Here is a 72089-nt window from a genome sequence, read left to right on the forward strand (position 1 = left end):
TTTTCGTTTGTTTTGCGCATCAGTTTTCAAATGTCAATAACTTTTGAACCGTAACTCCGTTTTAGACGTATGACCTATCGTTGGAATCGTGAGAGAGTCTACTTTCTCATAGTATAACTTTTGTAACTTGAATCCCCACTGTTTCCAGAAATGTCGTGTTAAAGTGTCCTTGTTTATATTCGGTTGAACCAATAAGACACTTTAGGATTGTAACGTAACCGAGTTGAGTCCCAATTGTCCTCTAAGGTTGATTTACTCTTCTAGAACCTGGATAGGATTTGACACGTGATTTGTAATGTATATGTTAATAGGTGGTGAACGCTAAGCGATTGTTGGACGTTTATAACTCGACTATAACTTGTACTTAGCTTGCATATCCAATCAAGGTGAGTTTCATAAACCCTCCCTACTCAATTAAGATTCGGGCTGAAAAGTGTACGTGCTTGTTTGTTTGTTGCTTAATCGATTGATTGATTGTTCAGTTGACACATTGACTTGTTGCTCATTTAATTACGCTTTCACTTATGAATACACGTTGTGATTTGGTTAGTTGTACATACATATAAGACGATCTTACTTTCAATGAGTTGGATATGTGGTGGGAAGGCTGCGGGTGACCCTATATATAAGCATCAAAGGTTCCTTGAAAGTAAAATCGTATGAAGTGTATGTGCATTGTGTTGTTGCATGATGGAAAACGTTTTGATATGGAACGGGACATAGGACATTGCATGATAATATTTCCCCCTATAACGTATTATAGATTTGTGATTTGTTATAACGATTAAGTCCATCTTGATGGCATCAAGATAAGCCCACGATTTGTGGTATAACGTTGTTGATAACGATATTGTTTAACGTGTATATTGTATATGAATGTTTAGTTGAAACGTAACGTGATATGACGCATTTGAAATATATGTAAGTCGTAACGTGATATGGCGCATTATTCATTATATAAGTCGCAACGTTATGGGTATTTTTATACTCACGTTATGGATTGTTGAATCCACGTTATGGGTATCTTTATATCCACGTTAAGGATTGTTGAATCCACGTTATGGGTTTCTTTATATCCACGTTATGGATTGTTGAATCCACGTTATGGGTATCTTTATATCCACGTTATGGGTATCTCTATATCCACGTTATGGGTATTTTTATATCCACGTTATGGGTATCTTTATATCCACGTTATGGGTTGTTGAGCCCACATTATTGAACGTTGCTAATCATTATATGAATCGTTGTTGTTAAACGTTGATTGTATTGATATTGTGCTAACGTGAAACCTTTTAGGGTTTCCTTGGAACGTGATTAGGTATTCTAATCCTCGTATATCATTAACGGTTGTTATCCCGACACACTTGTTTCCTTTTACTTGTCCCTACGAACTCACCAACTTTATGTTGACCCGTTTTAGTACACTTTTCAGGTGACAGCTTAGCTCCAAGACGTATTGGATGATTGTTTTCTTATTTATGCTAGAATTGGACTTGGACTCCTTGGATCCGTGATTCATTATTCCCGACTAGGGGATTATGCTTATGTATGATCCGGTTACTTGCTCTATTGAATGGTTCGTATGGATTACTTGATCCTTTACATGCATTTAGATTTACTCTACATAATTTCCATCTCGTGCTGTGTTTTTCTAAGTGATACCCCATGATTCTGCCTTGTTGGGGTGTTACAGGGGTACACCCCTAATTCCTCTCCTTTAGCCTAATTCTCCATCAATTTTAATCATCTAATTTTTTAAATATTAATCTTAATTAATTTACATTTTTGGTTTCCATCACCAATTTACACTTAACCCCAATCTAAAACAATTAATTTACACCATTTGGTTTCACATCACCAATTTAAACTTTAACCCAATTTAAAAGTAATTAACTTACACTATTGGTTTCCATCACCAATTTACACTTTAACCCAATTTAAAAATAATTAATTATACTTTTTGGTTTTTCATCAACAATTTACACTTAAAAATAATTAATTTACACTTTTTGGTTTTCCATCACCAATTTACAATTTTACTCAATTTTAAAATAATTAATTTACATTTTTTGGTTTTATTGGTAATCTATAATATAACTCGCGTACGACAACAAAAAAGAAGCTACGATTAACTACAAAAGGGTTTTTCTCTTTATATACTTTGCACATAATTAATTCTTATGTTATTGTTATTATTATTTCTTTTAATTTAGTTTGAGGTCCTTAATGACTTTTTCTTCAACAACAAAAAATATGACCACATTAGTTCATCTTGAAGATCTTAAGCCAACACATGTTTACCATCATTTACGACTCCATGTTGTGCATATATGGACTGTTTTGAAGTGGAACAACGCGAAAAAAAATCAAAATGTTCCAGATGGTCTTTGTTGGTGAATTGGTATGTATTTTTCAAATTATATAGTTTACACTTTTAGAATATAAGAAACTGTAAATTTTTTATTTAACTAAAGTTATAAAAAAAAAAAGGTAAACTGTAATCAATATTTATATAGAGTTAATTTTCGTATGCTTCTTCTTTAGCTTTCGTATTGATTAAACAACTTGTTTCCCTATCTTTTTTGCATTAGTCGATAAAATCATTTGATCGACGTTTGGAATGTCCTTGGTTGGGTCCTTTTTTTATCTTGAATAATTTCCTGGATCTGTATGCAAAGATGTTTATTGAATTCTTATGGTTAATTTGTTTGGGGTTTATTTTTTAAAATTGGATTAAATACATAGAAACACACTAACAGAACATACTAGTTTTTTCTATGTTTTTTTTGCTATTTACATGGCACTATCATACATGGCTCAGTCAATGATGAATGGACGGAAATTTTAGGAGTATTTTGACCGAGGGAGTGGCTATTCCGCTAACAAATTTTCAAGTTGATTTCGGTATATCTATTTAATATATTTGAATTTCAATTTTTTAGCTCTGATTAATGTATTTTGAGATTACCCATCCATTGGACGGGCCTGAACACTAGTATTTTATATAGTAAACCAATGATGTTGCAAACAGATATTCAAGTACCTTTCAACAATTTCAGTCAATATCGATTCAAAACATACAATATTTTAATAGAAAACCTTCTTCACCTAACATCATTGGCAGATGGAGAGAACTAAGACCGTTCGCATTAATACCAAGTTACCCTTCCCACAAATAACCTAATCACCATGCCATATTAATTTTTCACTCATCCTTCTCATAAATACTTTTTACCCACAACAATTAAAAATTCATTATTCATACAAACAATTACATAGTTTTTACATCATAACTTACTTTATATTTTTAATTTATAAGAATCATAGGTATTCAAAGAGAAAAAACATGGAATAAACAATCCTAAGAATTTAATACTTTTAAATTTTAATTAAAACAATCTACTTCAAAATGGAGAGCTAGTTAGCTTTAATTTTGTTTAATATTAAATTGTTTAATTTTTCTTTTATTGGCCATTATAGATAGAGCTTCAATGAACATATAAACATTCTTCCAACCTCTAGCTAAATGTTCCTTTAGTAGATGTACTTCAGATTGTTGACATGAAAGTATGAAACACAATATCAGTTGTTAACGCTAAACAAGTAGCAAAGAAACATTCTCGGAAGTCGGAACCATCATCTTTGGCCTTTTTCCTAGCCATTTATCTACAATTTTCAACATTTATCAAACTAAAATTTCTTCTATCTCATTTTTCCCATCTTTTTCCACAAACATCTAAAGATGGATAACCCTTCACCTCATCACTAACAATATTACTTATCCACAAACACCCTCCATGTTATTATCTCGTTTTTTTTTCTGTAACTTTTTATGTTTTCAATACCATGACTCAACCTATAAGATAAAAAATAAAATAAAATTCAAGCCCCAAACGTTTAAAAATTCTAGACCCGTTACTACGTAACATATTAAGTTAAATTAATTTAATTGTGATAAAAGATAAAGTTATCTAGAAGGACATTTTAAAGACAATACGTTTTACTTTTATTTCTTTTTCTTTGCAATAGTTAAGATTGTGATTGTGTACATGTCATCTTCAAAAATCTCTTTTCTAGATTAATTACCATAAAATATATTGTATTTATTAGAACTTTTCGAAGTAGTCTTATTTTATAAATTTAAATATCTATTTCAAATCTGATAGTTTTTTTTATTTATTTAATACGAGAGATAGTGCCTATACGTTGCAGCGGTGAAATGGTGGGGGTACAGAGGACCCGATCAGAAATAGTACACTTAAGTGATAAGTATAGGATCGTTCGCAGGGACGCGTTGCTTTTACCTAGTCTAGTAATACGTGTAATTCTAACAGTTGTGGGGTTATCACGATTTCCTATTAAACTAATTAAAAATACTGAAAAGTAAATAGAAGCCGCAACTGCTTATTCAACGAGAGACTTCAACTGAAAATAGTTTGAAAAAACAAATAACAGTAATTAAATTAAATTACTTGTTTGACATCTCAGAACTCATGACACAACCATATACTCCCTCCGTCCCATTAGAAGTGTCCTAGTTTGAATATTTAAAGTCTTTATGTTTAAACTTTGACCTTAAATATATTTTTTTTGTGCTATATAAAACTTGATAAAAGTTGTACCATTAAAAAACTCGTCTAAAACACAAATAAATCATATAACTTTTATTAAGTATTATATAACACAAATAAAATTATTTAAGGTCAAAGTTATAAATGTTAGACTTTGAAAATTAAAAACATGACACTTCTAGCGGGACGGAGGGAGTATCATTCTACTTACTTGTTAGACCGTTGAAAACTTCATCACGACTCGGATTCTTATTAGATTCACTTTGCCTAAATAACTAGTGTTGTCCCTAGACTCACACTACTCGATAAACAAATTCTTGATAGATTCATTGTATAAGCACTAATGAACTAAAGTTTGTGTTACTAATTCATCTTTAAGTTACCCGGCTCTTAAGCCATGGCCAGATAATAATTCTCTCCGGTGACCACAGTGCACATTTCCATATCACTGGATTGCGTCTAACATTGTTAAGCATCATGTTCTATTCATCCTAGTTACTATGGTTCTAGATCCCTCAGTTATTAATCCTAGTGTATGATTATAGACCGATCATCAAAATTAAATTGTAACACCCGTCATTTAAAAACCAGGATTTTAAAAAACTTTGCCAAATGGCGTTTAAAATGTAGCGGAAAAGATCACTTTAAAAACTGCCCCATCCGTAATGGATGGTACCTTTCATAAATGGTGTTACTAATGTGCATCATCAAAACAATAAAAGTAAAATCCAAGTCATGACACCAACATAAATGCCATCATTATTACATGCATCATAAATCATAAATAAAGTAGCCAAACAATGGCTAAAAGGTGAAGTCTAAGCATTCAATGTCTAATGCTAATCTTCTTTATTACTTCTACCCATCTCACCGAGCTAATCTTTTCCTAGATCAAGCTTGCTTATCCTGAAGGCACAACATTTTCAAAAGAACAAGTGTTAGCTAATAAATTAGCTAAGTAAGATAACATGATTTGAAAACATTTGCCGTTTCATAATATATTAACAAAAACGTGACATAAGAGTTAATATCACATACATAGCATTGCAAACATTAAACATAACACAATAGGATCATCATATACCTAATGTGCCTAACTTTTGTTTCATGTCTTTATTTCTTTACTTTATTTCCTTGCCTAAACATAGGCTAAGTGACTTATGCCACTTACATAGGGATGTGGGGTTGTGTGTAGGCGGTCATAGACCATACATGGAGTCCTCACACCCGACATGATGGGTAAACCATAAGGTGGTCCATCGGCGTCGTTAAGGAAAGACAATGTCTATCCAACTGAATAAACCATTTATGCCTTTACGCATTGGTGGTTAGTTACTCCACCCGAAATATTCAAACATAACTATGCCACGGGAGGTATCATGATTCCCAAACCACGTGACCACGTATGCACTAGCTCCTTGGAACTAGCACGGGTTAAGCTTAACACAAGACTGTACATATGCTCGAGACTTATTAATTATATTAGCTTAGGCTAACTTTCACCTAAACTAATCACATAAATCATCTTTACTTTAGGGCCCTTAAACGTGCACATGACATGGCAATCCTATTCATATGTCTAGTGACTAGGTGTTCAAGCCATGCAAACATTCATATAATCATAACATTAAATCATTTCATATCACATGCATATCATCATACCATTGAAACATACATAACTTACCATTAATCATCAATGGTAATTATACATATCACATGAGAACCTCCCATATAATCCCATAATCATAAAAACATGCAATTATATTTATTTGGGGGGTTTAACTTATAAAAACTATGTTTTGTTGTACCATCAGGTGACGAAAGATGTTATCTTACCTCAATCGAGTCCACAACAACTTACAAATATTTTACCGTGCTTGATACATACTCCCATCAACCTATAATGATTATAGAATTAATAAATGAGGCTTAATTGACTTATAGTATCTATACGTGTCGCATGAACATTTACGCAACATTTCTAATATATCTCGAAAATATACTAAGTGATTGGCCGAATTCTTATCCTCCAAAGCAGTAGTTTATTTATTAGACTTTTGCACTACAATATGTTATTTGCCTAAATAATTTGAACAACACAGTAACCACAAGTACATCTAATTAACTTTTAGTAAAATTAATTAATGATTCATGAGACTAGAAAAATAAAAACTCTTGGCCACGTGATGCTGATGTACAGATGTTCATGCCAAATTCTTATCAAAGTGATTTTGCAATTAAATAATTAAACATGTCATACCATGTGCCATACTTATACATATATCCTTATTAAATCTTGAACAGAATATTAACATATTCACTACATGCATGAACTCCATATTAGACTACACTTACAAAACATTCTCTGTCTTCCTCACATATAAGCAAGACGCCATGACCATATTTTTTTAAACTTCTATTTTATTTTTATTTTGATATTTAACCACAATACGTAATATTCAACATCTTTTTTTTATGTATATATACCAGTTTTTTTATCAACACCTTTTGAAGGATTAAATGGTAAACTTCATCACATGAAAGTCTCATCTAATTTAGTATATGTGCATATGATATAGGCTATATCACATTTAGACCCTATACCTCTATCGGGAATACATATCGACATAACAAGCACATGTTAACATATAACGTCACGTTAATACTTTCCTTTCATCTTTCGTAAATATATATTTATCATGGTCATATTAATCATATAATTAATCCACATAATTTATCCAAGACACATAAACTTAACGTACCTAATGTTAACTAACGGACTAGTCAAATAGTCAAACTTAAAAAGTTTGGGATGTTACATAAATCAATACATGCATATATAGAATCGATAATAATATGAAGAACTAATAAAACATGTATATACGATAAACAGTAAAACACACTACAACATATCTAACTAATAAAGTAAAATAGATAAACGTCTACATAATCACATCGATCAAAACAAGTATTCAGCCTACTAGCCTACAATTATTAAAGGAATAACAAAGTCTGAAAAGATGAAAGACATTGTTTACCAACTGAAAGTAAAACAAAAATATAGATCTAGGTTGAGGATGAAGATCGGAAGGTGTTAGAAGCTCCAAAACCTCCTTGGAATCTGTAAAGTCGACCTAGGGTTTGATGTGGGCGGCTAGGGCTACTAAATCCGCTCTCTCTTAGGGTTTTGAGGGCTGCTTCAGCTTAAATAGGGTGTTAAGTCAGTTTGCTGAACTAGGCCGCCTAACGGCGCTAGTTGGGCTCCAACTGTGTCACCTCATTGTGTCTTGTAACTTCATAGGCTTCCATCTTAAGTCACTTGATGCCATTTACCCTCACTCGCATCTTTCGTGAACTTGCATAAACATAGAATCCATTAATTATCGGTAGTTCCAGAATATTAACTCAATTACATATTGAAATGAAGCCTTTCAATAAGGGTTTTTATCACAAAATGAACGCTCGCCACATATATAGTTAATAGTTAATATATTTTACAGATATTAAGATTGATACATATATAGCTTTCATGTAAGGGGGAGGAAGTGGAACACGAGGAAGAGATTTCACCGCTTGGGTTTGCACGGTAACATCACCATCGGCGGTTTACTGATGGAGAGAGTGTCAAAGTCGGGGAGTTTCACCGTGTGAGGGAAAGGAAGAGGGAGGAGAGATAGAAGGTGATTGGTGTAGGGGTGTTCAAAATTGGATATCCGATACTTCGGATCCGAAGTTTATCCGAAATTTCGGATAGTGGATTTAATATCCGGACATATATATCCGAAATTTCGGATATCATAACTATCTGAAATATCCGAGTTTTAGAAATATATATATTTTTTTGGATATTGATTATAAATTTCTCAGATAGTTTTGGATATTTTAGAATAGTATCGGATAATTTCAGATATTTTGGATACTAAATATTAAAATATTAATTTTTTTAAAAAGTAAGGTTTTCAGATATTTCGGATATCCGAAATTTTCAAAAATACTATCCGAATCCGAAATTTCGGATATCCGAACTTCGGATATATCCGAATTTTCGGATAAAATCGTATCGGACTTTTGGATAATAGATTTGGATACGGATAATTTTGAACACCCCTAGATTGGTGGATGGAGATAGTGGGCGCCCCACTATTATTAAAAAAACACATGCTTTTTGACCTTTTACCATTTATTAAAGAAAAAAAAATTGGGGAATGATGATGTGGAGATTGGGAGAAATTGGTGAAAGTGCACTAGGGATTTGAGGAAGATTGAAAAAGTGTGAGAAAAATTGAAATGGAAATTTTGTATTGGTTAGTAATAATCCTGTATATGAAAAGAAAAATGATATTAGTACTATGGTTTTTATTATATTCTATCATACTGTACTAATATTACAGTATACTGTACAAGTTAATGACACACTGTACAAGTCGATGATACATGAATATGGTATATTAATAAAAACATATGATACTAATATCATTGCCTATATGAAAAGTACGGATCTTTCATGACTGTTTGTTAACCTTTCGATCCCAGTAACCACCAAAATTGTACAAAATCGTATTTAGCAAGATTCTTTTTTTGAAAAGTGTATTTAGCAAGATTCTAGTATCAAATATTTGTAAAGAAGTTTAAGATGTTAACTAATATGTCCTCTTAAAGAAAAGAAATAATTAGAGGATATACTGGTATATAATCTAAATACAAAGACAATGTTTTTGCAAATACTTTTCCAAGATACAGGGTCCGATCATAAAACTTGTGCAACTTGTTTGCTCCAAGCTTAATTATAAATAACACTTCAAGACTAATGTTCCATTAATACTCTTTGCACCAATATTCAAGCTCCCCTTGAAGAAATGGCCTATGCTCAAGTTAATACTACCATTCGAGTTAACACCAAACACAACTCGGACCTGGTCCGTCCTCAAGCCAACTTCCCGACTTCTATATGGGGCAATCGTTTCCTATCTTTCTCTCTTGATAACCTGGTATGATATAAACTAGTAATTACCAACTTATATCAGCCGAACGACTCAGATCACATGCCCAAGAATGAATACTATTTGTGTATATGTACGTTTCGTTTAATACTTTGTTTACTTTTGTAGAAATTGGAAAAGTATTCAAAAGCCACCAAAGAACTACAAGAAGAGGTACGAATGTTAATAGTTGACCCAACCAAGGAACCAGATGCAAAATTAATTTTGATCAATTGTGTGTACCGGCTCGGTATGAAATATCTTTTTATAGAAGAGATTTCTTGCGAGCTTGATCAACTTTTCGAAAAGCTTAACTTGGAAAGTTATGACGAAGCTGACCTTTATACAATTTCAGTCCATTTCCAAGTTTTTAGACAACACGGTTACAAAGTGTCTAGCGGTAAGTAAGCCAAATGCTGATCGTATTCAAAAACATAAGTTTAAGCCAATTTTTAAAGCTATTTATATCTTACAAAAATATGCAGATGTGTTTAACAAGTTTAAGGACTCTAGTTCGGGCCAATTCATGAATTACATCACAAATGATGTGAAGGGGATGTTAAGCTTGTTTGAAGCTACTCAGTTGAGAATAAGAGGAGAATCGATATTAGATGAAGCTTTGGCATTCACTGAAGCTCAATTGAAGAGTAGAGTGGACACTCTAGATGGTAACCTAGGACGGCAAGTAAGATATGCGTTAAGGAGCCCTTTTCATCGAGGGTTGCAAATGGTAGAGGCGAGGTTATATTTTTCTAACTATCAAGAAGAATGTTCCATGTATGACCCATTACTAGAACTTGCAAATGCACATTTCAACTACTTGCAACTACTACATAAGGAAGACCTTCGCAAGATCACCCAGTAAGTTGTATTTTTATTCTATTAAAAAATGTTGTAGAGGTACATATATATAGTCAAGTTGGAAGGATCTTGACCCTTGGTTGAAAATCAAGGGCCAAGAATCAATCATACTTATTTAATCTTAGCCCTTGATTTGCAACAAGGGTCAAGATCCTCCCAACTTGATAGTCAAGTTGGGGAAACTTGAGGGAATCTCATTCCTATATATATACTAATCTACTATTAAGAAACTTTCGTCAACAAGCTGAATATGGAATTGATAACATAAATTTTTTTTTCCCTTTTTGCTTTTTAGCCACATCTCTTTTCTCTAACAATAAACCACTATCAAGATGGCCAAATGGTTAGGAATCCTGTTTCTATATTAGGGGTGGCCTAAGAATGGTCAGAGATCGGACACAGGATACTCCAGTTAGCTAGACCACCACGGACATCTGAGTCAAAAAGACTCGCCATCTCTACATAACCTGAACAGAGAAAAAGCAAGCTCATCCATTTACCTTTCATCCTTATTCTAATAAGTGAACTATAAACATATATCGACACAGATGTTAATAAGTAACCAATGATGGCCAGAGCTTCGATAATATGTGAGATACAGATACTTAAGTGTTTAAATTGTCAAATGCACTATATATCCTCAGCAGCTTAATTAAATAGTTACAATCCATCAATAAATACAAGAAATAGATCGAAAGCTATAAATCTATAATTTCCTTGTGTACAAAATTAAACAAGCACAACTTTTCAGAAAGGTACGAGTTTCCGGGAGCAGCTTAAATCACCAATCTTTCAAGATGAACTGATTAAAGCATAAAAAAGTGTAAGCCTAAACAAAGGTATTCTTCTTGTTCAGGTGGAGTAAGGACATGAAGTTTCAAATTATAACTCCTTATGCAAGGGATTATACTTATGGGGTTTGGGGTTATTTTATGAGCCTCATTACTCTCAGGCTAGACTCATAACCACAAAAATGGCACAACTAGTGTGTGTGTTAGATGACACGTATGATGCTTATGCCACATTCGAGGAGCTTCAACTCCTAACAGATGCCATAAACAGGTATTGCTTACTAATTACTAGCATCAACATCATGCGCGCCCAAGCCCAACTGTATTATATTTAGCGCCGATGTTGGTTTATATCGAAATGTAAAATAAAATCTAATATTGGCTAGTCATATCTCTAGCAAGTTAGATTAGTCCTAATTACACGATTCCTTGTAGTTGGGAAATTAGTGCTATGGAGAAACTGCCAGACTATATGAAACCACTTTATAAGATTCTCTTGGATGAGCATATTGAACTTGAAAACCAACTATCAATAGAAGGAGGAGCGCATAGCGTTCATGCTTCGAAGGAAGCGGTATGATCGATGATGCCAATTAATCTATAGTTACTAGTTAGTTAATTTATATTTGTGTCAATCCAATACTTATTTTATCTTTCAATAAAAACCCGGCCAGTTTCAAGAACTAGCGAAAGGGTATCTTAAGGAGGCTGAGTGGAGACATAGTGGAAAAGTACCATCATTCCAGGAGTATTTGAAGAATGGATTAGTTACTTCTACCTACAATGTTTTTGCAAAATCTCCTTTAATGGGTTTGGGCGAGACTGTCGCTAAAGAGGCTTTGGCTTGGTATGAAAGTTGTCCTAAAATCCTGGAAGCTATAGGGTTATCGGGAAGACTTTATAACGATGTCACCACTTTCCAGGTATTAATTCACATTTCTATCAGTTAATTATTATATGTGTCTAGGACTTAGTACACTAGCCACATACAATTAATAATGGGTCAGAGTGTCACAAAAATATATGATTATACTTATTGATTAATTAGTATTTGCTGGCGGCGGAAAGATAATTTGAGACCAACTAAAAAAGTCCAAAAAAAGACCATTGATTTTCGTAACTTACACACCACCATCATCATCATCTATTACGATATACAAGACTTTTTTGTAAAAACACTAAGATATTCCAGCGACGGACCTACAGAAAAATCATGTGTAAGTTAAACTTACACATGTGTAAGTTAACTTACAGATGATTTTCTGGTGGGCCTGTCGCCAGAAAGTCTTAGTGTTTTTACAAAAAAGTCTTGTATATCGTAGTAGATGATGATGGTGTACAAAAATCAATGGTCCTAGTTGGTCCTAAAATAAGAGGTGGTCTCAAAATAACTCACCCTTTGCTGGCGTATTTCTGAATTCCGATGTTTGGTTATCAAGCAACTAAAAAAGTAACACAATGAAATGTGTATGTGTAGTTTGAGAGACAGTGAGGACAGCAGCAGGTCACATCCATAGATGCATATGTGAAGACTTTTGGGGTGCCTGAAAATGTGGCAGTTGATGAACTACACATATGCATCTATGAAGGAGGTCTTAAACCAACTGCAGTTTCGTTGGAAACGTTGGCTCCAATTGCCAATCTTGCACGAATGACAGATGTGATCTATAGGTACAATGACAGGTTCACTTTTCCTGAAAAGACGATTGAAGATTATATTACTCTCTTGTTCATTGATCTTATATAAAAATTGTTATTGTAATTCTTTTTATATATCTTCAGCAATACCTTTCGTATCTGCTATATATATGGGCATATGTGTTTCCTCTTTGTGACTTTAACCTTGTTATGAATTAGAACTGCTATTGAATATATATGTTCTGATCGAATTATCTATTAAGATATCTAAGGTGCATTAAACTTCATAAATTTGTTGTTAAAGCTTAGAAAAAGCTAGTGGATTTCATCAATCACAACTTACCTCAAAAATTTACACCTATTGAAAAGAGGCCAACCACATGTACTTAAAAGGATTGCACAAGGAACTAATTTATGCATTTGTTTATCCCATACAGGGGCATAATACATTACTAATATGTCTTAATGCCTTGTAACATAGCTACGAAGGTATCGTATGTTACGTGTATGAAATAAAAGAATTCAACGTGGAAATATTAAATAGATGTTGCCAAATTGAGCTAGTGTATGCCTGGTTTGCCTAGTATCAATTTCCTTCCATGCTTATTTCTTGCAGAACGCCTTTTGACATGGCACCAATTAATATACTTGCGCCGACAGGATGTCTTCGTATCTTCTATCTTTTGGTCAACCGGAGATCAAAAACAAAGAAATCACTTGAAGATCATAACACAGTTCCGGCATTGAAATTTTCACAATGCATGTCAAAAAATGTTTTGTTGCAAGTACTCATATCACAATAACCAATAGGAAACTCTATAGGATATAGACTCCCAATTAATAAAACTATAAACATTTCAAACACAAATAACATGTTTAATAAATGGATCTCCGTTTTAATAAGTTTTTTATGGGTTGGTAAGATATGAATATGAATTGGTAAAGACATGATCTTTCAAGGTGAAAGTAAGGTTCCAAGTTGAGATCATAGAAAAACATAGGGATTAGTACTTCAAAATGCAAACAACTTTACATGAATTGTCATATATAATATATATCGAATTTCAATCATGTGCATTGTATGTATCAAACTTTCGAATCCCGTACATTGTATGTATCCGAGTTTATGTGGCAATCACGTACATATGTTGTCACTTGTAAGGTTTTGATTGGTCGAATACATACAATGCACATGATTTGAAAGTTCATTACATACAATACATATAATTAAAGTTTGATACACACTATGACAATTAGTGTAAAGTTGTTTACATTTTGAAGTACTAATAAGTTAGAAGTTTTAATATTTAGAAAGTGACTAGAGATTATATTTTTAACTTAGATATACAATCCGTTTTATAAGTTGACCAATTTAAAAAGGACCATTTTTTTATACCAATTTATATTTATATCTTACACATAATTCAGTATCATGTCATACACATGTAATTTAATATTCATACGAACAAACAAATAATCGTGATATAAACATAAACATCTAATATAAACAGGGATACCTATATAATATGGTGATGTATAATATGGTGATGTGGTTGTGACAACAACTATTGTTGGTGATGACGATGTCAAGTAGTAGTTAATTGATGTAAAAGAAATAGCGTGTATAATTTATTAATTTAAGGGTTTAGAGATAAATATAATATATAAATAAAGTAAAAAAAGAGACACAACACTACAAATAATATTGCATTTGTCCATACTTTTAGTTAGCGTGAACAAATTATAAAATTTGTCATACTTTTATGTGTGTAAAAATATAAAGAACTAAAAGCAGTGACGAAACTTGAATGAAATCTTTGGAGGGGCCTATTTGATTCGTAGACTAATCACAATGTATTAAAATTTTGGACAAGCCTCAAAAGTATGGGTGTTCATTATTTGGTTTCATCCAGAAACCCGCCCAATCCATATGTATTTGGGTTAATTGGTTTTAGGTTATTCGGACTTGGATCGGTTATTGAGTCAAACCAAAATATTTAAATGGTTTTTGGTTTGGATGTGGTTATTAATATGTAACTTTGGGTCACGACCAAAACCCAATATGGCATATCTTTATAATTGAGGCAATGAAAATATGTTAGTGTCAAAACTGATTTTAAGATTGAAAATATCTTTTAGCTCTCAAAGCTCATAATACATTTTATGAAGTGATCTGAAACCATGTGAAAATTACCAAAGAAATATGTCTACTGACCAACCAAGATAATATATATGAATTCAAAATAGAGACGGTATCATGGTAATGATCAAATGACTTTTGCTTATTTATATATCTAAGATTTCCGTTTTTCTAGTATTTTCGTGATGGAAACTCTAATGTTTATTATTCTTTCATATTTTCTGTTACAAGTTCAAACTATCTTTTAATTTGGAATACAACAATTTGCCTCTTTGTTTTGTTTTAAAAATCAGAGTGATATATTGAGAAGTAGATTTTCTGCATATTATTTTAGAGTAAATTACACTTTTCGTCCCTAAAGTTGGCACATTTTGCACTTTTCATTCCTTAAGTGAAAAAATTATAATTTTGACCTTAAACTTAACAGAATTTGGCAATCGACGTCCCTTGGCCATACAACGTTAAGTTTTAGCCGTTAAGTCTCACACATGCAAAACACGTGAGGGACTAAAAGTGCAAAAGGTGACTAGTTCAGGGATGAAAACTGAATTTTACATTATATATTGTCATCATCTTCATCTTCTACGGCTGAGTGGCCGGAAAATTCGCCGAAAAACTTAAAATGCCGATATCTCACTCGTTTTTTCGAATTAGACCACGAAACCACCACCAAACTTCTCAAAATTAATTTCTACACGAATCCTAACCAAATGATTTCAGATTCAACACTTGCCGGAAAACTCAAAATACCGTAGTCACAAAAACCGAGCATAATAGAGTAATTCGCCCTCCAATTAGATAAAACCGAGGCCTTCCATAACGAGAGTCGTGCCTCCACTAAATCAAATACTGGTTTCTAACTCTTGAATAAATACATTTAAGACCCAAATACATGAAATGAAAAGTATGACTTACACTGTAGTTTATCCGCTAGCTCAGAAATTTCGGGTCATCAACACTGCTTTCATAAAGATTAGACTTGTAGAAATTGATTTTTAACCCCAAAACAAGAAAAAAGAATCTCATAAGTCTAGTGATACACTTCACATTGGATTTAGATTAAACAACAAAACGTCATGGTTTCATGTTACTGATCTTCTGTCTCAAATCGTCTGGAAATCACAAGGTTTTATTCGCGATAGAATTTTGAGCATGTTGATGTAATGATTTCTTCATTTCGTTGAGTTTGGTCGGCAGTTTGTTTTCCGACGAGATTTTGAGTTTTCCGGCAAGTGTTGAATCTGAAATCTTTTGGTTAGGATTCGTGTGGGGAAGTTTGGTGGTGGTTTCGTGGTCTAATTCGAAGAAACGAGTGAAATATCGACATTTTAAATTTCCCGGCAAATTTTCCGGCCACTCAGCTGGAGAAGCTGAAGATGATGACAATATATAATGTAAATTTCAGTTTTCGTCCCTGAACTAGTCACCTTTTTCACTTTTAGTCCCCTCACGTGTTTTGCACGTGTGGGACTTAACGGCTGAAACTTAACGCTGTATGGCCAAGGGACGTTGATTGCAAAATTCTGCAAAGTTTAAAGTCAAAATTGTTATTTTTTTACATAAGGGATGAAAAGTGCAAAATGTGCCAACTCTAGGGACGAAAAGTGTAATTTACTCATTATTTTAAGCATGGATTTACATTGGGCAAAGTTTACCTTAATTAATTGTTGTGCCTTCTGTAGTGGTTTAATGAAGGGTTTTCCTCTTCAGTGGTTCCCTGACTTCGTGGATCGGTCGCTAGTGGCTATCTGCCCGTATGGATGTAACGGTTAGCCGTCCCGTGACACGAACATTCAGGAAAAAAAAAAACCATTTGATTATTTGGTTGGTTTGGATTGGTCATAAATAGAATTGGTTTAGTCATTGGGAGGTTATAAAATTTTCAAGTAACCGATTAAACCGAACCAAATAACCCTTTTGAACCGATACACGACCGTTTGAACACCCCTACTCAAAAGATTTTTGATTCAATACTTGTAAAAGGATAAACATTTAATCGTCTTCATTAATAAAATGATTTTGAGGTTGCCTTAAATAACAAAATATGTCAACAACTTTGATTAATGGTATATAAAGGTAAATACAAATTAACAAACTTTTGTATAAAATAATTATTAAATATATATTTATTTCACAGTTTATATAAAATAGTCCAACTATAATATAATAATATAATATATATATATACTCCCTCCGACTCATTATATGTGTCCAGTTTTGAATTTTTTAAAGTTTTTAAAATGTAACTTTGACCTTAAATAATTTTTTTGTGTTATATAGTATTTAATAAAAATTATATGAATGAAAACACGTTTAAAACTCAATCCACTATATAACTTTTATTAAGTATTATATAATATACACTAAGTTATTTAAAGTCAAAGTTAAAAGTTTAAGACTTTGAAAAGTTAAAAGTGGACACATATAATGGGACGGAGGGAGTATATATATATATGTAATTATTAAAACAATAGTTAATCAGACGATTTTAGAACATCTTCAACTTAAAACTATCTTATAACATTGTTACATAAGATTTATCTTACGTGTCATCTCCATAATTTTTTGACAATATTTATAAATCTTACCCCAATATTTATAGCATTTGTATACATTAAATTAATTAAAATAACATTACGGACGTGATTCAAATAATTTTGGCAACAAAATCTTAAGCCCAAATAATTTTTAGAAAAGATCCAAATATATGATTTAAATTGTAAATAATTAATAACTTGGGAAATGTTAAATACAGTCCTAAGGGTTGTATTTAACGTGTAAAAAACGGCTTTATTAAAAGTTCGCCCCCTGATATTAATGGTAAATGTATAAACAATTTATGCACCTTAAACACAGCCCTAAGGGCTGTATTTAGCAAGCCCCTAAGAACTTAAATATCAAATGTGATCGAACCGTAATGTTATAACTTTTGAATGAAATTAACATATAAAATCTCATAATTATAGGATTTCAAATTTTTTGGTTCTTTATTAAGAAAATTTTTGATACAAGTTACTGTCAAAGTTATTAGCTTTATGTTTGTAAACTAGTGGACGGGTAGTCTCAAAACATAATAATCCAAGCTAAAAAGTTAGAATTCAAGTATATTAAATAGATACTGAATGAAATTAAAATATCTAAAATTAAAACATAAAACGATCCCAGTTTATCCATTTTTTTTTCAACTTTAGTTAAATAAAAAAATTGCAGTTTGTAATATCTAAATGTACTACAAACATAAACAACAATTTTATATTAAACGATAAAAAGAGAAACAAAAAATGTACAATATATAATTTGAAAAATACATATCAATTTATCAACAAAGACCATCACGTACGTTTTGATTTTCTTACCGTGGACAATAAGATCATTGGGGTACTTTTTAAAAGATAATAGAATGATTAATAAAATTTAGGTTGTATTTATAATAAATTATTGGAAGAGTTTTAAGAGGAAAAAAAATAAAAAAAATAATTAACAAAATAGAAAAGGACGTCCCATAAAAATAGTAAAAAAAATATGAGGATTAATGAGGAGGGGGGATTAGGCTCAAGGAAGGGATTAGAGGTGCCAAGTGTACCCCAACCCTCTCTTTTAGTTATATTATAGATATGTAAAAATGACTTAATTATTAGATTAAAATTGCATACTATTTCAGTATTTTGGTATTTAAATGTAGCTCATTGTAAATTTATTAATGACAACATTAAAAGTTTTAAAAAGTCAATATAACTACCGCACATAGTGCGGGTAAAATACCTAGTATATGTATATATATCTACCAATAAACTAAAACATGATGTAGCCTCATTTAATCGACACATGACGTTACACTAAAACGACAAATGTACTTTTAATTATAATTATTAAAAAAAAAAAGTTATCTTTAATCTCATTTATATCCTTATTCAACTAGGATATCTCTAACTTATGATATAAAATTTAGCTATCAAAGTTGTAATATAATATGCCGATCATACTATTTTTTTCCCAGATATATTATGATCCCTATCATTAATTTTATATTTATTATATATATATATATATCTCTTCAATTTCCGCTAACTAATTTTCATAACTTGTTTATTTTGCAAAGTATAGTTTTTATTATTGTTGTTTTAGCTAGGATATGTTCAATGGAAGTTTAGTATCACGATCATGATAGTAATAAATAGTTTTTACCAAGGTATTATTTTTAAAAGGTTTCATTGTTTTATTATATTCAGGTTAATTTTTATATAACCCAAGAAGTAATCACACCAAATATATAATCAATCCGTACATCGTACGGGTATTAGTACTAGTGTGTATATATATATATATAAACTTGTCGATAGTGATTAAATAAATTGATAAATCCTAAACAAGGATTAAGGTGTGTATAGCATAAATAGTGAAAAGCTTAGATGATAAATAGTTAAATCCATAAGTAAGAGAGAGTGGACCCCTTGCTTTTCAATAAGCACAAGTCTTAAGGAAAAAGATGTTAACCAACTAAGCTACCAATCCTTTTAAGAATTTTTTGCGAAAAAATATATATAACCCGAACCTTTGGAAGGGCCAAGACCCTCCCTGCCCCTCCATAGGTCCGCCTATGACTAAAAGTGTATTCACACCAGAATAAATAAAGTTTTCCAAAAAAAACTGCTAGTGGAGGAAGAGGGAGCCAAAAAAGGATCTTTCGTGTATAATCTGCATAATCTCGAATGTTCTCAGTTCCGGTACGTAGACCAAATAAGACAGTGTGTAGAAATTAGTATTCTAAAAGTTTACACTTTTTAGTGTGAACTTTTATATTTGATTTGTCATACCACATAATTAGTTATTGTGGACAAATATGGTGTGAAAAATCAAATATGAAAGTTCACACTAAAAAAATATGAAATTTCATACACTTTTAATTCTCTATATTAGTTACTGTGTGCACACTAAAAAGTATGACTTTTAGAATACCATATTTTTAGGTGTGGATTAATTTCTATACATTTTTAGTTCTCTATATTTTTACACATATAAAAGTGTGACAAATTTTTTAATTTGTTTAAATTAGTTAAAAAATGTGAACAAATGCAACATTATTTATAGTGCATCAAAATATAATATCATATAGATTTACAGGAAATATCCTCCAACAATCTCCCTCTACCGAATGCCTCTTCCTTCATTTCTCCCCAATTTCTCCAACTCTCCAAGCATTCTCACTCTGGGTAAATCCTTAACCCAAAATTCTCTCACAAAATCCCCCAAAACAAAAATATAAAAAAAATGAGCAGCAGTCACACACATTCACTCGCATTCCGTGTAATGCGACTATGCCGTCCAACATTCCACGTTGAAACCCCTCTCCGTTTCCATCTTTCCGATCTCATCGCCGGCGAAGATCTTTTCAGCGATCCATCCGCCGCACCTCATCTCCAAAAACTCATCAATTCTCAATCCACAATAACAACAATTAATAGTAGTGATTCAGCATCATCAGCTGATCTCACTTTTAGTAATCGGTTTCTTTTACGCGAAAATGATCCCTCTGATCCCATGGGACTTCCTGGTATGCTTGTTCTCCCTCAAGCTTTTGGGTAAGTCAATTATTATTAATTTTTTTTTTTTTTTGATTTTTAATGCGCAGTAAAAAATGTTGTATATATCGGTTAGCAAAATCCTATTGTTATTTTTGTATGCATCAAAACATAGTTGACTAATTAGTGATACTTAGGTTAACCAAAAAAAGGAGATTGCTCTTTTTATTTTTCCTGAAATAAATGTTAAATCTGGCCTTTAAACGAGAAAAGTGTAGTTACTCGGTATCTCTATCAATTTACCAAATGAGAATCTACCCGTAAAAGTATTTGAATGAAATTTCTATTAACATGACAATCCGTGCTTGTATATATACAATATGCTAGCCACATGCCCGTGCGATGCGGTGGTGTGATGGCGGTGGCTTGGTGGCAAATAAAAATAAAAAGGGATAATGGCACCAGAATGTAACCAACTATGACCAAAAGGTTATGTAATGTAACCAACTACTAGACTAGCTATGTAGTGTAACCACTTTTGCTTTTTGGGTTATGTAATGTAAGCAACCGGATAGAAAACAAGTTGCCGGTTACCACTTTCATTTTTATTCTTTTTTTATTGGGATAATGGCAACGGAATGTAACCAACTATGACCAAAAGGTTACGTAATGTAACTAACTACTCGTCTAGCTATGTAGTGTAACCACCTTTGCTTTTTGGATTATGTAATGGAAGCAACCGGATGGGAAACAAGTTGCCAATTACCACTTTCATTATATACAACAATTATAGAATATACGCCTCTTCTCTCTATCTCTTTCTTTTTTCACTTTCACTTCCGGTCACAACCATCACCCTTCAGCCACCATTACCACCGGTTTTGATTTTGAAGATTTTCGATACGGCGGTTTTGATTTTGAAGAGTCCGACAACAAGCGACCTCTCTTTTCTATCAATTTGAGTTTGAAGATTTGTGGGTTTTATTGAGAAATCAAATTTGTGTGTAAATGGCTAGATTAATTAATGGATATTTATCGAGTAGATGGTGAATGACAACAGCGAAGAACAACAATAAATTCTGTCGATAGTGAAGAACAACATCAGATTCCGACGACAAATTTCGGCAATAGTGAATAATAGCAATAGATTTTGGCAACAGCAGCAGTATCAGATCCCACCAACCAGCAACAGATTCCGGCAACAATGAACAACATCAGCGGATTCCGTGGACATGATCAGACTTTTTTGAGCTTTTGCATCATTCGTTGAGCCATTTCCATTCAGATCTTTGATAATAGTTGTGAAATCCAATAAAGCAAAACCCATTGACATATCTGATGATGGTATAGTGTGGTGATTAATATTATAGAATGAATCGGCATGGTGAAACCATTTGTCTACGACGGCGAAGGAGAAATTTATATAGATATAGATATATAGTGATAGATAGAAGATGATATATTGATTGATGATATGATGAATCAAGTAGGTTAATATATTTGGGTTTAGATTCTCATTTTGGGTTGTGTTGCATAGTCCATGTGATGAAATGAAAAAGATAAAAGAAGCAAAAGAAATGAATAATTTTATAATTATATTTTTGTTAGTGGAATTACAAAGGTGGTTACACTACATATCTAGTTGAGTAGTTGGTTACATTGCATAACCCTTTGGTTATAGTTGGTTACATTCCGGTGCCATTTTTTCTAACTTTATTTTTGGCTTAACCGGATGGAAACTTGCAATAGCAGGTAACTTACATGACATAACCCAAAAAATAAAGGTGGTTACACTATATAGCTAGTCAAGTAGTTGGTTACATTACATAACCTTTTGGTCATAATTGGTTACACTTCGGTGCCATAATCCCAAATAAAAATTCTAAGAGGGGTAAATTTAGAAGGAAGTAGTGTGGTTATTTTGTAAATAATTTTATTAAGGGTATTATAGGTATCTTAGGTGGAAAAAGATATATATATATATATATATATATATAATCTTTTTATTTTTCCAATTGTTCACCTAAAAAAGGGTATTCCTACCCTTTCCCCTTTCTGTCAATGTTGCCAATAAATTAATGAAAGGAGGAGATGGGTAGTTTAGGTAGATCAAGTTCTTTTTTGAGTAAATGAGAAGGAGTTAAATGCTTTATAATTAAGGGTATTTTTGGTATCTTAGGTGGAGATATTCAAATTAGTGAAAGAAGGGGATGGGTAGTTTAGTTAGATCAAGTTCTTTTTTGAGAAAATGAGGAGTCAAATACTTTATAAGGTAGTATATAGAAGTATAGATATAGATAGATATAGAATATATAGATATGTCTCTAATGATTATCTACTTTATTTTTTAAAACTGGACTCATGTTGTATGTAATGAGAACTTATGGAGTTATAGGGGAGCTTCAGCTTATGGTTTTTATATGCTCAAGCTCATAAACATTGTTAAGATTTCTAAATTTGTGGAAAAAATGAGTTACTTAAAGCAACTTTTGGAGAGTAGCTAAAGCTTACAGAGAAGTAATTTACCTAAGTACCCCTTCGTTAATTATATTTAACATTCAGAAATAAATATATATGTTCTTTTATGTCATTATACATTCATATAAGCTCCATCTGCTTTGTAATACATATTTATACATATAAAAGCTTTAGCTGCAAGCTACCAACTCCCAATTACATTTCGCCTATCATATTTTAATCCAGCACAACTGAAAATAGGATTGGATACATATAAGTTGGGGTGGAGGGATAATTAGATATTGACTAGTTTTAATACAGATAATAAGTGTAATGGACTAATGGCGCAAGGAATGTGTTCGATATTTGGATAGATTTTGGAGGCTTGAAGTTGCAATAATCACTTATAACCATGTCAGTGTATAGTCTAATTCTATTTTATTATTTTTCACAGACTAATGGCCTAAATAAGCCTAAGCAAAGAGTATGTATGTAATATTAGTCTACCATTTGACCATCAGTTTTGTTGAATTCACATTTATAGGTTACTTGAACACTCAATACATTGTGACTTGAAGTGGCAAACTTGCAATAATAAATATAGCACTACTTCTTTAAAAATGCATGACCAGACTCACCTTAAGGGCTTAATATACTGTCAGCATTATGTTGTTTTGAAAAGTTAATGTATGAAGATGTAAGATCTAGTTTGCTGTTTGTGTGGTTTTCTGTAGGGCCATATATCTTGGAGAAACATTTTGCAGTTACATAAGCATCAACAACAGCTCCAGTTTTGAAGTCAGGGACATTGTAATCAAGGTGATATATCTGTATTGACGTTTTTTTTTTCTTAAAATCTTAATTTGGGTTTCATATAATCTAGTGTTTAGGTGCTTGCAACTTTTGAGTTTTTTTTGGGGGGAGCTAATAAATTAGGAGTAGGAGGATATATCATTTTCCTTCTTGAAAAGCTAAGTATACCACTAACGTGTTTTCCATAAGTGAAAATTTAATCTCAAGAAAGAATGGTGCTGGCAATGGAAGAGACTTGGTGCTACCAATATTATGTATACACATGCTATAAAAGTTTTGATTTGATGCTAATATTTCAATGTAGGTCTAGCTAGTTCAGCTTAAGAAAATGTAAGTTTTAACAAGTATGATATTAAGTAATTACTCGAGGACAGAAACAAAGATCTGGTATTAATCCGAGTTACCAAAATCTTATGGATGAACAGAAACCTCAACAAGTGAACAGATTGGAAGCTTGACTTACAATTTCTGAAAAGTTTCTAATAGCACATATGGCTTCTTTGTATACTAATGCTAAAAGGGATCTAACTACTAACTAATACAAAACAATGCTACTTATGAAAGTGAAAAGGCAAATTATTTATTATTCTTCTAACTGATTGATTTGACTACAGGCAGAAATACAAACAGAAAGGCAGAGGATACTGCTATTAGATACAACGAAAACACCAGTAGAAACTATAAGAGCAGGAGGACGCTACGATTTCATTGTTGAACATGATGTTAAAGAGCTTGGTGCACACACGTAATTTATATATATTTATCTAATCTAACTATCACACACACACACATATATATATACACACTTCATTATATAGTTCTGCTCTAATCCCAATATCTATCTTTGTTTCTCTTTAGGCTTGTCTGTACTGCCCAGTATAGTGATGGTGATACTGATCGCAAATATCTTCCTCAATATTTCAAGTTTATAGTGTCAAATCCCCTTTCTGTTAGGACAAAGGTAACACTTTATCTTAAAATATGCCAAGCCTTTTCTAACATCTGTCTACTTTTTCAGACATATTGATAAGGTACTTGCTTTCTTGTGCAGGTCCGTGTAGTGAAGGTAGGTTAACATTGATTAATTACATGGGTGTAAGTCATTCATCTGCCTATGTAAATGTATAAACTTTTCATAATTTGGTGCAAATAGAAATGGCCCAATGAGCAGGTTGAGTAATGGGTCAAAATGAGTAAATTGCCGGCTGAAGTTTGATAGGCCCGGTTGACCCAAAACATTTTTGATCAACTCCTTTTAATTTTTGTAAATAATTTTTGTGGTCAGTTTATCTGCTAAAAATTGTATTGTAACAATAATACACTTTTTTTTGTGAATTATGCAATTTATTAGGTTGTAAGCAATAAAAGTATACTTTGGGGAACTCTGACTTGTTCTTCTTTTGGTTATACACTTATACTGTATTTCTCTTTTACCTGATGGAAACAAAGCATAATCCAAATAGACCCATTATAAGCAAATGCGTCAAAATTACCACCTCTAGTTATAAATAAATTGTTTTTCTTTTATGTGACATGTGATGTAATGTAGATAGTTATTCAGTCCAAAAGCTTTACAAGATGTCAATTCAATAAGGAGAATAGGAGATACATTAATGCTGAGGAACAGCTAAATTTCATCTCTTAATGGATATGTTATGCACGGGATATCATATTTGTCATTTTGACAAATAGAATATATTGACAACTGGCCTACATTTACCTATGATGATTATTATTGCTACTGTTGTTGCAATAAGAAGTTATCACTACTATATCCGTACTTGTATAAATAATCATGTATGTCTGTATGTGTATGACTTATTCTTGTCATTGATTATTGTCCACCTCTCAGGATACGACATATCTTGAGGCTTGTCTAGAAAATAATACAAAATCAAACCTGTACATGGACCAAGTAGATTTCGAACCAGCTACAAATTGGAGTGCAGTGTTACTAAAAGCTGATGACCACCATTCCATAAAGGATGTCTTGACAAGGTTGGATGACTTCTCTGTATTCTCAAGGGTACTAATTGAAAGACAGGGATAGATTCAGAAATAACTGGAAGAGAACTGGTTAGGAGCTGGAGGGGAAGTTTTGGTTATTTTTTTCTCCAAAATTTTTCCTGCCAAATGGAATATATAAGAGCTGTTATATACCAAAAAGATGCTTTACATCAAATTAAGTTATAATTTACATAGGAAGGGTATACTAAAAAAACTTATAAGCTTTCTTTGTCTTTCTCTTCATTTCAAGAACGTTAAAAAAAGGGTTAAATCTTTAAGTAATTTTCTCTTCTTTTTAGCTGGAGAACAGATAATAAAATGTTATGACAGGTTTTTTTTTTTTTTTTGTTACTATCTCTTCTCTTCTAACTGAAACGTTCTTTTTGCCAAAGTTGAAAACGAAGTCTGATTTAGAATGTAGTTAGTACGTGGAGACTTATTTTAAGTACAATCAACTTTTTAGTTGCCTCTAGCTTCCTCTTACATGTTGATATCCACTCTTGTGGTTAACAGTGGGATATACAAACCCCCCATTCTCATTAAATCTGGTGGAGGAATTCACAACTATCTGTACCGCTTAAAATCATCATTGGATGGATCTGCCCCAACGAAATTTGAGGGAAGTAATGTTCTTGGTAAACTTCAGATAACATGGCGTACAAATTTGGGTGAACCAGGGCGCTTGCAAACACAACAAATAATTGGTAATGTAAGTGACATTCTTGAATACAACCTAAATGATGTTGCTTTTTTAGTGAACTTTTTATATCTTCAACATACTATATCGTTTCGTTTGACACCAGAGTCAAGTAGAAATTTTTATATAAATGTACTTTTATATTTTGTATAGTTCTTCCATCAATGTAGGGGTTTTCTTCAGGTATTAACTTCCATCAATGTGGTGTAATTGAAAATTGAACAAATTTAAATCATTTTGGTACGGTTTTCATTCAAATCTTATACTTGTTCGGTCCTAAACTGGAACCTGATAAAGATTTGGGCTATTCTCGATAATTTATAAGTCTAGACTGAGGTCGTTTTAAGCTTGAAATGTTGAATACTGGCTCAGTTCTGATTTTGAACTGGATCAGAGTAAATAGAGAATTGGTTTGAGATTCTACACATGTGAATTAAACCCAACATAGCTGTGGGCCCAGTCACAGTTTTGTTCATGGTTTTATTGACCTAGACCAAGTTTTGCACTCCCGTAATCACGAGTTCTGGACCAACTTTTTACTTGAAGCATATTGAAACACTTGCAATCTCCTAAATTGTTTTATCAAAATATTGGATTCTTGGTTAATATAGTTTTTAATAATACTATTTTCACATCAGATATTTTTTAAACTTTACTAAGAAGACTAAAAGTGTTATTGAGGGAATTGCCACTTTTCGACATATAAATTAAGTGACATGTTTATTGTTTACCCAGCCTATCCGGCCAGCCTATCTTGCAACTCTATATACATTGGTGATTGGTCTCATTTTGAATAGAGTTTGTCAAAAACTTGGTAAAGTAATATACCTTAGTTGTTTCTCGAATACTTCGCGAGGTCTCTTCATAATCTAGTTGTGTTTTTGGATCATTTTGTAGCCCATCACACACAAGGAGATTGAACTTAAAGCAACGAAGGTGCCATCTGTCATATTCTTGGAAAAACCCTTCACAGTAAGTACTGTTTATCGATGTTAGTAGATTGCTGTTTTTTCTCATGACTTTATGGATTGTACTCCATTCCATTCAAAAGACTTGGGACACGGCCTTCTTGGTACTAATGGTATTCATAAACTAGATAATGAAGATGAACCATTTAAATTAAACTGGATCCCTTTTAAAGGAAACTATGTATTCACTCTTCTCTGGTTAACCAAATTTTTTTAAAAGAGACCACACTAGTAAAGTTGGGCATTTACACCCTGTTTGAGAATTGATATTCTTATGATGTGAACTTAACACCCCGTTTTGAGTTTTTTGTAGGTAAACTTGAGTCTCACAAACATGAGTGACATCAACATTGGCCCATTCGAAGCTTTCTTATCTCTGAGTGATAACCAAGAGGAAAAAGCTGTTATGGTTAACGGACTTCGAAGGATGGTAACTTTTTATTATCTTTTCATGATATATATACTTTTTATTGATCCTTGTATGGTGACTTTTGCTGGAAAGATTTATTACGGTACTAATTGCAATCTGCCAGTATGTCTGGTTTGGTTCCAAGGACAGTATTTCATCTGCATCATTATAGGTGGAAAAGAGGTTGGGTGGGTGGATTGGGTAAAGGATGAAAATGGGATCAGGTCAAAATCGGTAAGTTTGTATACAAACTGTGCTTTTTTTCCACTAATATTTAATACAACATATTGTGCAGACTTTACCTCAGGTGGAAGCATTCAAATCTTTGGATTTTCAAATGGTATAATCTGTTCTTAACATCCCTTGTATTATTTAATGAAGTTCATTAATAACATATTGTGCAGACTTATTTATGTTTGTATTCGACAGCAATATTTGTTAATTTTGGTTCAGGTGAATTCTTATTCTTGCTTTTACTTTGCAGAACCTAATTGCTATGGAAGTTGGAATGCAGAAAGTTAGGGGCATTACAGTGGTTAATACGATAGAGAAGAAAACTTATGAGCTTATACCAGATATCGAGGTGAGCTTACATATCTTACTTGCCTGTTACTGGTTATTAACCTTTTTTATCTTCATCAAGCCCCCTTCACCCGTATTTCGTTCCTATCTCACTAGTGGTTCTCATTTATGTGAAAACAAGTTCATTTGATCTTGATTGTATTGATAACACCTCAGACTGGTAACCTTTATCGTAAACTAGAAACTCAAATAGTTGGGAAGTTTCTTGTCGGGAGTAATAGAAACTCAAATAGTTGAAGTGTCTCATTTTTTTATTAACCCCACAAAATGATGCTACATTTCTCAAACCCCCATTTAATTTAAGTTACCATGCCTATAAATCTGTTACTGTACCTGATATGATCATACCCTTTCTCAACATACTGCAGATATTTGTTGATGCATATTGATGAGCTGTGTTGCGACGGGTTTTATAAAGCTAGAAGGTCCATGCTACACTTCATACACATCCTCGACACAACATAGCTGCAGGGATGCTACGTAACTCTGGTATTAAGGATCCCTATGGATTATAACTCAGCACTTCCATTAAAGGAATAGGGGTAGTATGTTGTGAAGAACTCATCGACTATGTTCAAAGTCCCCCTTGGATCTCGTAACGGAGATCGCAAACAACTGTTGGAAATCATTTTAACCCTCCAGTTAACAAGTCTCTATATGTTAGTTGATGAATCAGATTGTGATGTATCAGAGTAGGTCGAATGTTTTGTGATAAATGTACTTTCTAATCTATACCCATACAAAATTTTAAATCTTTATTTGATAAAACATATTATATATAGATTGAAAAATACAACTTTTGAATAGAAAAACTAAAAAAATTCATTTTATGCTAAATGTTATTTTAAAAGCTAAGTTAGAAAAAGAGTAAGACCCAACTATGTGTAACAATATTCTGCCTTAAATCAAATTTGACTCATTTAGAAAATAAAAAGTAATTAAGAAAAAAAACTTATTTTTGAGTTTTAATTTTGCTTTAAAAAATGGATTTGATGGAAAGGAAAAGTTTTTAAAGTTTTATGAAGTTACTTGCCCTTAAACCTAGTTTTATTATTTATTTATTTTTACTATTAGTTTTGTCTACTTAAAATGTCTTTTATGATTATACTTTTTTTCCTTGTTCACCATTCATTTTCTTTTCTTTTTTTAAATTAAAAGGTATTTGAGTTTGGGAAGAAAAATAAATTTTTAAGGTGTTTGATCCAATATTTACTAATCTATCCTCTTAGTGTTTAATAAATAAGAAAGAATGATATCTTGAGAAACAATTACCTACTTTATTTTGGGATAGTTATACTTTCTTTTTCTTTTCTTTTATTTTTCGTGACTTTGTTTTTCTTTTCAGTCAAAACTCGATAATTCAGTTCATACAAAATTTTAGCAAAGCAAAACAGGATACTTCTCAATTCATGGGACTTTAAAAGTCAAATTTACAATCCCCAAAAGTAGAATATTAAGACATTAGGAAACAATAAAACAGATCAATGAAAGACAACTAGACAAGAAACTATATAAAGATGGTGGATTTCAAGCTCCTTGGCCCCAAGTAGCCCAATTAGCTTCACTTCCAACCCTTGGCATAGTCTGTGTCTTTGAATATATATCAACTTTAAATGTAGCTCCACACATTACTCCTTCACTATCAACCCTTGAAATTGCCTTCATTTTGTTCTTTGGATGTTCAAAGCTCATCAACCCTCCTTCTGTATGGTACATACATCCTAAAAAACATTGTACATATTTATTAGTACTTGTGACAAAATAGTACCACACAATTATAATTTATAACTTAGTCATGTGTGATAACTGATCAATAAATGGGTCTTGGGTTCTAGCTAATTATGGGCCCAACTATGAAGGGACCAAGGCCCGCCCCTCCAAAAGTTTTCATTTATATACATGTTTTAAATAGAACATTAAATAACGAATGTTTTATGTTTATATCCTTGATTAAACTTCACCCTTTGAAACAAATTGGTCACAACTTTTTTATATATAGATTAGGGATTTGCTAAATACAGCCCTCAAATTTAAGGTGCATATATTGTTTGTATATTTACCATAAAAATTAGGGGCGGACTTTTAATATAGAAGGTACAAGTTTTTTTATGCACATTAAGGGCTGTATTTAGCATTTCCCTATGGATTAGCATCTTTCTAAAATTATAGATCATAAAAATTTTAAAAACTATAGAGATTGAATCCTTACCAGTTGGGAAAGGAGCAAATGACTTAAAGCAGCTTGACTTAATGACACTCAAGTTATCAGAAATCACCACTGAGCCATCAGCTGCTATACCCCAGAAAAGCTTCACTCCTCCATCAGCACTCTATGGATTTGCCATTTAAAAAAAAATTAAAAACAAAAAAGGCCCTCTAAATTGAATTATAGACTTATAGTTGTTAAGAATACTTACAAGTGAGACAAAGACAGTTTTAGCCTTAAGATCATAGAGTATAAACCCAAAACTGCCATCTAGATCCTTTAGGACCGAATGGGCAGGGTATGGGCCACGGTCTCTAAGGGTCTTGTAAGCTTGGATCACAAAGCTAGGCTCATTGGCTAACTTGGTAAGCCCATATTGCTTGTTAAGAGTGCACAAGTTGTTTAAACCTCCCAAGAATATGCAATATATGTCATCCATGCTACTAAATAACCTGCAAATGCATTGTCATCAAGAGTGTCACAAAAAAAAAAAAAAAAAGATTTGAAAAAGTTACCCTTTGTTAATATTTTGGTACTTAACAATCTCAATTTGGGTGAAAATATTAATACAAAAGAATATTACGAAAAACATAATGGTCCTAATATATATATGTATATATTTTGTTATGGTTTAGTGGTTAAGGTTTTACCTTTGTTGGGCAAATGTAGAATGAGAAGAAGGATTTAAAGCCAAGGAAACATCATTGGCAAAAGAAATTGAGAAAGCATTGACATTAGATTTTAAGAATTCCTTCATAGGATCTTGATCTAGTTGTTTTTGATCATGTTTTTGATGAAACGAATACGGGCTATTGAGTTCTTTTGGAGCACTAACCAAACCTTGCTTGAAAATACCCAACATTTTTTTTTTTAATGGAAACTAGCACACAAAATAGAGATTTAGAATATGGTGTATATGTGAATATGGAGAGAGAATTATATGATTGTAGAAGTAGATATAAAATTGAAGTGTGTTTTATGTGTATTTATATTGGTGATATTTGGTAAGGTGTGGGGTAAATGGAGGTGATGTGGCCATATTATCCAAAACAAAAGATTGGATAGACTTGTTAATTCACGTGTGTGAGAGATTTTAGCTCATAAATACGGGATGTTTACTTTGTTTATGGAAGACTTTTAACAAGTTCTCTCACTCTCACAGCCATCTATAACGAATATATCGAAAGTCTATTTTTTCTTTAAAAAAATGATAGTGTACACATAAAAAATTTCTATTTTTTATGTCAAAATCTCTTCTTAAATATTATGATAAATATAGATGCATTTAACAAAACTTTTTTTTTAATATACTATTTTTGTGTGGATAACGGTGGGCATAGCCAAGAATTAAGATTTAAAAGGTCGAACAAGATATATTCTATATATTTTCTCAATAAATTAATTAAGTATAAATTAATTAACTATAAACTATGCTACAGTAAAATATAAATTAACTATAGAAGTTTATAAACATCATAAAGGGTTAGTGAGTAACCTTTGCCACCTAATTGACTAATTATATAGTTTTTTTTTCCCCTTCACGTCTGTGATAATTATAACACTAGTGGATAAAGCTTGTTAATTACAATCGATTATACTTCAGCAGATTAACAGGTTAAATGAAAGTGATAACGACACATTATATTTTATGTGTTTAAACATTGATTTCTTTAAGATGTTAAATTTGCCAGATACATAAATATGCACTCTTCTAGAAAAAGTGTGTATATCCATATGATATCAGTACACTTTTGGATTATTTTTATACAAGTTATCTATCCATTAATTGGCCCACACGTGCATCTGACTATGATACAACTCGACATATATTCATCCTAATCTAGTCATTTGCTTACTTTCTAGCCGTTAGTCTCAAACTAAAATAAAAACAAAAACAAAAATGGGGTCTGGTCATTTCTGTTATGAAAAATGATAAATGGACCTAAAACTAAATATGGGCCTAACCATTAACGAGTAATAAATCTATAACAATACATTTTTTTTTTTTGAAAAGTATTAAAACATGCACAATTTAAAATGATTAAAATGAAAAAAACATAATACGTTAAATTGAATGGCTTTTAAATATTCGAACAAACTAAAGAATAGTAATATGCATCAAGATACATGGTAACCAACTATGTAAGTTAAAAAAAAAAACGAATAATAAGTTTTAGATTAAGTAAGGATATAAAATATTATATTACTAGTCTTAATACTCATAAAGATTATATCATAAAAAAATCGAATATATCACATACATCATTCATGAGGATGAAATAAATTGTGGTTAAATTAAATCAATAAGCTAAATTATAATAAACAGTAATGATAAATAATAATATATGTTTAGTTAGACTTTTAGATTTACTTTAAATTTTACAATCACATCAAAATCAAAACTTGAAAGCAAAGTGGATGACGACAAATGATCTTATGATTTCGGATCATAAACTCAAAATTTTGAAGTATTCACGTTAACAACTTATTATAAGTAACATAAGTAGTTAGAGTTAAAGAATTAAGAAAAAAAAGGTTATAATATGTTTGATGTGACCAATTTATACCTATCGCCCACATCGTTATTGACCATTTTATCAAGTGTTTTAAGTTGATTTTATGTGCATTTGGCGCGTTTATGGTGTTTGTTAGTGTTTTCAAGCGCTAAACAAGTTACGTGATCATTTGGCACATTTTCGGATGATTTCTGAGGCCAAGAATTTAATATGTGAGTTCGAGAGTTGTTTAAAGTTGAGAAGATGGAAAGTTGGAGCAAGTTCACAAGTAATTAGGTTGTTTTGATCAGTAGGCTAGACTGTGCCACAGTGGGGGAAGCATGAGCCCACTGCGCCGCAGTCATGTGATGGCCAAACAAGACCGTGTATTTGGACTGCGCCGCAGTGGGGGAAGCATGAGCCCAATGCGCCGCAGTCACCTAAAGGAGAAATCTGACCGAGGATCCTCACTGCGCCGCAGTGAGGGAATGCACATCCCACTGCGCCGCAGTGGGTGCACGGGTTCTGAAGCCCTTGGACAATTTTTGCATCAGATTTTGAGAAGTATAATTAGAAAACAAAGTCCCAATTCCCAACTTATCAAAACTCTTTCTAGGAGCTGTTCTATAAGGGATTTTTCAAGGATCAAGAGCAAGATATTCTTCCATCAATTCATTGAAGATTCACAAGCACCCATCTAGATCGTATCTACTTTTATTGTCTTGCAATTTCAATTTCTCAAACGATTGGTACATCATGTTTCTCTTTTATTTTAATTATTATTTTGAATTGATCATGAGTGGCTAAACGTTTAATCATCCACCTTGATGAAACTAGACGAATGATGTGCTTGCTATATTTTTAATTCAAAGAGTTGATTTTAATTATCATTGTGTCGAGATCTTGATGATTTAATTCCTTTATATATAATATTTTGATATTGGTAGCATGTGTGTTCTTTGTTAGTGGTACTAGTTGAATGCATATGTGATTTTCAAATGGTTGTTTGTCTATACGCAATTATCACTAGTTCATGGTATGATAGTAAATATCATTTTAATGAAAGGAATATGTCGTCAACATGTTTTATGACGGTTGGTGGTACCACGTTGTCCTCACATAGTTAAAATTGTTAATTCGATAATCAAACAAACTAAATGTGGGTAAGGTTGTCCAGGCATTGGTGGTACCGGCTTGGGTAATTTAACTAGCAATTTAGGTGGTCGGGTAATTTGTTCACGGTTGGTGGTACCACGTGAGCACCTTAATCCTTTCACGATTATCTTTTCAACTCAAAAGAATTTGTCCTTAATTGAATGCAATCATGTTTGAAGTCTAGTGAATTCAAAGTGGATGATCTTTGTTATTATTGTCTGAAGTTTTTCTTTACTTTTATGAAAGTTGTCTTTTAAATTTCTTTTAATTTAATTGTCAAGAGAGAATTGAAGCAACACCATTTTTTCCAAGTCATTTTACCAAACAACTAGTCTAAATCAATCCCCGAGAACGAACACGGTCTTACCTCTTAACTGTATTGCAAACGGTCGGGTCCACTGCCCGACAGTGTGTAGTAGTGAGTTTTTAGGTGATTCTAATATATAATTTTTGAACTCGATTTAGCACATCATGTTTTTGGCGCTGTTGCTTGGGATTGTGTGCCGATTTAGTTGTTAATTTAGTGGTTTGATCCTTCCTCACGCGTGAGGAAGTTATTTGTTTTATTAGTTTTGTTTTTCTTTGGTTATCACAGGTGCATTTGACGTGTGATGTTAGTTGTGTTTGCAGGCTTATTTCTAGTTGATGAACTTGCGTTCTTCGGGTCGACCTCTGAATAGTCCTTTGAAGACCCCACCAAGACGTAAGATTAACTTCACAGCACCAACACCGTTCTCACCTGTGGCTAAACCCACTCCTAATTCAGACGAAGAAGGGTTTTATTTAGAGGAATTCTTCAATTTAGCAGAGATGGGTAGCGAACAACCAAGGGATCCAAATAACATTCGCTATGGTGATAGGGTCCGAACTATTAGACCTCCGCCATTAGACCTCTGGGAATTGATCATACCTTCAATTTGAAGGCGAATCATCTCAAGAGCATAGAAGAGCAGAAATTCGATGGAAAAAGAAAATGGGATCCTTATCAACACTTGGATAGGTTTGAAAAGCTGGCTCGACTTTACTAATATGGTCAAAATCAAATGAATTCCGTGAAGCTTGAGACATTTCCCATTTAACTTACTGGAGATGCTGAAGATTGGTTTAATGACCTTCCCGAGAATTCCATCACTACTTGAGACCAACTAAAGGAAGCTTTCATAGGTGAGTTTTACTCACTTAGAACTCAAAGAAAGTTAGAGAATTTGATTAGGTCTTTTGTGCAAGATGTTGATGAGGATGTTGTAGATGCATGGATCCGTTTCAAGGAAATGTTGAGGAATTGTCCAGGCCATGATTTGACCAAGGAAAAGTATGTTGAGTTGTTCTTTGATGGTTTGGATAAGAAATCTAAAAAAGAGTTGGGTAATGGCTTCGGTGGAAGTTTCAACAAGATTACACCAAATGAAGGTTATGAAATTTTGGAACAAATGGTGAAGGATAATGCAACTCTGGATGATGAAAGGTTCTTGAAGAATAATATGTTTTGTATCTATAAGGTTATAATATGTTTTGTATCTATAAGTTAAGAGTTTGAGTTTAATTGTAAGTCTAATATGAAAATTGAATTTATTTACAATTAAAAAAAGCTAATTTAATAAACTAAATAAATTAAAGGACATGTGGCGTATCAAGGATTACGCCACGTGTCGTTTCAAGAACATCTCAAACTTGTTTTAGTTTATTGGTAGATATTTATTGAATATTGATATATGGTATATTGTAACTGAATAAGGTTATATTAAGTAAATTGAACATATGTCGATCAAAGATTACACCACATATGTCAATTTAAAACTTTAACGAAAGCTTTTAAAGCATCATTTAGCAATACCTTTTAAATTAACATTGCCTAAAGTTTTAAATTACATTAATCTTTTCATCTGATTCTTATTATACCCTACATAAAATATTGTTCTAAAAACTACCTTTTAACTCTCTTTTAGTCAGGAAATGATAAATCCTGTTAATACAATAGTCTAAAAATCCTTCTAATTATTAGATAGAGACATGTGACTAAATCAGGGGTTGAGATTAAAAAAAAGAATTAATTGGATAACACTTGTCATGTTTTAAAGTGTTTAGGAGGATTGATCATTTTCCCTTTTAGTCCGCATACCTCATGTTTGATTTTGATTTATGATTATGGAAAATGATTAATTTTTTTTAACTAAACCTCTTAAAAATTTTCTTAACTATAAGATTATGATATTTGGTAAAATCAAGAGTTGAAATTAGGAAAGAAAGTTAACGATACACATGTCATGATTTGAAGGTTTTAGGAGGATTTTTAGAAGGATATTTATGAGGATTAATCATTATACAAATTCAAGCGCATTCTTTTAAAAAAAATGTTACAATTAAGAATTGGGTATTGAAACATGAAGTTTCATCATATTAAGATTATCAACTCATTATCTTTTGTAATTGTTGGTGGAGATATGTTTTTCCGCTTCCAAATCTATAGTCGTAATCCAATTACAGATACATATATCTATAAGATAAGATATACAAGGAGAGACAATCTCTCACTGGATTTCTTTGTTGGTTTATACTCATACATGATTTTTTACAATATATGTTGGTTCAAAGACAAATACCCTTATGCAAAGATCTTACTGGTTACTTGGTTTAGAAAGCAAATTTTTACCAAGTTGGTTAGAAAGCAAATTTCGAATTCGAAGACAGAGGAGATGGTGATTATGACTTATTTATGTAGAGGGATCGATGAATTAGGATTTAGGAGAGAAAAAAAATTCTACAAGTTTTAATGGATTTTTTTGTTCGACTTTATGATTATTATTTTAATATTTTATAGATAATGAAGTTTATGATTATTATTTTATAGCCTTGTCGGTGAGGTGTAAATGGATTTTGACGCATCATGACTCCACGAGGGGAAGTAAAGAATAAGTTAGGGAAATAATACTCAAAAATTCAAGTTTTTGTGCGTAAATCAAAAAAAAAATAACTTTTTAAGAAATCTTCTTTTATTATACTAAATCACAGTTGCTTTAAAACTTATTAACCAATTAAATCTCTCGATTTTTTTTAAATTTTCAATTTTGACTTTTCTTGACTTTTTATTATATAAATAAATATATATCTATTTATATTTATATAAATGTCCACCATCTATTAAATATAATATGTCAGACCATTTACTTAAAGATGACTGATACATTATTTATAAGTTGTAGATATAGATATCTAATTTAATATATAAACACTATATAAAGTTATGAACGGCATATCCCCAATCCAATCCCAAACATAATAACATTCTTACCCTAATCAAAATCAAAACAGGAGATGGTATATCCAATAAATTGAACAAAGGGTTACTTGAATTCTAAACTCAAACCAATTCAAGATTCTACTATCTTTCAATAAAAAATATATTACAATTTTTGTTTTTATTATATATTAGTTTTGTGTATTAATTAATGTTTATAGTTAAGATTATTAATCAAATAACCGAGAATGAAACTAATATCGTCAGCTAAAAAAATCTCGTTAAGATTTCGTAGAATACAATTCCTGCTGGTGGTTTCTTTCACAATGACAATTAACAAAAGTCAAGGACAATCGCTATCGACTGTTGATTTGTAGTTACAACGTCCGGTTTTCTCACACGGATAATTGTGCTTTGCAGTATCTTAAGTTAAGTCGAAAAAGAGCCTCAAGGAGTTGATCTGAGCAAAGATGGGAGACAAAAAACTATACAACAAATGTTGCTTATAAAGAAATCTTGAAAAAGATGAAAGAAGATATATGATTTTGATGTTCATTTTACACTATTTTGTTTTTTATTTTATAACATTTTTAACATTTGAATTGAATAGTTAGATTTTAGGTATATCTTCGACTTTAAAATTATAACTTTTTATGACTTAAATATATGAATATCTAATATTGATAATATTGTAAGTCCCGTGTCCAGTGGTGGACACGAGTCTAAAATTTAGTAAAAAGATAAAGCACACATTGATTTTCTAATAAAAATTCCTATTAAGTGAATGACAAAGGACCTAAATAACTCAATTTGGTAGGCAAGGATTCCCTAAAGTTACACAATTTGGGTAAATCTTGAACTTTGATTTAAAATCAAGAGTTAAGATTAGAAGATGATTATTTAATCTTAACCTTTGATTTTAAATCAAAGGTTAAGTTTATTATAACTTTACCTATCAAGTTATTACTAACTTTAGAGAATCCTTTTTCAAATTTGATACATGATACGGCTCTTGGAAACGGTATATCTCCATATTAACCTGTGAGATTGTGACAGTTTAAAATTAAAAACGGGTTGTTAAATTGCTATGGTGGTTTAACAATTAACAAATACCTTCAATTAACTATGCATTTGTTTTGGATTGAGTTATTTTAATGTTAAAACTGATTTTACTAATAAAGTTGATAATTTTGACCATTGGATTAAAATCAATGACCAATATTCAAAATTACTTTTAAATCTTAACCATTAATTTTAATCTAATCGTTAATATGTTTTTAACTTTACAATTTTACTAGTAAAGTTGAAAATTAGATGTTATATTTGTTTTACACTTGACTTCATAACAACAATTTAAGATGATGGTAATGGTCTAGGCATGGGGCTACGCATGCTCATGCCTAGCGGCAAACACCACCGCCAAGGTTTAGGCATGGGCTAGGCATGATGCATTTTGGCAAATATTTCCGCTTAGGCATGAGAATTTGGGTGTGAAGATTTGACTGTTACGAAGGTAAATTATTTGAGGTATGAAGAGACATGATTGTCATGAGTTAGACATGGTTAGACATTAGTTAAACATGAAATGATGTGAAAATATATTATTTGTAGATTGTTAGACATGGGTGTCATCATCCTTAGTAACAAAGTCTATTAATGAAGCCCAAACTCAAAACCACATTAGAAAAAACCATAACTTAATAGTCAGTCTCATTAATTAATAAAGTGAGCAAAAGCTGAATGTTTGATCCCAACTAGAGTTATACAGTATACGAGAAAAGTGAGTATAAGACTGTTATGCATCTAACTTGTGTGAAAAACCACTTACATATTATTATATTAATATTTTGAATAAATGTTTAGGCTCACATACTTTTTATGATTTAAAAAAAGATATGCGAGATGTTTTTCACCAAACTTAGATGTCATTCATATTCGCTTCCCCTACATATAGATATAATTATTGATTATATTATCTATACTATCTATATAAACAAACTATCCCCAAAAAATTTAACACTTTACCTTTAAAATCTCTAATTTACCCTTTTAATCTACATTACCATCAAACACTTTATCCCTAAAATTCTAAAAATACCCCTAAGAAAAGCCTTATGCGTTACTGAATTTAATAATCAATCAACATAAAAAAACGTCCACTCTCAAACAACAACGGTGGTTTGCACTTTCAGCTGTACTAAGAAACACTTTAGTTAAATCATACATTCGAGTAATAACACGGCACCACTGCTTAACCAACATTTTTTCCCTATATCCCGCCACATTGCGCGGACACAAGGCTAGTTATATAATAACAATCCAAATCTTAAGTTCTATAGTAGCATTTAGTTGCATTTTAACTAGCTTAGTTGCCTTCTCATTGGCTTACTGTTGGCTTAGTTGAACTAATTTAGTTACCCCGATTTTGATCAATTCTGGAAGGGCCCAATACTTAATAGGTAATGGTGTCCGTTTTCATGTGTGTTTATATCACTTGATTACACGTGTTCATCATTTACACCATGTTTTACAGATTAAAGAATAAATAATTTAACTTTCTTCCCATTTTTAGATCTTCTTACTCTGGGAAATCAACATCTACTGCTTAAATCCCTCATTTGAATTGGATTATCTCCAAATCAGGCAAACATACATCAATGTAAGGTAATGATGTACACCCCTTTTTTTGGGTCACAAGTTTGTTTAGCTTTCCAACTTTATCTTTGCTTTTTTATATAATGCTAAACATAGCCGGCTAAATTTAATTTGTCATGCATGTCTAAACAAATTAACTATAGCACCGGGGGCTACGTTTAACATTTCTCAAAAAAATAAAATAAAAAAATAGGTATTTGTTCAATTATTCCCCATGTTGTAAAGGGGTTTGGGGAAAAGTTTAGTCTTTGTCCCTCTATGTTTATATCCGAAATAATCGTTTTAATGTTTTTCGATTTATTTCAAGCACAATTGTTAGTGTTAATGTGGATACGCCTGATTAATAACCCAAGGACGGGATCATTAAAGCAAGCACGAGTAGTGTTGTTATAAGGTGTTCGATAAAATGCCATGTTTAACGTAAAGTAATTTTTCACATTAAAGGGCACCTTAAACTAATGGCAAAACTTTAGAATTGTTTCGAAAATATCCAAGCAATTGGCATTTACTCACGTATGCAATACTAAATTTGTTAACATATCATAAGAAGAGAGGTTTGAGAGGGTGACAAAGAACTTGATAGTAATTAATTTGATGACACGCCATTTAATAGTTTTATATATGCAAGTATATAAGAAATGATTAAAGATTGGAATGTACAGCAGCGCAATAGATTGCGAATGCTAATCAGAATATAGGAAACGAGCCGAGATCAAGGACAAGAGTTACTTTGACTCCGTCATACAACTGCATTCATGCTATAGGGTGAGTGTCTACATGTGCGACTGCCCCAGATACATGGCGATAGTTGACCATCATGTATCACTTGTCAATGGACAATGGTCAAAGTTCCAGCCTATTAATTAAAGACTCGAGTATACCAACTGCTTACTTTAGCTTTGCAAATTACGACATACTAAGAAATCAAGACGCGTGGAAACAGTGAGTTTAAATGGGAGATCGTCTTCTTTATCATTATTAGTAACAATCAGCCATTATCTTTTGTAAAGCCTATTTGATGATGTTTCTTAGATGTCTTTTATAATGCATTTTTACTTACTTAGTAACCAGCCTTAGCATTATAACTAATTTCTAATTTACTTCTTAACAGGTTCTACCCATGTTTTGTACATCGGTAAGGGTCTCAATGGGTAAGACTTGCATCTTTTTCTTTCATCTTTTAGTGAGACTTAAGTTTACAAGTACTTGGCAAAGAAACACTGCCTAGGATGACTGGATGAGTACTATATATTAAATCTTAACAGTCAACAGCACAGGAGACACCAGTTGTAAGGTACCTATAAAACGCTTTCCTGACATAAACTACATCCAAACCAACCTCTTTGGTAGAACAAAAACCAGGCAACTTGGTTTTAGCACTAAAACAAATAGATTCTATAAATTCTTTACCAACTGTTAGTGCTACACTCGATTATTTGATTTTGTAATTTAGATCAATACTTCACTTATTTGTCCATTCCATGCATGGTATGGCCCTCTGTAATGTTTGCTATCACTACTACAGGTTCATTTCGGACAACATCATACTTTTGTGACTCGAAATTGCTTGCTATGTAGTCACATTTTACATTTTCATAATAACAAGGCCAACTTCTATGTAGCAATTTCGCAGTTGTGGATACACTATTTATAACCTGTTTTAAAACTGTTTTAGTGATGTTCAGAAACTGCCGTTTCACATGTTGAACCCGTTGCAACGTGCGGGGGGACTTACTTGTCATTGATAATAGAATCCTTAAATGAAATGATTTGTCACTAAGTTCATGTTAACTTAAGTAGTAAGATCTAGTAGGAAGCAGTTGACTTGTGGAACTCCAAAACCAGTTTTCTCTCTTAATTTTCTGTTTTGCCATATTCTATTTGTTCACCACATAGGGGAATAAGGGGGAGATGGAGAATAAATCCAGTTTAATAAGCGATTCTGAAGAATCTAAAGAAAACATGACTGAAATTTTAAATTTCAATGAAAATGGAAAAGGTTTTATATCAGATTACATGATTAATTCTGATCAACTTACAAAAATTAACAAGCTTAAATTCAAGCTTGATTCAAGACAGGTTTTTAATCAGTCTGGATATTTACAGAGTTTAGTTTCAAAAGCTTTTACTCGAAAAAATAAAATCTTTTACTGTTTTAATACTGAAGAACTTTCAGTAGATATAAAAGATACTTCTGGAGAAGTTTATTTACCACTTTTAACCAAAGGTGAAATAGCAAAAAGGCTATTAAGTGTTAGACCAGATTTAAGAAAGTCTCTTAATATGGTTCATATAGGAGCTGTAAAAATTCTCCTAAAAGCACAATTCAGAGATGGAATTAACTTTCCAATAAAAATGGCACTCGTTGACAATAGAATTGTTAACAGACAAGATGCTCTATTAGGGGCAGTACAAGGAAATTTAGCATACGATAAATTTATGTTTACTGTCTATCCTAAATTCGCATTACATAGAGAGTCTAGAGATTTTGATAAGTCTTTAAGCTTTATACACCAATGTGAAAGAACTGACCTTATGGAATCAGGTAATAAAGTATTTACAGTTAATTATTTAATCGCATATGCTATTACAAATAGTACTCATTCAATAGAGTATAAAGAAAAAGAGAATATCACAATGGAAGATATATTCTCAGAAATTGGAACTGTAGAAGGCAGTAAATTTACTGAACCATCACAGTTACAAGAAAATTGGGCAATAAATATTGCGCGAAATAAAAAGGTTTTACACCAAGGGCCTAGATATAATTTCTCTAATTCATTAAGATTAAGTGAACCTAGTTCATCTGAAATCTCTTCTGATTTAATGAGATCAATGTCCGAAAGGATAGATAAATATGGAGAAATCCTCAAAGAGGTAGTAGGAATTTAATATGTCCTTACAACTAATTATTGAAGTCTTGTCTAGGATAGACGAAGAAATTAGTCAAGAAGAAGCTAGGATATTAACCTATCTTACTAGAATAAACCAGCTTAAAACCAATTTTATGCTGAATACAAAAAATAAGGCTTTTGCCATAAAAAATCTTAAAAGAAGAATCTCATCTTCTAAAGAAAAAATTATTGATTTAAAAACAAGAAGAACTATTATTTCTACAATATGAGTTCTCTAGCAAAAATCGAAGAATTAATCAAAGAATTAATTAAAAAAGTAGATAATTTATCTACAAATAAGAATTTAGAAGCAATTGCTGCTAAAATTATCCAAGATTTATCAGAAAGAATTGATAAAGTGGAAAAAACACAAATTCTAGTTGAAACTCACAAACTAGAAGAAACACAAAAACTAGATGTCATAGAAGAATCTAGTCAAAATAGTCTTTCTAAAAGAAAATGTCAAAAATATACATTTCCTAACTTTAATGTTGGAAATTCTTCATTAGGAGACTCTAAGAATCCTAATGCATTAACATGGCCTTTTGGGTCAAATTCAAAAAAGTAAAGATATCATTAAAAGATAACCAACATTAATGAGTTCTATTACTGAAAAAAACCAATCCTTATTAAATGAACACTACATTTAAATGGGGGGATGATAAAGAAATTCATTCTTATGAAAATCTTCAAAAAGAATTAGTTTATTCAAATATAACTAATCCAAATTCCATTTATGTTAAAGGAAAAATCTTTTTAAAAGGATATAAAACAATTACATTACATTGTTATGTAGATACAAGAACTAGTCTCTGTTTGACAAGCAAACATGTTATTCCAGAAAATCTATGGGAAAATACTCCTAAAGAGATTAAAGTAACAATTGCAAACCAAGAATCCATTAAAATAGACAAAGTTTGTAGAAATTTAGTTGTCTATTTATCAGGAGAACCATTTCCCATTCTTACAATTTATCAACAGGAATCCGGTATGGATTTACTCTTAGGAAACAATTTCTGTCAACTACATGGTCCATTTACCCAATGGCTTGATAGAATATCTTTTCATTTTAATCAAGAAATGATTTTGATAAAAAAGATAACAAAGGCTTTCCAAGTTGGAAAACTAGATTTTCTTGAATCCATGAAAAAGAATACAAAAATCAAACAAATTCCCGAAACTAATATAGCTCAGGAAATTATAAAAACTGAAGAAAAATGTTTCTTAATAGACATACAAAAATATCATATGATAGAAAATTTACTTGAAAAAGTATGTTCAGAAAATCCAATAGATCCTGAATAATCAAAAAATTGGATGAAAGCATCTATTAAATTAATAGATCCAAAAACTATCATTAGGGTAAAACCTATGAAATATAGTCCTCAGGACAAAGAAGAATTTAGTAAACAAATCAAAGAACTTCTTGATTTAAAACTAATCAAACCAAGTAAATCTCCTCATATGTCTCCAGCATTTTTAGTGGAAAATGAAGCAGAAAAGAGAAGAGGTAAAAAACGAATGGTTGTTAACTACAAGTCAGTTAATAATGTCATAATTGGTGATAGTCATAATCTTCCTTGCATGCAAGAGTTACTAACTCTTTTAAGAGGAAAAACAATATTTTCTACTTTCGATTGCAAAAGTGGATTTTGGCAGGTATTGCTAGATGAAGAATCTCAGTTATTAACTGCATTCACATGTCCAGATGGTCATTATCAATGGAAGGTAGTTCCTTTTGGATTAAAACAAGCACCCAACATATTCCAAAGACATATGCAAAATGCTTTAAGAGGATTAGAAGATTATTGCACCGTCTATGTAGACGATATTATAGTTTTCTCGAATTCTGAAGAAAAACATTATTTTCATGTTTTGTCAGTTTTAAAAACAATTGAAAAATATGGAATCATTCTTTCAAAGAAAAAAGCAAATCTTTTTAAAACAAAGATAAACTTTTTGGGTCTTGAAATTGACCAAGGAACCCATTGTCCACAAAAACACATCTTAGTAAATTTGCATAAATTTTCAGATACTATTGAAGATAAAAAGCATCTTCAAAGATGTATTAACATATGCTGAAGGATATATTCCTAAGCTTGCAGAGCTCAGAAAACCATTACAAATAAAATTGAAAAAAGATTACGTTTGGGAGTGGAAACAATCTGATACAGATTACATTAAAAAGATAAAGAAAAACTTAATCAGTTTTTCAAAACTTTATCTTCCACAAAAAGAAGATTTTCTTATCATAGAAACGGATACTTCTAATGAATTTTGGGGCGGGGTTTTCAAGGCTAAAACCACAGAAAAATAAGAAGTATGCAAATATACTTCAGGAAGCTTCAAACAAGCAGAAAGAAATTACCACAGTAATGAAAAAGAATTACTAGCGGTAAAAAAATACTATTTCAAAATTTTCTATTTCTTTAACTCTGGTTAAATTTTTAGTAAGAACGGATAATAAAAATTTTACTTATTTCCTTAAAACAAAAATTTCTGGAGATAATAAACAAGGACGTCTTGTCAGATGGCAAATGTGGTTTTCAAGATATTCCTTTGAAATTGAACATCTTGAAGGAACAAAAAATGTACTGGCAGATTGCTTAACCCGTGACTTTCAAAACGTATAAGCAATAATGCAGACACTTTTGCTATAAATAGCATTCAAAGAATCTTTGAATAAAGAAAAAGACATCTATTTTCCATTTTTAGAAAGGGGGAATAATGGATGAGCTTAAGGCATTTCGCCTAAAAGAAAAAATTCTTTTGATCGAATTAAAAGCTATTCAAGAAAAAATAGCTCTTTATGACGAAAGTCTAACAACTGTTAATTCAGAACAGGAATCTGCAAGGTCAAAATCTGAATCTATTCCCTCTCAAACGGTAAAGGGTAAAGAAAAAGAAAATCCGTTGACTCCTGTTGCTTTGGAAAAAAGCAAAAAGAAAGTTAATGAAGAACTACAATCTTCATCTAGTCCAGTAGCAAACGGCTCTGGTAAAGACACAAAAAATCCGTTGATGGCTGACAGTTTGCCAAAAACTAGAACGGTCTCTCTCAGACCAAGTTACGCTCTACAAGAGCCCATAAACACAAACTCCAAGTATTATGTTATTTTCGAAGGCGAATACAGAGGAATTTATGAAGACGGGAATTGTCTCCAAATATGTTACTGGAAATTCTTTTCCATATAAAAAATATAAAACGCTGTTACAAGCCCAACAAGAAGCTACTCGCTATTCGGCACAATTTGGAAAGAAAGAAATACCATTAAAGGTAACCTTCTACTAAACCATTGATGAGCAAGTTCAAGCGATGAAGAAAAAGCTTTGTAAAAAGCTAATAGCAATGACTGAAAGTCAAATTACGATTATTGCTAAGAATCTTCAACAGAAGAAAAGTAATTCTAGTGGTCCCTCCACTAATAAAGAATCTCTTTATACGAAGGAAGAAAGATAAACCCAACACATGTAGCTGTCGATCAAGAAACGTCATGGATGACGAAAGAAGAAAAAATTAACTCAACACATGCGGTTGTCGAGCAAAAAACGTCAGGGATGACGTCTTTTTATTTGTTTTGTAATAAACCACTTCCATTATATAAGGAAGATGGATCCTTTAGTTTAGACATCCCATGCTCAACTTAGCATCCCATCCCCAATCCTATTCTCATCCCATCCTTCACACACCCTTTTCTCATTGTATAATATTATGATTATAAGTGAGTAGTTTTTCCATTAAAGAGAAATAATGTAAATTATCAAGAAGTTTCTTATCTTCGGATAAGAGACAGTTATGAAATAAGACTATCTTTTCTAGTTATCTATCTTTTTCTCTAAATAATTGTTATTGTTAAACCTGGAGACCCTGAAGCCATGATGAAGTACCGTTTAGGCAGGAGGCCGCTAGGGAAATATTGGTTGGGTTTGGTCACTAGCAGAAACAGAATTCAGAAGAATCAGAAGATATCAAGAAAAGATATGCTACTCATAACTGTTAAAACAACTTTATATGGTAATTTACTTATTCTCCTTAAGACTAAAAACTTGAAAAAGAAACCAAAACATACAAAATTGATATGCAGACAAACATGTCCATGTTGAATTTGCAACTCATAAATTTGGCTATGCCAATAATTAAAGGTTACCCTTAAGATATGACTAAAAGTCTATCATTAAGTATGTGGTTCACCACAATTATGACTAACTCAATCTTTATGATTGTTTACGTCAAATTAAAGAAAGACTTTATTGCCAATAAAGACTAGAAATTGTAAGACTTTGATTAAAAATGGTCTTATACTTAAAATTCCTTAAAAAGAAAATATATCGTGTTAATGAAGAGATTATCCGAAAGAAAAATATGATTAAAAGGTTATATGAATCTATTCATAAACAACCAATTGATAGACATGTTGATATATGTCAAATAATTAATTTAAAACTCCATGTAGTTTTATTAAATGAAGAAATGAGACGCTTGTCTCTAAGAGTCTTTTAAAGATCTTTTTATAATCAATTATAATGAGTCCATACATTAACTTCTTGAAACAAGAAATTAAAAGAATTAATCATCAGATTAGTTTTAATAAACAACGGATCCGATTGTTATCGGATTCTGTTATCCAACATCCAGCCAACTGGCGTAGAGATGTATCTCAAATACGAGAGTTAAAACTCTATCTAGTTGAACTAGAACAAGAACTGAGACTGTTGTCTCTACATATCTTTTAATTAAGACCATTCCGCACTTCCAATGGGGACTTACTTGTTATTGATAATAGAATACTTAAATGAAATGATTTGTCACTAAGTTCATGTTAACTTAAGTAGTAAGATCTAGTAGGAAGCAGCTGACTTGTGGAACTCCAAAACCAGTTTTCTCTCTTAATTTTCTGTTTTGCCATATTCTATTTGTTCACCACATAGGGGATCTCCCACATCAAGCTCTCGGCAACTTAGCTGAAAAACTGGGACCAATTGTTTATCCAAAGCTCCATGAAGTCTCTGCTGTCATAATCTCATCTCCTATTAATTGGCTAAGTAAGTCATGAAAACCCATAATCTCTCTTTCGCAAACAGGGCTAAGATTCTTAGTGCTGAACTCATTGCATATAACTATAAAGACATTGTTTTTGCACCTTATGGCTAGTACACGAGACAAATGCATAAAATATGCATCTTGGAGCTTCTTAGTGCCAAAAATGTCCGATCTTTTGAATTTATTCGTGATGAAGAGTCTTGGAATCTCATTGACTCCATTGGCATCAGGGGCAAATTATGTAAGTAAACTGATCCCCGTTAACCATTTTTTTTATAGTAATTCTAGTGTGTATATATATAACTATAGTTATTATGGGTGTCTTACTCACTTTACAAGCAGACTAATCCGAAAATTATCTAATAAGAAAATAAATTTATTATTTATACAAAACAGAACGTAAATTTCAAATCATCGAATGGATTCATATATATTCTTATTTTTATATATTATATTCATATTTTATACATGGAAATCTTCTATAATTACAATACAACTATTTATATAAGGAAAATTATTTAATAAAAAAAAAATTGACACTTGTTGATGAAGTAACGTTCCACATGTCACATTAAGAATAACTCAATCCTATTTTAGTATATTGGTAGACTAGTCTCCAGGCTCGTCCGATGGATATATAGTCTATATATATATATATATATATACTAAAGGTAAATATTAAAATAATAAATAACAAAATAGGTGAAAAATAACAAAACATGGACAACAAATTTAAAAGAATAAACACTTTTGTAATAGAAGACGAAGTCATAATCAAATTATAATTGACAACAAAGTAAATAAAAAAGAGATAAAAATTAATTCATTATCAAATAATAAATAAACACGAACAAAATTCCAAAAACAAAATTAAAGTGATATAAAAAACCATATGCTTCTTTTGTTGAGAAATTTATTTAACTTGATTTGTTTATTAAAAAGAAGATAAATAATATGAATGAGGATAATTACTATAAATTTAGGTTGTATCTATAGTAATTTATAGGGAGAGTTTATATATCTTTAATTTTTTTTAAAAAAAATTGTTTTGACAGAAAAAGATTTATGATAGAGTTTTAAATATAATTAACCATATAAGAAGAAAATAGTTGAAAAAAAATCTAGAAAAAAAAGAGAGTTCTAGAGTAATTTGGAGAGAGTTTTAGGTCTAAAATGAGCTTTATGGGTACCAAGTGTACCCCAATCTCCTATTTTTGTTATAATATAGATACTAGTACTAATGCCTGTACGATGTACGAAGTGATATAAACCTTATAAAAGGGATTATTTTGTGATATTTATACATATATAATTACTTATCTTAGTATTTTAGTTGAATATTTTGTTAGAGTTTTTACTTTCATATAAATAATACATTAATTAATTTAATTAATAATAATAATTAGAAACATAGTTTAGTTATTTTTAAAAATATTATTTTATAACTATATTAGGTAAAATTAATGCATATTGGTAAAAAAAATACTTTACCTATCAAATTGATTAAAAAAAAACATATGTCGAATGATTACGTTATGTATTACCTAAATAATCATTAAATCTTGTTTTAGTATACTGGTAGATATTTGGATGAATATGATAACCTTGTATTACAAACTTTTGATTATCAAGATAATGATTTTTTTTATGGAGTTTTATAGTTAAATAGAAATTATAGAAGATTAAAACTTAAATAGATAAAAAAAAATAAAGAGAAGTTTTGTTTTGAATAAATAAAAATAGCTACGTATAGAATAAAACATATAAAAGATGATATAAGTTATTATTATTTTCATATAAGTAGAATTAAATAATTAAACTAAATAATAAAAAGGATTATGGCATAGGAGTGTAACCAACTATGACTAATGGTTATGTTATATAGTGATCTTTAAAACTGGTTATCTGGTGTAAGAACCTCTCATTTTTGTTCTTTTCATGTACCATAAACCTGTTGTATGGTCATGGTTACGGTTGTGAGTTGTGAACTCCGACGAGATGGATGGTGGATGGTCTTAGACTCCGACGAGGTTGTAGTGGGTGGTCTCGGTCTCATTTTTTCTTCCATTCAAGAGGTGAGACCATCTCTCCATCGTCTCCACACCTGGACACGTGCCACCGCTGATTGCCACAAATAAAATAAACAAATGTTAGCCGCCACCTAGACAACCACCGTCGTCATCCTTTGTCAAAATCCCCCCTTTTTACCCCATTATAAACCAACGTTGCTGGATCTTGATAGAGGTGGGGATGGGATGTCTGGATCTTTATGGTTAACGATGATGGGGTAATCGTAACACAAACGATTTGGGGATTAGGGTTGTCATCATCAAAAAGTGAAAGAAATGAAATTAAATTGATTTTAGGAACAAGATTTGGGATTTGTTGTCAAAGAGGAAGTAGTAGGACCATAGCTACGTACAATGCATTTATAAATGTATAGATACATCTATTTATATCTAGTTTCAAAGTTTATAAAAAGAAGTTATATCATTATTAGGCTGGACGGATTGGGATGGAACCGGTACCGGTTGGGACACCGCGCCGACCCCCCGGTACCGGTAGGGTGGCTAGCGTTTTGGGGAGGGCTGTGCCGGTTGTGGTGCCGATTGAAAGCTGCGTGGAATTGGAACCTTACAAAGCCAACAGCTAGTTTCCTTGTTTTTTTCTTTCTTTTTTTTTTAAAAATTTCTGTAAACATAGATATAGATATAAGATATGTGTATATATGTATTGGCGGCTGTGCACAGGGCTATACAAAGAAGATGACCATAAATGATTTATTGACTATTTTTGTTTTCAACCCTCAAGTTTGATATTTATTTCCAAACTACCTCAAAATAAATATGTTATAGTTATTAGGATTATTATTACTTTTATTATTATTATTATTATTATTATTATTATTATTATTATTATTATTATTATTATTATTATTATTATTATTATTATTATTATTATTATTATTATTTTACTATTTTAAATTAGTTTTAGTTATTATTTAAAATAAAAATAAATAGAAATGAAATTAAATAGAAAAGGGTGGGGAGGAGAGGGGAGGGTGGCAAGGTGCTCCTAGCATTAGGGGAGGGGAGGGGACGAGAAGAAAAATCGGGGAGGGGAGGAGTGGGGAAGCCCTCCCCCCACCCTTATTGAATCGTGTTCTAAAATCAATAAATGTATATATACATCTATCTATATCTAGTGTTGAACTGTTTTCGGAATTGAAGTTAGACATTGAGTTACAGTTTCACATTTGCTCTCCGGGAAAAATTGTTGTTACCGAAGATAGTATCGGAAATTAGCCGGAGAAGATGACCGGAGCATAAAGTCGTCAGGGTAACCAGGTAGCATACATCGAGTGAACAAAACATAGAGGTTCTTACATCAATTTAGCATTTTTGTAAGTCACTACATTTCATAACCATTCGCTCATAGTTGGTTACACTCTGGTACCTTAATCCCAAATTAAAAACATAGTATGATTAGGATTTTGTAAGTTTTTATATTAAATATTATTATTAGAATTAGAATTATATTAGGTAAAAAATCACAAAGTTAGAATAAAATACACGTGTTTATCAAAGATTATGGCACATGTCTTCTTAAAAACCCTTCAATCCTGTTTTAGTATATTAATAAATAGCTTTTGCCGTTAAAAACAAAATTTTAATATATAAAAAGTAGGCAAACTAATACAATATTAAGTTTGATTAATATATTAAACATCTTGATTTTAAATGAAAGTTGATATTCGTACCATAAATTTTGATTAATATACCATAATGTACAAGTTTCACAAGTTACAATACAAATCAATATAACATGAGTGTGGTACATTAGTTAAAAATGGTGGTACAAATATTACATTCCATTTTAAATAAGCTAATTAGTTTATTGCAAGAATGTCCTTGTAGTATGTTTGCTTTTGTATTTCCATCCTTCTTCAACGGATTTTGTGAAATTGGTGCGGAACCTATTGATGTTAATGTTGTTTCATTTTTTTTTTTAGAGATTCCATCCAAATTAGGTAGTTAAACCCCATCACATACCCCTCACATCAAGGCACTTTAGTCTTTTCCACTTACCCTTCCACATGAATTTCTCTATTCTCCTTCCTACTCACACATTATCGATGATTTGCCTGCGGTGATGGTTGCAAAAACAAACATATTAAATTTATAAAAGTTATACAAACAAATACCACAACTTAAAGACACACTAATTGGCAGTGGACCCGATCGAATATAGCTAATGTTGTGGTAAGTACATAATCATTTGTAGAGATGCTCGTAAAGCCTAATCTAATAATGTGCATAATTCTAGTGGTTGAGATTGTCACGTTTTCCTAATTAAAGTAATTAAAACAGTAAAAATAAAAGGAAAACCGCAACCACTTGGTCTAGTGAGAAGCCTTGTTTAGTCTAGGTAGATCTAAAAATTTGAGAACAATAAAATTAAAAGATTATTTGTTTGGAATATACGATCACATGTATTATGAAAACTAATACTCTATCTAATGCTAAAATGTTACAAGACTTATTCACGGTTCAAATTCTCGTTAGATTATTGGAGCTGTCGCTAGACTCACATCCACCCTATAAACATATTCTCGCTACTTCGCTAGTATCACTGCTACGCATTATTTAGTTCAAGAGCCTGTGTTTTTGATTTACCTTTAACTATACTTCGATCTTAAGTCACTCTTAGTTCAAGAGCCTGTGTTTTTGATTTACCTTTAACTATACTTCAATCTTAAGCGAGTGACTGTGTATTAAGTCTCTCTAGTGGTCATAGTGTACGTTTCCATTTCACTAGATCGCGTCTGCAATTCGCATCATATTCATATAGTTCTAATAATAGTGGTTCTCGATTCTCTCTCTAGAGTGGAATCAATCTTACAAATAATTATAGACCGATTAGTGTTTTCCGTGTCAAGCATATTAATCGTAGTGAAAGACTATAGACACATCAATAAAAAATTAACCAATTTACTAAGATATAAAACCAATGATAATATGAAAAACTAGACAACCATTTATCTACAGTAAAAAGTAAACACAATCCAACAAATCAAACATTAAACAAAGCAAATAAAAGTCTACATGATCACATGAATCCAAAACAAATATTTAGCCTACTAGTCATACATTATTAATGGAATCACAAAGTTTGAAAAGTTGAAAGACATTGTTTATCAAGATTTGGAACTTCAAAATCCTTCTTGAAAGCTACAAAACTCGACCTAGGGTTTAGGGTTTTCGTTGGGTGGCTTTAAAGTTATCTCTCTTAAGTCTGGGGTTTATTCTTCTATTTATACTGTGAAAGGTCCGTTCTGACTTCAAGGCCACGAGCAGCGCTTGTCCAGACTACAAGGAGCGCTCGTGTGTGTTGAGTAAGGAAGATAATCTTGATGTGCTGGTGGACTTTTGAGAGGCGCTTGTAGTAGTGGTGCGTAGCGCTGGTTGCTACTGGAGTAGACAAGCGGCGCTGGTGGCTTCCCATGAGTGGCGCTCATGTGTCCTAGAATATACTTCGACTTCTGACTTTCCTCACAGCTCGGTGCCGACATACCCCCACACTTAGTTTTTGACTAAGTGTATAACTTATTCTTGAGACGCTAAAATGAAAAGATCCTTCGCACCTCAGATAAATATCAAAATGGAAAATAACAAGCTAAAACTAAATGAACAAAAGAAAATGAAAAATATATACGATTGCAAATAAAATACTTGTTTTTTTGAATCCTTTGAGCTTGCATCTGTGAATCTCAAGATAAAACTCATACAAAACATATCAAAAGATGATTAAAATAAAAACAAAATCTTAAGATTGCAATAAGTTACAAACTCCTAACAATAGGAAAAATAAAAACTAAACAAAGTTTGGGTTGCCTCCTAATGCTAAATGTAACGAGTCTTCAACCGAACTCGGCCTAGAAATTAGGTAGAGAAGGGAGAGGGGTTCGGCCGGGGGCCGGTTCTTCTGGTTATATCGAATGAAAATATATGATGTATCATCTAAGTGCGATTCGATTCTTCTTTTCTTAAGTTCCCATGCAATGCTCTTAGACCGAGCAATTAACTCCAAAGGGGTTTGATTGACTAATATCCTCCTTACTCAAAGTCACTTGATTAAACCCCATTCTTAAAATAACCTTTTTTGCCTAAACCAATGAACTTGCTGCTAGCAAAAAGGGTTGTCTTGAAATGACATGATTCCTAATGATAGAACCGGCTTCCGCGATGAAAATATCTATAGGAATGTCAAGTCCGTGAATCCTAACGACTAAGTTAGTTAAAAATCCTTTAGTTCTAACCTAAACTCCTCCTATCAATCTGATCTCTCTAGCTTCCCACTTAGACTTTAATATATTTTTTTTTATTAATATTATTTCGGTAAACACATGCATGAGCAAAATGTCTGAGGTTGCTCTAAGGTCTATATAGGTGTTGTTATCAAAATGGTACATGTATAATTGTATATATCCTTGTAGTCAATATTTGCAACCAAGGACATTTTACAATTTATATATCTGAAAAACAAAGGTAGCCGCAATAGCTTCATTCATATATAGTACACCCCTATAGTCAATATTTGAACCAATATATGGTCCTGAACTTTTTAATAGTGATACACATACGAGTGCATTAAACCTACTTCCTCCTTATTCTTGCTTTTCATGTGCCTTAATATTAATTATCATTAGCATATAAATTTTCCTGCCTGATTATTGTAATATACACATTGGAACTTATAAAGTTATAATTATATTTATATTTGAATTACATTGCATTGTTGGATATTCAGCATCACTATTTTTCTGAGCTATACATGGATGCTAAAAGAAACAAAATAATGCAAACTACTAGCTTTTAACTTGCGGAACCTAGGCACCTAACTCGCTGTTTCGTGAACAGATGTGGATGTACGTGTTTAACTTGACTTCAGGGAATATATATGAATACGAAAGTTTCTGCCAAAAGGATGTACGTGATCATTTGTAAGGAGTTTGAATCTCACTTCTTACATTTGTAGGGCCGGAATTAACTAGGGGTCAAACCTATACCCAATATAAAATAAATTCTTCATTGAATTTAATTTTCACAAAGAATTGACAAAGCCAAAAAAATTCTATTTGAGAAGGGAAAATTTATACGTTATTTTTTTAAGCATTTCGTTTCGTAGGGAAAAACTCCAAAATTAATATAAAAATTACATTGTATCAAAATTGGGATGAGGGCAGCTGCTTACATTACTAGAGTGTGTTTTGACTGCTGATCTGAACTTGAGTTAATATCATGGCTTCGACTTAATCCTTTTAATCTCATTGCAATCCATAATCTAACTCTATAAATATACGTATACGAGATTATTTCTCAAAATAAATTATAGCTATCCTCACAAGGTATAGTACACACTACAGTTACTATAATGTTTGTTCGAACTCAATTCCCGTTAATACCATATGAATCCCCACTCATCCTACTCGGCAATAATACTTCATCAATAGTAATGAAATCACTAATACGCACCAAAAACACATCACACAATTTATTAGTTGCTCACCTTGCTGCTGCCCCAAAACGAGAGAAAGATGCTAAGAAACGGGTCGTGGTTACTGGAATGGGTATTGTCTCTGTGTTTGGAAATGACGTTGACACATACTACAACAGACTCTTAGCCGGTGACAGTGGTGTGACCATAATAGATCGATTTGATGCTTCAGAGTTCCCCACGCGAATTGCATCCCAGATTCGTAATTTCAGTTCAAATGGGTATATTGATGGCAAATATGGCGAAAAACTAGATGATTGTCAACGGTATTGCATCGTTGCAGGGAAAAAAGCACTTGAAGATGCTGGTCTTTGTGGTGCTAACCTCTCAAAGGTAAATATTTGTTGCATTATGGTATTTATAATATGTTGGATAAGAAGTGGTGTATATATAATAGTGGTTGACCTGCAGATTGATAAGGAGCGTGCGGGTGTGCTTGTTGGATCAGCAATAGGAGGCGTAAATGTCGTTTGTGATGGTGTGGTATCTCTCCTAAAGAGAGTTCATAAGAAAGTATCACCTTTTCTGGTGCCTTTCGCGATAACAAACATGGGGTCTGCCTTACTTGCAATCGATCTTGGTTTTGTGGGACCAAACTACTCCATTTCAGCTGCTTGTGCAACTTCCAATTATTGCTTATGTGCTGCTGCAAATCACATCCGAGAAGGGAAAGCGGATTTAATGATTGCTGGTGGTGTTGAGGCTAGTGTTAATCCCATTATGATAGCAGGTTTTTGTTCTTGTAAAGGGTTGTCTCAGAAAAACAATGATCCCAAGACTGCTTCCAGACCTTGGGACAGAGATAGGGATGGCTTCGTAATGGGAGAAGGGGCTGGTGTCTTGGTACGTAGTTGACCTCATCTATTAAATGATCCTCTTATCAACTTAACCACATAAATTTATAACTGAGCCCGTAGAATATTATACATTTTTGTAGTTAAATGACACATGTATTCCTTTGATTTTCTTTTTTTGCAGGTGATGGAGAGTTTAGAGCACGCAATGAAAAGGGATGCACCGATACAAGCTGAATTCCTAGGAGGTGCTATTAATTGTGATGCATATCATATAATGAGTCCACGACCCGATGGGTTTAGGATTTCATCTTGTATTCAAAGCAGCCTTGCAGATTCTGGTGTATCAGTAGAGGAGGTACTTAATCTCTTTTCCTGATTTAATTTATTGAAATAACTATATTTTGGTCCTTTGAGCTTTAGCTCAATGGTGTAAGACCATCCCCTTTGCATGAGGTCTTATGCTCAAGCCTTAGGGAGGACATATGAATTAAGTCCCTTTATGAGGACTTGGCTTGAGTATACCCAGGTTCAAGTATGAGGGGGCAGGGTTTACCCCTGTTAATCGTCATGCCTTCAAGCGGATTAGTAGGGGATTTTCCTCCATCGGGTATTTGAAATAGGCATTTCTACTTCAAGGGAGCTCTCTAACGCGGACCCGGTTAAGACAACGTATGCTAGACCTCCCGCTGTTGAACCACGACACAAAGTTTTCAACGAAATTCACCTTTCAAAAAAAACTATGTATTAAGGGATTATCACTACGAAATCAATCTTATTGGTAGGTAAATTACATCAATGCACATGCAACATCCACAGTGAATGGTGATTTGGCTGAGTTAAAAGCTCTCAACAAGGTGTTCAAGAACACTATAGGAATCAAAATGAATGCAGGAAAGGTGTGAATTCCCACATATATAGTCCACGCACGATGTCTTCTCATTACAATTAAACTCCATTTTAATATTATCTTCATATTCATATGTGTTAGTCTATGATCGGGCACAGTATGGGAGGCGCTGGAGGTCAGGAAGCGATTGCCACAATTAAAGCGATTCAAACAGGATGGTTGCATCCTACCATTAATCAGTTTGTATGTGATCCCAACGTTCATGTTCTTATCTCTTTACACATCGACATTTTTTTTTTTCTCACATAAGTGGTCCAACGACCGTAGGAACCGGAACCTGGACTAAACTTTGACACTGTTAGGAATCAAAAGCAGCGACATGAAGTTAATGTTGGTGAGCTTGTTTCAGTTTTTACGTATTTTGCCAGGTTGCCGGAATTTGATACTTGCTAATTAAAATTACCAACTCACTCCTATTTTTTTGTATGCAGCCATTTCAAATTCATTTGGTTTGGGTGGCCATAATTCTGTTGTAGCATTTTCAGCATTCAAGCCTTGATCGATTTGAATGATGAGAGATCTGCATTTAATCAACTATGAAGTTAACGCTTTTTCTTAGGTATAGATCCAAAGAGCCCATGTGGTTAATAAGTAGATGTTTAAAAGTCCTAGTTTTCAACTTGTGGGTTACATCCCCATTAAGTGCACAATAATATATAACATAATATATGATATGGGATTATATATGGCTACAAAATGATTGTTTCATTTGTAAATTATAGTTGTGAGTTAATACTTATGAGAATAAGTACCCGTGCGTTGCGGCGGTAAGATGGTGGGGTGATACCTAGGTCATAGAGTATGATAGGTTATAGGAGTTGATATGTCATAGAGTATGATAGTCAAATGCCTTAGCCGTACGGGCTCCGCCCTCGGATTTAAAAATTCGTCGAAAGTATATCGAATGACATCTCTATTGAAAGAGCATGAAATTTTAAGAACACCCATACAATTTTTATAATTTATCGATGTATGGTTTTTGAGATAAAAGATTTTGAATGAATTGGAGGAATAAATGATTTATGGAGGAGAGAGAAAAAAGATGATTGGTTGATATTTGAGGAGAGAGAAAAGGTATTATGGTTATTTTAGATAAATATAGAATAGATGAGAGGGGTATTTTGGGGATATACTTAAAATCAATATTTAAAATTTCAATTCAATGTTGAAAATCTGGAAGGAATCTGCTTTATAATATGGTATAGATATAGATAGATATAGATTATTGGTATATCTATTAAGGTTTGGGTTATCCATTATTCTTTTGTTAGCTCGTGTTGGGTGATAGGATTGAAACAGCTAATATGCAAAAGCGTGCGGATGCTCATCGGATTGCTAGCTAGGAAATAAGTTACCACTTCTTTATGTTTGAATCCACTTTGAGTACGCACTCAAGAATAATATAGGTACTCCTGTATATCGGATGCTTAGAAAGCTTGTCAAAATGTATTCAAATGGTATATTGTGTATGTGGAGTATGTAAAATGGGATTTGAATGGTGCACATCAGGCCATTATTCCCAAATACACCGTCCACACACTCGTCTATGGTGCTCGTCAGAATACATCGTCGATGGTGCTCGTCAATGCTAAGGGTGAGCATGGGTTGGTTTGGGTCGGTTTTGGCCTAAAACCAAAACCCAAATCGATCCATTCGGTTAAAAACAATTGGATTTGGTTTTGATTCAATTCGGTTCGGTTCGGTTTGGATCCATGTTTTTTTTTTTAATCACCTTGTATTTGTGTTTGTAATGTAATGAATGGTTTTTGGAACCAAAACCTTTTATACGTTTCTATGAAAGAAAAAATGGCAGTGGCATTAAGGCATTAATACATGCATATGGTCAGAGTATTGAATGAAGGTGAAATGCGAGATGCATTCAATTGAATTATCAAGTTTTCGAACCAAAGAGAAGGTATATATACCGTAAATTATGTAGTCAAGAGAAAGTACCCTATTATTGGTGGTGCTGAAAGACTGGAATCACAACAAAAAGGGACAAGATAAATAAAGAAGATCAAGGAAGATGTTTGTTAAGTACCTAAGTTTTACGGCAACCAATCGATTGATCATCAACTTCTATTAAACTCAATGTTCTTATATATGTGGGAAGGCTTCGGTTCGGTTTGGTTTTAGGTGTCGGTTTTTGCATATAAAACCGAACCCGAACCAACCCGTTCGGTTTTTAGAAAACGAAAACCAAACCAATCGTTTGGTTCGGTTTTCGGTTTTTTGGGTTCGGCTTTTTTGGTTTTTTTCGGTTTACCGGTTCGGTTTTTGCTCACCCCTAGTCGATGCAGATAGTATTGGCAGCAAGGTCGTTGAGCAAGTTCTTCGTGTACAAGTAATAGGAAGAGAGAGTGTGGGCCAGGTAGCTTGGTAAAAAGTTTTGTTTTTCAAGATATATGTTAGCGTTTCTTATTAGTTTTTTTTAAAAAAAAACTTTATACTGTTAGTGAAATAACGACCTAATAGCAAAGTATAACATGATATACAAGAATTATAGAATGAACAATAAAGAGAATAGACATAAGAAGAATTATTTCATTTATCTCATCATTCAATATATATGAGCAATTATATATAGGCTTCATAATACTAATACAATTAGTACATACATAATGATGAATATAAATATATTGGGAGTTATAGAATGTGGATAGCCACATTAATGAATTTATAACACTCCCCATTGGCTATCCACTGGTTCAAAGAATATGTCTCGTTAAAACCTTACTAGGAAAAACCCAATGGGATAAAAACCTAGCGAAGGAAAAAGAGTACATAGTTCTTTCGATACGCTTGGGGATGCTGCCTCATTAAAAACCTGGCCAAGGAAAAAAGAGTGCAGCGCGTATCTTCTCCCCCTCATGATCACATTACTTGAACTTTTGAGCCGTTAGTATCGCGAACAAGCTTCATTTGATATACAACTTATGTAATTGAAAATGTTCATGCTGCATTATTTTCGTGTTGATCTGTCAATTCACTTATAATATATGATAAAGCTGATAAATATATATCCGTTTGTAATCGATCATCCTGCATTATCAAAACAAACTAAACTACTTTGATAGGTTAGTATAAAGTAAATATACACCTTTCTAATCTTCATGGTAATAAAACATATGCTTACTCGTAAAAATGCATTCTAATAAGATCACTGTCTTCTCGGCATATGGCGTGTTACTCAAATATAGTATTTAAAACCGAGAACATTATCTTTATACTTGAAAAGGAAAGTGTTCATCATCAATATCAAATAACCATATATATACAACCCATTTCTGAATATATATCTTTCACAAGAATACTTTTTGTACATATTAAAATTCATTGTGATAAACTATCCATCATTAGAATATTCAATTTTGCTCTCTCAAGATAATCCATCTCATACTTTCAAGTATATTATTCCATAGAGATTTTTTTTTGTGTTTGTAACTTATTCAAGTATTTTCTTTAATATCCTTCGGCAAATAATATAGTTTTAAGTTAAATATTCAAAGAGACTACGACATATACCTTTTATATAAAACATTTATAAAGTATTTTATTTACCTTTTACTAAATGTTTTTCTCAAGATCTTTTCGAACATGTTTCTAGCAATTTAGGTCATTAGACAAACTTCATGCATCTTATATACTTCAAGTATTCTTGTAATTAAAAAAAATAATGCATGCTAGATGCATTATATATATACATCCTCCGAGGATTAACAATATCTTTTGATCTCAAAATCATCCATAAGATGCTATTATTTTATATTGCCAGACTTATAAGATATCAATAGTTATATCCACCACATGAGAATAAAACTCATCGTAATCAAGTTTATATCTTTTGCGAAAATCCTTGTTCCATAATAAATTTCACAATGACCTTGCTAGCTATATCGTATATGAGTATCCACTATAGATTTATTCATAATACTTCCCACAGATGTCCATTGTCAAAAGGTCAAAAGATTTTGCCTTATGTATCATACATGTGATTTTGTCATTTATTTCCGCACTCATCAATCATGTCAAAACATTACACTTTCGGGTGGTTGGACTCGAGGTCTAACTTTTGTGTCTTTTCCTTTTGGCCAATCATATTAGAACTTTATTTTCATGCATGATTTCAAGATCCTCATATTCATTCATAGTAATTAGCGCTATATCAAGTTCAAAATCATTATCGACGTCGATTTCATTCATTCGATCGATTCCATAACTCTCTAGACATGATATTGTTTATTGAGATCTCAATGTTTAATATTCATTTTTTCAGGTACCTGAGATTTCTAGATACCTTCATGTTTTGTTTCATCAATAATCTTTAATGGGGTCTTTCATACCTCGAATTTGACCATCTTATTTTCTTGCTCCTTTTCTTTCGAGGATTTTTATTTGGAATCGACTTATGTACTATGCTTGAAACATATGTATACTCATTACTGATCAGAGCATTGACAACTGACATATATAAATTAATCACTCTATATATAAATTAATCACTCTCCTTTTGGTCAGTCAACATTTTTGGCAATTACTAAATGTAATATATGAATTATCTCATGAACATTATATTCATATATTTTGATGTGAGAATCTTTGATAATTCATCTTTTGCTTATTTCAACTTTAAGCTGCTTTTCATATCTTCCTAATGTTGTGAACATCTCCCCTTAATGTTGGGAAAAGGAAATCATACCAATGAGAAACATAAGCCATAAACAAATCTCCAAATGATGGCAACTCATACCCAAAACGGTCATACTAGTGTCTAGTTAATCAGACAGTTTCGAACTGAATCAAAGCATGAGCCTATGCACTTCCAAGGCACACATATTTTCCCAACATTATTTCCAACATTCTTTAAGGTCTCATCTTTGTGCATTGTGGTGGAGCAACATTAAGATATTTCGCATAACTATAAACTTTTATATGAGACATATATTTGGTTTCTGACCATAAACCAAGTTCAATGGGGAGGAAATACGATAAACTATTGACATGATGCGAATTCATTTTTTTGTATGTTAAATAACGTGGCCCCAAACTATTTTGCTCTCAAATGATCATTATAGTATTAATCATAATTGCCAAATATGGAATATGCTCTCAATCTTATAAGATGGGCAATCAATCATGCAAACTTCACTTTGCGACTTTAATGACCCATTTAGACAATGCATCGATTTAAAATACTAAATGGTCTTTTGATGGACGATGTATAAGCCTAAATACATCTCCTTTGCATATGTTCCATTGAGGAATTTAATCCTTATTGTACTTGGAACATACATTCTTATTGAGCAATAACCACAATTTATATAAACACTTTGAAGAATCATTTGACTCTTGAATATATTTCACATCATTATTGACACAAGATGATCTATCCGGTCATGCCAATAAATTCAACAATCATGGTCTACAAACTTTCATTTAGACCAACATTTGCTTGATACAAGCTAAATGTATTATCACATATTAAAACATTAAATTTTATAATCAATGAAATTTCTCTCTATAACACATGTAAATTACATAAAGAAAACAATCTTCATATCATCACAACCCAATTCATAAACAACATCTTAGTCTACATATCCGATTTAATAGGTAAGAAACACATTATTATATTTATCACATTAATTAATCTTGTATCCATATAGAGTTGACCGGTATATATATCCATATAACTTTTAACCCACGACCTTATCAACATAAATGGAAATTGTGGTCACCAATTGATGATTCCCTTAAAAGCATTAATAATTCCTTTTCTTTGTAAGCACAATAACATGTCATATAAATTTTATAAGCTTTTATGCAAATCATAAGCTAATAATTTAATATCAACAACATGACCAAATGTCAAATTATATATGAGAATAATTTCAGCTAATGTTAAAATACAAATAGATTTAACGAAATTAGATATCCTATCTCTTTTCAACCTTAATCAAAAGATCCGAAAATAATGGATTTCAACACAACATAGGTGTTGGACAATATAACAGTTTATGTTCAAAAATATATCATTAATAAAATAATCAATGTTCATAGAATATAATATATGGACATGTATATGTGTTTTCATATAAGCTATATACCAAAAATTGAGTATCTCCAATACTTAAATATTTATTTCTCATGACAAATTTATGTTAGCTTCTCCAAAGTCTCTAAATAATTTAATGTACTCGAGTAAAAATATTGAATTGGACTGTAGCCATATAAAATGATCACACAATTCAAGTTGCACTTCATCAATTACCAACATATCTATGCATAAACAAATAAACCACAACTAGTCCATGTTGAACTATTATTTCAGTGTAACTCATTATTTTGCTCGACTGTAAGTCAGTATTTTATGGTATTACTCATAAGAAATCATAATCTCAATTAAGACTAAGTAGCACATTCGAGACGTGCTCATTTACCAATTTACTAGATATAATGTAAAGCGATACATATAAATGCTTACGAAGTAACAACTTTATGAACAACTTTGAAGCATTTGCTTAATCAAAAGTTTAACCATCCTAGCCGTGAAAACAACTCACGTCTCCAATTATTTTATTGATTACTGAGATATTTAACAAATTAATCATATAACTGTTATAAATGTATTGTATTTATTGTGACTATCCATCTTCTTAAACTTGTAACTCATTTATGTTTGTACTCCTACAAATAGTGGTCATGTATAATGCTAAAGAGATGAATGAAAGACTTTCTTTAATCTCTATTCTCCATTCTCTTCATCTTCTTGTGTTTGTTATTATCTTCTATTGTTCGTGTTTCATAATTTTATAACACGTTATTAGCACGAGTCTCTAACCCTAAAAGATTTTCTTTTTATTTTGGCCAACAATCAATTAAACTTGATTCACTTTTGGCCAACAATCGATTAAACTTGATTCACTTTGGATGGTCAAGAGTTTTCATTATCCACTATCGTATATATATATAACAATATATATCATTCAATTAGTGTAACACTTTATGGATGATTATGTTTTAAATCTTTGAATTTTTATTCATCCATCCTTGTGTTACATTGTTACTAGTCAGTTTGAGTCTGGGAAAAGGCATTGATATGGTGGTCCAATTTTTCCTACGGGTTTGTTAAATACCATATCTATCTATATCTGTCTAATATACAGTCAAATCAAAATAATATAAAAGTTTTGTAATCTGATTGATCAGCCATCTTATATACATCGTAATATTTAAAACTATTCATAACAATATAATTTGTGTTACTTTTATATCATTCGGTTGAACGAGATAAAGATACGGGACAACGACAACTTTGACAATTTATAAGTTGTGGTTATTTTTCGTTAGCATGGAAAAAAAGTTTCCTCGTGGTATCCCTTATTTATTGCCGATTTCACCCGACAGTTAAGGTACAATTTCTAAGCTTATGTTTATTGGAGCTTTATTTTTAATTGTAGATTTACATCATTATATTCTTATGATAATAACATGAATACCAATAAATAACTTTTCATGAATATACTATCAACAAATAATGTAAATATATCCATGTGATGTTCATAAGTTATTATTTGTTGTGGACTTATTGCGGCAACTAATGGTTCGTTTTCCATTACTTTTTATGACTTTTAAGATTCATATATATATGAACCAAATAAATTAACTAATCGATGCTAGAAGTTATTGTTGTTGTTGTTGTTGTTGTTGTTGTTATGCAATGAAACGTCTAGTATGTGAACTTGGTGCATAAACTTATTGATAACGAAGTAAGTTAATTCTTACAAAACATGTTTAATTTGGGGTCACGCTAAGCATGATTTTTATCATGAATTGTATATGGGAATAATGACTTATATTCACATGTATGTTTGTATTGTCTTTATAGAATTTATACTCATCAAGTTAACAATATATATAGTCTTCAAATCTTGTTGAAGATATTTTTAATTTGTGTGGTATAACAATATTCTTGTCTTATGTTTAACATTTCTATGTCATGGTCGATTGCTTGAGTACTGATTAGATATCAACTCTAAATATATATGTCTGAGTTTTGTTACTAACAGTTTTTTTGGACAATGCAAGCATAAATGAAGTCTTAGAAATATTTATTTCAATTTCATAAAAGATAAATGCATGTGTTATATGATGTTGGCTTATTCATTTCAATAACGTACGGTTTATTGACACTTCGTTATGTATACTATTTTGCTTCACAATGACATTTTTGTTTAATTATTATGCCTTCGTGTAAATTAAAGATATTGATATGATATTTTAAAATTAATTCCTGATTCATCATCAAGATTATTATGGAGAATGTCAAGTTTAATTAGTATGTGGGATCAAGTCTTCAAATATAACTCGTACTATAACTGGTACACTATAATTCTTGTGCTAATGTTACACCTAATATGATCTGTGTGAAAATTAAATTTGTATATTGAGAAAAATTAAAAGAAATGTATGAAGTACAATATTTGATCATGTCTAAAGCTTGTGATAGCTAAATATGCGTAGTATCTATATTCTGTACCAGTTAATGATATTGAAATTGTTTATATAATTACCTAAGATGATATTATATATTAAAAGTGAATTAAAATAGAGATAGGAGTGACCAAGAATGAAAATCGTAGAAAGTGCCTCATACATGTATTTATCATGATTATGATAATCATTGGTGTTATACTTTGCAAAATATGATTTATTGATTTTCGTACATTGAAATATTTGATATATTTGCAAAATATGATTCATTTATTTTATGATGACAAAACTTTTGATATATTTGAATACTTGTACGAGAGATATAGTTGCTTATTTGCAAATTTGAATCAATGATAAATTAGATAGCATGGGATATATGTGGCTCATATCAAGTACATGTGAGTCTAAACGAAAGATTATAGACATTGATTGGTTGGTTAATTGGCATGACCGGTAAAACCATCCCGGGTCAATTATAATGCAATTATGTAAAAAAAAAAAAAAACAAGAGGGTTCTTCAACTGATTATTTGGATTGCACTTATTTGCTCTATAACAAAGTATATACCAAGTACAATAAGGATTGAATTCCTTAATTAATGGAACACATGCAAAGGAGATGTAAGTAGGCCTATACATCGTTTAAAAGACCATTTAGTGTTTTAAATCGATGCATCGTCTAAATGGGTTGCTAAAGTCGCAACATGATGTTTGCGTAATTAATTGATCATCTTGTGAGATTGAGAGCATGTTCCATATTGTATTGGCAATAATGTTTAATTTGGTAATGATTATTTAGAGCAAAATGAATATGATTTGGGGTCATGTCATTTAACATGCAATAATATGAACTCGCATCATGCCAATTGTGTTTCCTCCCCATTGAAATTGGTTTATGGTCAGAAACCACATATGTCTCATAAGAGTTTTGAATGTTCAATATATGATTAAGTTGCTCCACCACAATGCACAAAGATGAGACTTCAAAGAATGTTGGAAATAATGTTGGGAAAATAGATGTGTAGGCTTATGCTTTGATTCAGTTCGAAACTGTCTGATTAGACTACACACTAGTATGACTGTTTTGGGTATGAGTTGAAACATGGAAGAGGTGTATGTATTCAATAAAGCCATCATCGAAAGATTTGTTTATGGCTTCAGTTTCTCATTGAATTGTAGTTTTCCCAACATTAGGGGGAGATGTTCCCAACATTAGGGAAAATGAAATGCAGCTGTTGAAATGAGTAAATGAATTATCAAAGATCCTCACATTAATGAATATAAACTTAAAGTTTATGGGATAATTCATTCACATGATTTAGTAATTGTCAGCAATGTAAACTAACCAAAAAGCTGCTAATGCTCCTGTTGGTAATGAGTCTACATACATTTGAAAGTGGTAGAAAAGTTGATTCCAAATAAAAAGCCTCGAATGAAAAGGAGCATAAAGTTAAGATGGTCAAAGTCGATGTATAAAAGACCCCATAAGATATTGATTATGAGAAAGTAGACATGAAGTTTGAGAAACCCCGGGTACTTGGAAATAATGAGATCTCAATGAATTGTAACATGTCTAGATAATTGTGGAATCAAAAATAAATTAAAACAACGTCAAAATTGATTGAAAATGATAGCGCTAAGAGTATGTATAATTGTGAGGATCTATAAAAAGCATGCATGCACGTAGTGATAAGATATGGATGATTGGCCAAAGGTAAATAGACGCTAGTATTTTGGACATGAAGTCCAAGCACTTGAAGTGCATAATTTATATGATATAAATCAGTCTATGTTCAAATATTGAATTGAAGTAATGGCACATAGATTGTTGAAAAGACCTTATAGTGATTAAAGGCAAGAAATGTCATATGGTGGAAGCAATTATTGATTATTAAAAAGCTGGCAAGATAAGATATTTGATTTGCATCTAAAGAATATATAACAGAGCTCGTTTGATATTGAGATTACATGAGGGAAATGGAATGCACGAAGCATGTCTCGTGATTTAAAAATCTTATAACATATGCGAAAAGTCCTCGAGAATATTATTCCCCGGAAAAGTGCCATAGAAATTATTATGATTATGAAACTCTATAAAGAAATCTGGATGTGACAATAATATAAGTTTCATGAACTTCAATGATTTGATAATCAATGGAATTCTGAGGAAATGTCCAATGGCGATTGAATTAAGAATGCGAAATTAAAGACAAAGTGTGTCTTGATTCAACATCTAAAGGATACAGATAAAATGCATATGTAACATTGAAGCGGGTTATATTGAAGCATAATAAGATGCTTTAATATATTTTATGAATAAGTGACGCTTATGGCTATGAGGTCATATGATGTTGAAGGACCTCCTCAACTTCTAAATGATCACTATATTGGTTTAAAAGTGTCATTAAAGCATTGATAGTCCATGTTGGTCATGAAATAATACATCATTTCACTAGAAGTTATTGGTAAAGCGTACCTTATGTAGTACGTGTATGTACTCGAATGGAATATGTGATGTATGATATGTGGATCACATGTGGAGAAAATAGCAAGTTTGTTAATTTTATAATCGTATTGTTCTAGACACTTACTATGTACTCAAAGATACGTGTTGCACTCTTTTTTTCTTTGAGCAAGGCTTTGTCCCATTGGGTTTTCCTGTCAAGGTTTTTAATGAGGCAACATCCCCAAGCGTATCAAAAGAATTATGTACTCTTTTTTCTTCACTAGATTTTTGTCCCATTGAGTTTTCTCTAGTAAGGTTTTAACGAGGCATAATGTTTTTAATCGATGGACATACAAAGGGGAGTATTATGAATAAATATTATGTGGATGTTCATATATGGTGCAATTGATGCTCCAGTAGATTTGACATAGATACATTTCTCTCATGGTTGATAATATTATCGGAAGAGTTGAATATCGTGATCTACAGACATTTGTATCTCCTTGCTATTATTAGAGCCCGCAAATGGCTTAAAGTTTCACATGGATATACAATGCATGGAGCATGTATCATATTTTTAATGATCTACATATATATGAATGGTTCTTATGAACAATATTGATTTTGAGATTATTATGTCATTATATGGCCACCCAATAAATGTATATGGCACAATTGCCTGCATGTTTCGAGGCATAATTTTGCAAATTGGATATTCAAGAGGGAGATTTATAAATAACTAATGAATGGATGTCAAAATACATATAACTGAATCTCATGAAGAGATTGATACACTACAACTTAGAGTTGTATTATCTCAAAAATCAAGCATTTATTGAATGAGACTTTTGTCCATCTATAAGCTATATTGACTAAAGGTCAAAGATATTCAATATTGATAAAGCTTACTCATTAAGCTTTTGTCGGTCTTGAGCCACAAATGAGATTTTGATGTATTTTATTAGGTACTCATAAAGTACTAATCAATACAAGGCTTCAAATCTACACGCCAGCATTGGAAGAAACAATTTGGTTCACAAACAATTTGGTACATGATATCAAAAGAGTTCAATGTCAAAGATAGTTGAATATATTTTCTTGATCCACTCAAGGACAATCACAAACAATTTGGTTTTCACAAATGGTGACCCCGCACATTGTATGGAGATTAAACAATTATCAACAACTACATCATCAAGCTATGGAGATAATCATGGTCAAAGATCAATGATGAAGATGCCCAAGAGGAATGTGTTCGCAATATTGACAATAATTATTCAATAATATCATTTGAAGATAGTGCGCTGTATATATATCAAGCTCAAAAAATAATAGATTCAATCTCAACATATGACCAACAAGACGGTGACACAATCAATCTTCATCAAACTAGATCGAGCAATAATCAGGCAAATTATTGAGTCATTTGTATACAAGATGGACATTTGATATTTTGAAAACGGATATTCAAATGAGGGGAAGTATTATACGCGCTGCACTCTTTTTTCCTTCACCGAGTTTTTATTCCACTGGGTTTTTCTTGGTAAGGTTTTTAATGAGGCAGCAAATACCATATTTGCGTATAATAACTTGTGAATATCCAACGAGGCAGCATCATGCATATGACATGGATAGTCAAGGGGGAGTGCTATAAATGTATTGTATTTATTGTGACTATCCATCTTCTTAAACTTGTAACTCATTTATTGTAACAACCGTGACTTTTGATCCGTTGACTATTTGTGCAACTTGGCTAACAATTTAGTTAGTAATACAATTTAAGTCTTTTGGAGTTCATTTAAGTGCAATGTGTTCATATAGATCAATTTATTGTTCAACTCGGGACTTATGTTCTAGTTGAGGTCATTAGTCATGCTAATCGAATTTACATCTTGAGATGACGTTTAGATTAATTGGCTTTGCAGTGTTAGACGACATTTAATCTAGTTAGAAACTTGAAATGGATCCTCCATGGGTTTCACCCAACCTATGACCTACCCAACTCACCATACTCTTATCTTTCCCCATCCATTCATTTCTCTTTCACTCTTTCTCTCTAAACACACCCAAGAACACACACACACATACTCATCTCTCTCAATCTCTAAATTTCTTCTTCAATTAGTGTTGTTTGAGCAAGATTTATACAAGAATCATCATCATTATCATCATTTCTTCATCATATCAAAAAAATTTGGAATTTAAAGTGCAAGAAACCTTCCATCATAACTCAAAAACGGGTTTTTGATACTTGGGAGAAGATTTGGTAAGTGAACTCATCTCGAATTCATCATTTTATGTTAATAATCATGTTTCTAAAACTAACCCATGAGTTCTTGGTCAATTTTGGGTTCAAAAACGAATTAGGGTTCAATTAGGGTTTTGAAATGGGTCAAAATGGATTTGAGCAAGGATTTGATGTTATGGATTGAAATTATGATGTGGGTTATGTTCAATGATGTTAAAATATGGTGATTTATGCATAAAAATGTGTTTTGGAGCTTCCTTAGTTGATCTTGGAGTCAAAAATCTGACAATAGGAGCACGGCCGCTCAGACAGACGCTCAATGCTTGTGGCTGCAGTTTTCCCATAATACAGATGCTCACACGACCGACCGTGCGAGCGGCCGCAGTTTTTCTGTTCTTCTCCAACTTTTTCGTTCGGTTATCGATCGACTTTTAATGATCCAAAACTTTTTTATTGGTCTTATATTAACATACTAAGGTTAACAAAATTGGTTAAACACAATTCTAAACACTTTGATTTTCAAGTGGAATTTTGGTGCTAAGTCATTGAACCGTGTCTAACCAAAGCTCTTCATTTGTCATTTAAACGTTCTCGAATGACTTATAAAACATCTTTAGGGGAAATTGTGGTATAGTATAACTAGTATTGACCATGTCTTGTATTGTGACATATATTGTTAGGTTGTGGACTTTTGACGACCATTGGGCATTCGTAGCTTTATATTAACTTGTTATTGCCGATCAAGGTGAGTTCGTAGCTCTCTACTCGTTTGAGATTCAGGCTGAAAAGTGTACAACCTTTGTGTGTTAACTTGTTGTTTGTGCAATTATGTGTTGCCTTGATTGATGACATAGTTCAACTGAGCATACGTTTGATTTCCTTGATGATGACATGACTAGATTGTGCATAAGTTGAGTGTCTTGAGTGATGACATTGTTTGATTGATGGAATTGTTAACGTGTAAATACGTGGTTGTTATATGATTATTGTATCGTGTTTGGTTGACTTTTAGGTTAGTTGTGTATATATGGAAGACAATAATACCTTTGAAAGGTTGGAGATGTGGTGGGAAGGCTGCGGGTGACCCTATATATAAGCATCAAAGGCCTTTCAAAAGTAATATCGTACGAAGTATATACACATAGTGTTTGTTTCTGGGTGGACATTGATGGTCATGGTGCAATCGAGTACAATGAAGTACATTACGCGCAATTGAGTACAATCAGGTACATTACGTGTAATTGAGTGCAGTTGAGGGACATTGATAGACATGTTGGGCATTATAGAACTTGTTAGATACTTGTTGATATCATTATTACTTGTTCTTGTTTACTATGCGTATTCTAAATACCTTGCGTAGTTCATTATGTGAGTACATATGTGAGGGTCATTGATGGACATTGATTGATTATGTATTGTTTGAGTATGATTGATTTATTTATGATTAGGGTAGTTGTACATACATGGAAGACGATGATATATTTAATGAGTTGGAGATGTGGTGGGAAGGCTGCGGGTGACCCTGT

At 32.0% G+C, this 72089-nt stretch overlaps 4 protein-coding genes and 1 pseudogene across 4 annotated transcripts; 4 read left to right on the forward strand and 1 right to left on the reverse strand.

Moving 5' to 3' along the window:
- The first annotated feature begins 9385 nt into the window (after positions 1 to 9385).
- LOC122582045 lies at positions 9386 to 13046 on the forward strand (annotated as a pseudogene).
- A 7097-nt stretch (positions 13047 to 20143) lies between these two features.
- On the forward strand, positions 20144 to 29193 carry LOC122581832 (trafficking protein particle complex subunit 13-like). Its single transcript, XM_043754139.1, has 12 exons — positions 20144 to 20562; positions 23694 to 23778; positions 24387 to 24517; positions 24631 to 24733; positions 24824 to 24838; positions 25625 to 25770; positions 26293 to 26488; positions 27374 to 27448; positions 27758 to 27874; positions 28149 to 28193; positions 28338 to 28436; positions 28804 to 29193. Exons 1-12 carry the CDS (start codon positions 20252 to 20254, stop codon positions 28822 to 28824), a joined length of 1344 nt encoding a protein of 447 aa, XP_043610074.1. The 5' UTR covers positions 20144 to 20251; the 3' UTR covers positions 28825 to 29193.
- Positions 29194 to 29810: 617 nt separating this feature from the next.
- On the reverse strand, positions 29811 to 31603 carry LOC122581572 (stem-specific protein TSJT1-like). The gene is made up of 4 exons (XM_043753805.1): positions 31292 to 31603; positions 30853 to 31093; positions 30645 to 30765; positions 29811 to 30156 (listed from the first exon to the last, which is right to left on the reverse strand). Exons 1-4 carry the CDS (start codon positions 31501 to 31503, stop codon positions 29963 to 29965), a joined length of 768 nt encoding a protein of 255 aa, XP_043609740.1. The 5' UTR covers positions 31504 to 31603; the 3' UTR covers positions 29811 to 29962.
- Positions 31604 to 42143: 10540 nt separating this feature from the next.
- On the forward strand, positions 42144 to 43073 carry LOC122583242. The gene has a single exon (XM_043755666.1). It carries the CDS (start codon positions 42144 to 42146, stop codon positions 43071 to 43073), a length of 930 nt encoding a protein of 309 aa, XP_043611601.1.
- Positions 43074 to 55460: 12387 nt separating this feature from the next.
- Positions 55461 to 57770, forward strand: LOC122583243 (3-oxoacyl-[acyl-carrier-protein] synthase I, chloroplastic-like). Its single transcript, XM_043755667.1, has 6 exons — positions 55461 to 56006; positions 56085 to 56516; positions 56652 to 56825; positions 57253 to 57366; positions 57459 to 57560; positions 57645 to 57770. The coding sequence occupies exons 1-6, from the start codon at positions 55551 to 55553 to the stop codon at positions 57768 to 57770; spliced, it is 1404 nt and encodes a 467-aa protein (XP_043611602.1). The 5' UTR covers positions 55461 to 55550.
- Positions 57771 to 72089: the final 14319 nt, after the last annotated feature.

The sequence above is a fragment of the Erigeron canadensis genome, chromosome 9 (genome assembly GCF_010389155.1).
Source record: "Erigeron canadensis isolate Cc75 chromosome 9, C_canadensis_v1, whole genome shotgun sequence".
NCBI classification, from domain to species: domain Eukaryota; kingdom Viridiplantae; phylum Streptophyta; class Magnoliopsida; order Asterales; family Asteraceae; genus Erigeron; species Erigeron canadensis.

Coding starts and splice junctions, on each gene's coding strand:
- LOC122583243 (XM_043755667.1), top strand. CDS start 55,551: ATGTTTGTTCGAACTCAATTCCCGTTAATACCATATGAATCCCCACTC. Junction 56,007..56,084: donor GTGGTGCTAACCTCTCAAAG/GTAAATATTTGT, acceptor GTTGACCTGCAG/ATTGATAAGGAGCGTGCGGG. Junction 57,561..57,644: donor ATCCTACCATTAATCAGTTT/GTATGTGATCCC, acceptor CAACGACCGTAG/GAACCGGAACCTGGACTAAA.
- LOC122581832 (XM_043754139.1), top strand. CDS start 20,252: ATGAGCAGCAGTCACACACATTCACTCGCATTCCGTGTAATGCGACTA. Junction 20,563..23,693: donor GTTCTCCCTCAAGCTTTTGG/GTAAGTCAATTA, acceptor GGTTTTCTGTAG/GGCCATATATCTTGGAGAAA. Junction 25,771..26,292: donor ATAAAGGATGTCTTGACAAG/GTTGGATGACTT, acceptor TGTGGTTAACAG/TGGGATATACAAACCCCCCA.
- LOC122583242 (XM_043755666.1), top strand. CDS start 42,144: ATGACTGAAATTTTAAATTTCAATGAAAATGGAAAAGGTTTTATATCA.
- LOC122581572 (XM_043753805.1), bottom strand. CDS start 31,503: ATGTTGGGTATTTTCAAGCAAGGTTTGGTTAGTGCTCCAAAAGAACTC. Junction 31,094..31,291: donor TCTACATTTGCCCAACAAAG/GTAAAACCTTAA, acceptor ATGCATTTGCAG/GTTATTTAGTAGCATGGATG. Junction 30,157..30,644: donor ATTTGCTCCTTTCCCAACTG/GTAAGGATTCAA, acceptor AATGTTTTTTAG/GATGTATGTACCATACAGAA.